Below are 72,089 nucleotides of genomic sequence, written 5' to 3'. Positions count from 1 at the left end.
ACGTTTGGGCACTCAATTTAGTAAAAAAGGACTAAATTGTAAAAAAATGAAAAAGTTGAGTTTTACATGTTAGAGGTGTCTAATTGTCATGAAATTTTAAATGGGAGGTCCGTAAATGACAATTAAACCATTGTATAACTTGTTGGACAAAAATGGTCTTGGTTGGGTAAAATTTGAAAGAATAGTAAAAAGGGCATTTTGGTCATTTAGGGGTGAAATGAATTAAAAGACAAATTTTAAACCCCAAATGTGTCCCTTTCTTATTGCTGCAGCAGAATGTACCAAGAACAGCCATGGTTAGGGTTTGGCCAAGCTTCCAAGCTTAATAGTAAGTGATTCTAAGCTCCGTGTTTAATGTTTTACGTATTTTTCAAATCCTGGTAACATGATCAGCTCATTTCTACCATTATTTTGAGCTAGGATTTATGTTTAAAAATTTACCCATGAATGATATGCATGTATTTTGATGTTTAATGGTAGAATATGAAGCTTGAAATTGTGTTAAGCAACTTTTGCTAAGCGATTTTACGTGAAAGTGAGTAAAACGACATAATCGGTAAAAATACCTAATGTTCATAAGTACATGTTAGAGTGAGAATTTGATGTTGCTATAAAAGGGAAAAATGATCATCATGTCATAAAACATAATCAAATAGGAAGAAGTTTAATTTCCGAACCTTGGAGCAAAAGTGCAAATATGCAAAGTTTAGGGGTCAAAATGTAAATTTGTAAAAATATGATTTTTGGACCCATATGAATATTGTGACTAATTAGTAGGCTAAATATGATATTATAGATCAAGGAAATCAAGATTTGGGCTTAAATCGGGAAAATACAAGGTTATGGACTAGAATGGTAAATTGCCATTTCTGGATCCGAGGTAAGTTCGCGTGATTTAATAAGCCTATTATTCATGTTATTATTGATATACATGAAATATAATTTGTTATAATTGTATTGAATTTGATGTTAATAGAAATTTGATGGAATATGATATTTAAAAGAAATGGGTGATTACCGAGAATATGAGATCTTGCATATGATTGTCCTGTTTGCATGAGTGGTTGTGCTAAGAGATAGCACAGGTATGTACTCGTAACTCATGAGTACATGTTTGACATGTGAAATGAAATGGACTTGTGAAGAGAGTGCAAATGAAATAAGTTTTAGTATTGTTCAATTAATGGACACAAACGGTGATTTGTGGTTGATGAATTGAGATTAAATGAGGAAATCTTAGTTGAACCTTCAGAATGAAAAAACGTGGTGCTAAGTGGATATACCACGATTACACATATTGATACAAGTAACGTGGTGCTAAGTGAATATGCCATGGTTACATATATTGATTCATTAACATGGTGCTAAGTGGATATACCACGATTACACATATTGATACATGTAACGTGGTGCTAAGTGCATATGCCACGGTTACATATATTGATTCATTAACGTGGTGCTACGTCGATATACCACGGTTAAACATGTAACGTGGTGCTAAGTGGATATGCCACGGTTATACATGTTAATTTGAAAAGTGGCGCTAAGTACGTATGCCACAATTACATGTTAGCCCAATAGTGTGGAGCTATGTGCTAAAACCACCGGATATTGTTACTTTCCGAAGTGTTCACCGGGAGAAACAAGTTTGCTAAATGAAATTTAACGTGAAAAAAAATGTGGAATAATACCGGAATATGAATATATGTGTTTTGAATTATGAGTTAGATATGTGATTGAATTTTTGATAAGATGAATATGGATAAGTATTATCTTGAAAGTTGATAATAAGAAATTTTAGTGAAGGAATGAAATTTGGGATAAAAAATCTAAAATAGCAGCAGGGGAGTGACTTTAAAAAAATCACCAAAAATGGTAAAAGTTGAACTAGAAGGGAATGAGATATGAAATTAAAGCTTATTGAATTTATTTTCCTATAAAAGAAACAGAGCAAACAAAGGAATTTTGTATTTTGAGATATTTATATTTTTGTAAGACTAGTTCAGACTGATTTCGTGATCCCCTATTCTTAATTGTAAAAATCATTAAAAATTTTAAAAAAATATTTAAGGAACATAATTTATATGGTATTATTCCTTATTGAATTTATTTTCAGAAGAAAGAAACAAGAACCTCATTTGAATTTGATAGCAAAAGATAATTAAATTTTAGTGAAGAGTGGTCGAAGCTGTCAAATAGCAAAATAGGGGAGACATTAAATAATAAACTGTACTTATTGGCTGGACCAAAAATTCTGGAAATTTTATGGTGGAAAGATATATGAGTCTAGTTTTTGGGAAAATTTAAAGAACTTAATTTTTAGTTTCATAGCTCCAGATATAAATGTTTTAGTGACTGCGAGTCAAGAAAACAACGTAACCAGAACATGTGTAAATGTACAATTGGGATAGTATGGAAAGCATGTTAGTAAATTGCTTATTATTTTCATGTGAGCTTACTAAGTGTAAAGCTTACCCCTTCCTTTCCATTTATTTTAGTATTTTCAGGTTAAATCGGGGTTGGAGATCATCAGAGGTAGCATCACACTATCAAGCCAACACCTTGACAGTATAAACACATATGCTAGAATTATCAAGTGAGTGGCATGTATAGGGACCTAGCTTTATAACATGTGTTATTATAATTTGGCCAAATATATTGGCCTTTAGTGAGCTAATGATTCTAACTTATAAATCTAGCTATTCATGTTATGTCTGATATTGGTGATGTGCATATGCTTGTTTGCCATGCATGGTTAGTAATATGTTATGTGTTGTTGTAAGAATGTCATGCTTGTGTCTTGATTGTGAATATATAATTACTCAAATATGCCATGTCAATTACAATGAAAATGTATATGTGTATGTAGGTAATTAAGGGTGTCAATTGGCTTGGAAAATAGCCTTGAAATTGACTACACGGCCCAATCCACACGGGCGTGTAACTCTCCGAAGCAAGAAAATTAGTTAAGTTGCCCAAAGATTTTCAAAGTTCTTGGTTTAGTCCCGAACCACCCCAATGTATGTTATAGATTACGAAGACCTATATAAGGGACGATATGCATGTGTTCAAGATGTTTTAATTTTTGGTGAAATTTTGTGGCTTGATTTTGCATGTTCTGAATGTTTAAGTCCGGTAACACCACGAACCTTGTCCCGACGTTGGATACGGGTGAGGGGTGTTACAATAGATCAGTAGGGTCAAATCCACAGGGATTGGTTATCTAATTTCACCTTTTCTTGTGACCAAATTTGTAACACCCCTAACTCGAATACGTCACTGAAACAGGGTTACAGAGTATTACTAAAGTTTACGGGTCAAGTCACAAACATTTCATAAACGTTTTGCGTTCATATCAGATTTCAATCAAATTTAATCATATAGTCTCTTACATGAGCCCTCGAGGCCTAAATCATGTATTAGAATCATGTCAGGACTAAACCGGGTGCTTAGAGAATTTTTCGCAAAATCTCAAATTTTTTTCTAGGTGCAGGGGACACACGCCCCTGTGGTTAGGCCATGTAGCTCACACGACCAGGGACACCCCCGTGTCTCAGGTCGTGTAACTCTCTGACTTGGGTCACATGGTCAGGTCACACACCCGTGTGCTAGACTGTGTGTAGGTGCAAGGGTCACACGGACAAGCACACGCCCATGTGCTAGGCCATGTGATCAATTTCGAGCATTCTATTTTGACATTTTAAAGATGCAGGGGACACATAGCCAGATCACACGCCCATGTGCTAGGCTATATGTCACACACCAGTGTGGACAAAAATGGGCTATTTTCCAAGCCACATTTCTCACCCAATTTGTCTTCCTCTTACACCAATACTTAGATATATTCTCAAGCCATTTTAAAAAAATTAATTCAAGTCAAAATTGAGTCTTATGCATGACATATTATCACATACAACTAATGTGTTCTTAAAGATCTCAAATGACACTTTACCATCATGTAATTAAAAATACAAACTTACTAAACTTATCAAATTCACCTATATGCATATTTTACCAAATATGCTAAAATTAATTTTCAATATGCCAACATGATTTCTACCAATCAATCATTTAAGCACAAAACAAACATGTTATAGCCTCATTTATACATATCAAAACATATTTATCACAAGCCATTCCAATGGCTAGTTATAACCCAAACATTTACAAGCCAACTTTGGCTAATTAACCTATACATGCCATTATAACCATAATTAATTTACCATATATATATATCAAGATGGGCAGATGGTTAGTGTGAGTGATCTCTGCCGATGCTTCCAATCCATTGAGCTTCCTAAGTTACTATTTGACACCGGAAAATAAAACAGAGTAAGATGAAATGCTTAATAAGTTTGTGTAACATGGTAAATAACTTACCATATATTTGTGTTCAAAATAAACATGCAAGATACTATCAACCAATTTGGTCTCAAGCCCTGATACATATCCTCATCATGTTAGCCAAGTAATCACATATAATAATCCTTATTCATGGGTGAACAAAGTCATCAAGCATGATCCACATTCATGTAACAACAAATTCATGATCATTATATCAGGAAATATCATTTCTATGTACTTCATATACATACAGGTAATAGTTCGTTTCTAAGTCATACTATCTCGTATATACATCAAGAAACATGTATGGGCTCAATAATAACCAACTTCCCATATACATATACTATCCATATCATGAATTCAAATAACATATACAATTCATATCCCTGCATTTCAAGTACATTTTCATAATATTTCGTCTCAAGTTCAGATTTTTTTCATATCGAGATTTTACTCATTAAATCAATTAAAATATCAATGGAAACTTGGGAAAATACACTCGAAGTGTATAAATTTATAATCACAGATGAACATATTCATCAAACAAGTTTCATGTTCATATTTCACCATCTCATACTTCCATATATCATGCATCATCATTTTCATGAATTTTAGGTAGATACATGTAATCATTCATTTCGTGTTCATATTTTCTCATGTCAAGATTTTGCCCGTTGAATTTATTTGAAATATCAATGGATACACATGTAGTACACTTGAAGTGTACAAAATTGTAATCCGTCAATTCATATTCGGGGGCACCCATTAGGGCACATAATCAGGGAGCACACTCTCGAGCCACATATCAAGATGCTCAGATGAGCCATGTAACAAGACACTTATACGGGCTAAATAGGAAACTCATAAGATTTTTAATCAGGGAGCTCATAGAGCTTAATAGGTAACTCCGAAGAGTTAATATCAAGGGTAACCGAATAAGGTAATAAGGAGTTCAAGTGAGCCATATCAGGAAGCTCATAAGAACCTATATAAGGACGCTCACGTAGAGTTGCGTTTGTGTTCGCATTATATGCTAGATCACAATCGATCAAATCATGTAACAGGATGCTCACAAAGAGCTGCGGTAGTGTGCAATACATGCAGAATCACTACCAATCAGGATGCTCGAGAAGGCTTTTAACAGGTTGCTCGTCCGAGCTATAATGTCTGCAAAATATGCAAGACTATAATCAGTACGGGAAATCTTGTATCCACTGAAATTTCATTATTCAAATGGGATTTAACATTTTTCGACATTATCAGACATGTAATTAATTTCATGTCAATAACATTTACATAATTCATACATACAATATTCAATTCAATCATTTGTTAGGATTTAGCATTTATCGGGCTTTATGGATATGTGTTCCTTCCATATATTTATGAAATTATATAATTCACATAAACATACTCAATTCAAACATATAAATATACACAATTTAGTTACACGAACTTATCTTGATAAATGTTCGTGTACGTAAAATCTATTATTTCGACATTTTCTCTCTTCCTCGTTCTAACTCCAAATTTGGTCTATCTGGATCTAAATGAATGAATTTAACATGAATTCATGTTTGTTTCAGTTCAATTTACATCTTAGGAAAAATTATCATTTTGCCCCTAAACTTTTAATTAATGACTATTTCATCACTAGGCTCAGAAAATGAAATTCATGCAATTTAATCCTTGTTCCAAGCTAGCCGATTTTTACATGTAACATTTACAGCCCATATATTTCACAAAATTCAAAATTTTTCCATGGCTTTTACATCTTTACAATTTAGTCCCTAAATTACATTTTCATCAAAATTCACTTTACAAAAGTTGATTATCTATCAACAACCTTTTATTTTCTACAATAAATTTCAAATTTTCAGCATATTCATCAATGGAAAAACTTTGAAACTTTGATAACTTTACAAATTGATCCTCAAAATAGCTAAATTAAGTTATCTCAATCTCAAAAATATAAAAATTACTAAAAACAAGACTTGAATACTTACCTAATTTGGCCAAATAAGTTTTCTCTTTCTTCCATTCTCCATAGATAGGGTTTCCATATTTATTTGGGAAATATGATGATAAAAATGATGATATTTTCTTTATTTTATTACTTATCATATTTATTTTTCATCTTTCCAATTTTGTCCTTTTCTTTATTTTATTTTCCAAGTATGATTCATCATCCTTAACAACTAAGTATTTTTAATGGTCTATTTGCCATATAAGGACCTCAAATTTTGAATTCCATAGATATTTAATCCCTTTAGCTATTAGAACTCAACTTTTTCACTTGGTGCAATTTGGTCTTTTATCAAATTTAACAAGTAATCGAAAAAATTTCTTTACAAAATTTTTATACGACATTACTATTGTACTGTAGACCATGAAATAAATTTTAAAATAAATTTTCTTTCTGGAATTAGATTTTTGGTCCCAAAACACTATTCTGATTTTTATCGAAAATGGGCTGTTACAAGATTCGCTGTCACAGTCACAGTCATGCCCACGACTTGTGCGTAGTACTGATAAAAAAAAGAAATAAAAATGGGGGGTTTAAATTGATTAAGATAATAAAATAAGGAAATATGAAGTGTAATAAAATAAAATAAATTCAAAATAAATTCAAAAAATGTAAAAAAAATTAAGAAAATAAAATAAATTGGTAAAAAAAATTTTAAGCTTAGCTTTAGCCTCGGTGTACTCCAATCTTGAATCAATCCTTGAAACAGATGTTCCCTTCCAATCAATAAGCTGGTTATAGTGATCGAGGATCCCTCAAACCACCAAATCTTCCTCTCGTAGTCGATCCCGGTATTACCTGGAAATCGACCATTGTCGAATTTCCAACCATGTGGAATGTACCAATTTAAGACTTCGACAAGCTTATGATCTGAAAAGCCCAACTCGAATTAATGGCCTCAACCATGCGGGTCGTTTAAATCCGGTCACTATCTCCCTTGACGGAATCCAACTAGCTTTTTCCAATTGAACACACCAATTTGTTCGCAGCATTTTGAATACAACATTGCCAACTCAACTTACCAACTGTACGCCAAACGATTCCAACCCAACACGCGCTTTTTGAATTGAAATCGAATTAACTTTGAGGGACAAATTTGTACTATCTCATATACCGAAGAGATAGCGAATACCGAATTGCTATGTTTTTAGTGTGGGTTCATATCTCATGATTACTTTGTCGAATACTGAATTGCAGTTTTCAGCACATCTGACTCTTTAACTCTCAATTGATAGTAGCCAGATCTCAAATCAATCTTCAAGAATACCATTTCTCCTTTTAACTAATCAAACAAGTCATCAATTCTCAGAAAAGGATACTTGTTCTTTATAGTCCCCTTATTGAGCTGTCGATAATCGATGCAAAGTCTCATAGATTCGTCTTTCTTCTTTACAAATAATACTGGAGCACCTCAGGGAGAAAAAACTCGGTCTTGCAAAACCCTTTTCTGTCAACTCTTGTAACTGAGCTTAAAATTTTTTGAATTTAGTCGGAACCATCCTATACGTAGCAATCGATATCGGTGAAGTCCCAGGTACTAAATCAATAGTAAACTCAACCTCTCTGATCGGAGGTAACCCAGGCAATTCCTCTGAAAAAACATCTGAATATTCACAGACTACTGACACTGATTCAATTTTCAATTCAGACATTTTTGCATTCAACATATAAGCAAGATAAGCTTCACAACCTTTCCTTACATACCTCTGAGCAGACATAGAAGAAATCACAATAGGCAATTCACTTGATTCATCGGTTTCAACCTGAAGAACTTCACCATTTTTACATTTCAATTGAATAGATTTCTGACTACAATTTACTATGGCATCATGTAATGTCAACCAATCCATGCCCAAAACAACATCGAATTTGTCAAATGGAAACAAAATTAAGTTAGTCAGAAAGCAATGACCTCGAATCATCAAAGGATAATTCTTGCAAACTTTATGAACTAGGACATACTTGCCTAAGGGGTTTGACACTTTAATCACAAACTCAATAAACTCAACAGGCAAATTCTTACTAGATACCAAATTCACATAAACATAAGAATGAGTCGATCCAGGATTAATCAATGCAATAACATTAGTATCATAAAGAGAAAATGTACTAGTAATCACATCGGGAGATGACACATCCTCACGAGCACGAATGGCATAAGCTCTAGTAGGTGCTCTGGCCTCAGATCTCACTACTGTATCTTTCGTCACACCTTTACTGCTAGTTCAATTCCCAGTATTTCTTGGTGGCCTACCCCTAATGGTAGTATTACTCGGCCTTGCACTCTAAAATTGTTCTTACTCAGCCATCTCAGGGCAATCTTGGATAAAATGCTCTTGAGAACCACACTGGAAACAAGCTTAGTCATTCATCCTACACTCGTCGAGATGTCTTCTTCCACAATGCTGACATTTGGGTTTGATAGTCCTAACATTACCCACACTTACCATTGAAGTAGCTTGGGATTTAAAACTCGAATATTGCTTCCTACGGTTTCTGTGCAAATACCGAGCTGAAACATTCAAATGAGAATACATTTCTCTAGATTTCTTTGACTGAGATTGAAATGGCTTACTCATCAGCCTTTTTCTTGCATCTTTAGCCTCACTCTCGGCCTTTCTTTTCTCTTTGCTTAGCTCTTCGGCTTTGCAAGATCGTTCAACATATGCAACAAATTCTTTTAGTTCCAAGATTCCAACTAAAAGTCAGATGTCCTCATTCAGTCCATCTTCGAACCTTTTAACATAATAGCCTCGGAGAAAACACACTCTCGGGCATACTTACAGAGCCTGACAAATTCTCTCTCATGCTCTATCACTAACATTCGGCCCTGTTTCAACTCAAGAAATTCCTTACGTTTCTGATCGATGAACCACTAACTGATGTATTTCTTTTAGAATTCCTCTTGAAAGAACTCCCGTGTAACCCTCTCTCTCGGTATCACATATACTAGTGTCTTCCACCAGTGATATGTTGTGTCCCTTAATAACGATATAGCACATTTACATGATAACTCATCACAAACCTTGATAGTATTCTCAAGCCAGAACTCGGCTCTCTCGGGATCATCTTCTACATTAGCCCTGAACTCTTCAACTCATTGCTTTCGAATCTTATCAAACGAGGGCTTATTTAGTCTTGCCAAGTCCACACCCTCAGCAACTACGGGAATCAGTTGGGGATAAGGAGGGGGTGGAGGATGTTGAGCATTCAGATTTGTTCAAACAAACTCTGAATACCAGTTGTTCATCATTTGGAGGAAGGCTTCCCTAGCCCCTCCTCCCTGACTGACCATGGGAGGTCTATTTTCAGATGACGTTGCCCCTTGAGTGAGAGTCTACGCATTACTTTCTACATCATCAGCTACAGCTCGGTCGAAATCCATTTCCCATATAAAAACACAGTTTAAAATTGTCAGGAGTCATCACACTATCAGAGTTCATATATGGCTTGTATAGCTAGACTATTATACACGCTACGCTAGTCTGAGAATCGACTAAACCGTAGCTCTGACACTATTAAATGTATCACCCCTTACCCGTATTCAACACCGGAATAGGGTACGAGGCATTACCAGATTTATCACATGAACAAACATACAATTTCGAGTTATAAATTTGCGTCTAAATTAAAACCATTCATATTCAATCCCAATGTCCCTATTACGAGGCTTGGAGTCCCAAAACATGCTCTAGAAGTGGTTCGGACAATTGAGAACTTTAGAAAATTTTACCAAAACTTAGAATATTTTCCACTATACATGGGTCACACACCCGTGTGGGTAGGTCATGTGGTTACACACGCCCGTGTTCCGAACCCGTTTAACTCTCTATTTGTTACCCAAGAACAAATTGAAGACACACAGCCAAGTTACACCCCTGTGTGCTAGGCCGTGTGGTCGATTTAAAATTTATGATTTTTCATTAAATAGTTGTAGACTTCAACAACCAGGGCACACGCCAATGTTTGAGACAGTGTCATCCACACGGCTGAGACACACGCTTGTGTGCTTAATTTTGAGTATTCTATTTCTCAAAATTTAGGTGCAGGGGAAATACGACCTAAACACATGCCCGTGGGGCAAGCCGTGTGTCGCTCATGGCCTAGACACGCGCCCATGTGTCTACCCTGTGGAGAAAAATAAGGCTATTTACCAAGCCATTTTTCCACCCTTTATTGGAAATACCTACACAACATAACATAGCACCAATCCAAGCATATACATATAACCCACATCCACAACCAAGACATCAACACAACATTCATGAAAGGCATCATTATATGATTATACGTATAACCAATATTAGCCCATTTCCAATGGCCTTATACAAAATGAATTTCTAACCAATATAAGCTAACACATTTGGCCAAATCAATTATGACACATAACAAAATAACCATGTCCCCTATACATGCCATAACTCAAAATGTTGAATTCATTGGTACCAAAATAATTGTTGATAGTGTGATTGGATCTCCGACGGTCTCCGAATCCTGAGCTAGCTTGGTGACACTATAAGACAAGGGAAAAGAAGGGGAGTAAGCTATATAGCTTAGTAAGTTCCTATGAAAATAATAAGCATCATAACCACACATTTAACATACAATTAACATGATGAAGATCAGCATGAACGTTATCAAAATCTCAAAATCATAACTTCCTCAATCACAATCCTGCCAAGAGTTCATCATATATCGAACTCATTACTTATGAGTTTTACATACGTACCTATACCAACTCGTAACATAACAACATCCTTTCAAAACTTTAACATTCTAGTTGAACACTCAGAATATTAACGGATACTCGAAAATCTTGCACATAAGTGACATACATGTAGTCGAAGCTACCTCATATCTCATAATACATATCGACTCGTTTTCGAGCTATTCACTAGCCTACTCACCCAAGCTGTTAGTCCAGACGTACACAGTGCTACTCACACAAGCTATCAGGTATCTGCAACACATGCCGAATTACCTAGCCACTGGTAGGACGTACGGGACCAGCACCCGGATTACATAATCGCATATACACATGGGTTCCTAATGACATGTCACTCGTATCTTATTCTATTCCTAAGGTTCAACCGAGATTTTTGTTTGTTAAAACTTTGTCAAATACATCCAAAGAGTCGATCACAATTCATATAATATTAAAGCATTTAAATCATAAATACAACAATACATTATTCACATACGAACTTACCTCGGTACAAAAATAATAGAATTGGACCTAATCGTCAAACACTTTGTTTTTCCCCCGATCTTGGTCCGAACCTCATTTTTCTTGATCTATAATAACAAATTTAACTCATTTAATACTCTCATTATCCAATTTGTCCCAAAAATCATATTATGGCAAATTTACATTTTGCCCCTTAATGTTTCACATTTTTACAATTTAGTCCATAGGCTCTTAAATTGAAATGTATTCCATTTCATCAAAACCTAACCTAGCCAAACCATTTTCATACTTATACCAGCCCAAATTTTCCACTTAATCACACTTTTACTACTTATTTTATAACTTTTACAAATAAGTCCTTTTTGACATTTTTACCAAAAATCACTTAGCAAAAGTTGTTTATCATACAACTAACATACATTTTCTACCACTAGATATCAAAATACACAAATATCTAACATGGTTAAATTTTTAAATTTAATCTTTCTTTCAAATTAGTCCTTGAAATAGCTAAATTAGGTTACAAGGGTCTCAAAAACATGAAAATCATTCAAAACGGGGCTAGAACGGACTTACAATCATGCTTGGAAGCTTGAAAAACCCTAGCTATGGAGTCCCCCAAAAATTTGGTTGCATGGACTAAATTGAAGAAGATGACATCTTTTATTTAGTTACTTTTTTCTTTATTTACCAAATGACCAAAATGCCCTTCATTTAAAACTTTGCAATTTTACCCTACCATGTCTATTTTTGTCCAACTTGAAGTAAAATGGTTTAATTACCAGTTAAGGACCTCCAATTTAAAATTTCATAGCAATTGGACACCTCTAGCTTCGAGAACACACATTTTGCACGTATTTCAATTTAATCCTATTAGTCAAATTAGACACCTTATCGATAAAATTTCTTAACAAAATATTCACACAATCATTCAATCATACTGTAGACCTTAATATAATATCATAATAAATATTTCCACTTCAGATTTGTGATCCTAAAACCACTGTTCCAATTTGACCCTAAAATGAGTTGTTACAACTCTCCCCCCTTTAGGGATTTGCGTCCCTAAAAATCTTATCAGAAAATAGGTTCAGGTACTATTTTTCATAGCTTCCTCGGGTTCCCACGTAGCTTCTTCGACCCCATGTCTTTGCCATAAAACTTTCACTAGGGCTATACTTTTATTTCTCAACTGTTTTACTTCCAGAGCTAAAATCTGGATCGGTTCTTTACCATAAGTCATATCGGGTCGAATCTCAATCTCTGTCGGTGAAATCACATATGAGGGATAAGAATGGTATCGTCAGAACATCGACACATGAAACACATTATGAATTCTTTCTGACTCTGTCGGTAAGGCTAATCGGTATGCCACTAGCCCTATTCTTTCAGTAATCTCATACGGCCCAATGAAATGTTTACATACTTTCAGAAATACTTTATCACTGATCTAAAATTCAATCTCTTTTCTTTTCAAATTTGGGTACGACTTTTGTCGATCTGAAGCGGCTTTCAAATAGTCACGAATTACCTTTAATTTTTCTTCGATTTCTCTAACCAAGTCAACCCCATGAATCTATTTCTCACTAAGTTCTGTCCAATACAACGGAGTTTGACACTTGCGGCCATACAATACTTCATACGGTGTCACCTTTATACTCGACTTAAAACTGTTATTATAAGAAAATTTGACCAATGGTAGATATTTCTTCCAACTACCTTCGAATTCTAGAACACAACATCGGAGCATATCTTCAAGAACCTGGATTACTCTTTCGGATTGACTGTCAGTTTACGAATGAAAAGAGGTACTAAAATTTAACTTCATACCCAAAGCTTCTTGTAATTTCTTCCAAAATCTCGAAGTAAATCTCGAATCTCTATCTGAAATAATAGAAATAGGCACTCTGTGCAATCTAACAATTTCAGCAATGTACAATTTAGCTAGCTTATCAAGTGAGTACTCGGTACGTACCGAAAAAATGAGCTGATTTTTTCAATCTATTAACAACAACCTAGACGACATCTTTCTTTTTTGGAGTCAAAGGCAAACCAGTTACGAAGTCCATCGTAATCCGATCCTATTTCCATTCGGGTACCATCACTGGTTGGAGTAAACCTGAAGGCACTTGGTGTTTAGCTTTTACTTGTTGACAAATCAAACATTTCAATACAAATTCAGAGATATCCCATTTCATACCAAACCACCAATACAATTTCTTCAAACCATTATACATTTTTGTGCTACCTGGATGAACTGATAAACAACTACTGTGTGCCTCATGAAAAATTTTCTAAATAAGTTCATCATTTTTTGGTACACATACTTTATCTCAGAACATCAAACAATCATTTGAATCGATCCGAAAGTCTGAATCATTACCTGATTCACACTAATCTCTTTTCATTTACAATTCACCATCATTTTTCTAAGCTTTACAAATTTGCTGAAGAAATATCGGTCTAGCTCTCAACTCGGCCAAAATTGAACCGTCATTAGACAAAGTCAATCTCTACTCATAGCTCTCAAAGCAAACAAGGACTTTCTGCTCAAAGCATCTGCGACTACATTTGCCATTCTCGAATGATAGTCAACCACAAGTTCATAATATTTTAGTAACTCAAACCATCTCCATTGTCGCAAGTTTAGATCTTTCTGAGTTATCAAATATTTTAAACTCTTATAATCAGTAAAGATGTGGCATTTCTCACCGTACAAATGATGACACCAAATTTTCAAAGCAAAAATGATGGCGGCCAATTCCAAGTCGTGCATCAGATAATTCTTTTTGTGCGGTTTCAACTATCTCGAAGCATAATATATCATTTTTCCCTCTTTCATCAACACACAACCCGAACCCTTCAATGAAGCATTGTTATAAATCACAAATCCTTTTTTCGATTCAGGTTGTACTAATACTGGTGCCTTAGTCAATAATTCTTTCAATTTCTCAAAACTTTGCTAACATTTTTCACACCATTCAAATTTAACATCTTTTTGCAACAACTTGGTCATAGGAGCAGCAATCATTGAAAATTCTTTGACAAAATATCAGTAAAAATTGGCTAAACCCAAAAAGCTTCTAACTTCAGATACATTCCACAGCAGTTTCCAGTCAACAATTGCCGAAATCTTACGTGGATTAACCCGAATACTATCACCTGAAACAATATGTCCCAAATATTTGACTTTTCGGAGCCAAAAATCACTTTTATTGAATTTAGCAAACAATTTCTTATCTCTCAACAACTGCAATATAGCTCTCAAGTACTTGGCATGGTCGGATTCATCTCGAGAATAAATCAGAATATCATCGATGAACACAACCAAAAACTTATCTGAATATAGTTGGAAAATTCTATTCATCAAGTCCATAAAAACGGTAGGTGCATTAGTTAGTCCGAAGGGCATAATAAGAAATTCATAATGCCCATACCTTGTCTTAAAGGGAGTTTTCGGCACATCCGACTCTTTAACTCTCAACTGATAGTAGCTAGATCTCAAATCAATCTTCAAGAATACTGTTGTTCCTTTTAACTGATCATGCAAGTTATCAATTCTCAGCAAGGGATACTTGTTCTTTATAGTCACCTTGTGGAGCTATCGGTAATCGATAAAAAATCTCATAGATCCGTCTCTCTTCTTTACAACTAATAATGGAGCACCCTAGGGAGAAAAACTTGGTCTCGCAAAACCCTTATCTATCAACTCTTGCAACTGAGCTTTCAATTCTTTCACTTCAGCCGGAGCCATCCTATACGGAGCAATTGATATTGGTAAAGTCCCAGGACTAAGTCAATAGAAAACTCAACCTCTCTGATCGAAGGAAACCCAGGCAACTCCTTTGGAAACACATTCAGATATTCACAGACTACTAGCACTGATTCAGTTTCCAATTCAAACATTTTTATATTCAACACATAAGCAAGATAAGCTTCACAACCTTTCCTTGCAGACCTCTGAGCAGACATAGACGAAATCACAATAGGAAATTCACTGGATTCATCAGTTTCAACTTGAAGAACTTCACCATTTCCACATTTCAGTTCAATAGTTTTCTGTCTACAATTTACTATGGCATCATGTAGTGCAACCAATCCATACCCAAAATAACATCGAATTCCTCAAATGGCAACAACATTAAGCCAGTCGAAAAACAGTGACTCGAATCATCAAAGGACAATTCTTACAAACTTTATCAACTAGCACATACTTGCCTAAAGGGTTTGACACATTAATCATAAACACAATAAACTCAACAGGAAAATTCTTTCTAGATACCAAATTTACAAAAACATAAGAATGAGTCGATCCAGGATCAACCAATGCAATAACATTAGTATCATAAAGAGAAAATGTACTAGTGATCACATCGGGTGGTAATGCATCCTCACGAGCATAATGGCATAAGCTCTAACAGGTGCTCTGGCCTTAGATCTCACGACTGTATCTTTCGTCACACATTTACTGCTAGTTTTATTCCCAACATTTATCGGTGGCCTACCCCTATTGGTAGTATTACTCGGCCTTGCACTCTGAAATTGTTCTTTTTAAGCCATCTTAGGGAAATCTCGAATAAAATCCTCTTAAGAACCAAACTTGAAACAAGCTCGGTTGTTCATCCTACTCTCGCCAGGATGTCTTCTTCCACAATGCTAACATTTGGGTCTATTAGTCCTAACATTACCCACACTTTCCATTAAAGTAGCTTGGGATTTAAAACTCGAATATTGCTTCCCACAGTTTTTGTGTGAATACCCAGTTGAAACATTCAAACGAGAATACATTTCTCTAGATTTCTTTAACTTAGATTGAAATGACTTACTCATCGGCCCTTTTCTTGCATCTCTAGCCTCACTCTCGGCCTTTCTTCTCTCTTTGCTTAGCTCTTCGACTTTGTAAGCTCGTTCTACCAATACGAAAAATTCTTTTAGTTCCAAGATTCCAACTAAGAGTTGGATGTTCTCATTTAGTCCATCTTCGAACCTTTTACACATAATAGCCTCGATGGAAACACACTCTCGGGCATACTTACAGAGCCTGACAAATTCTCGCTTATACTCTGTCACTGACATTCGGCCTTGTTTCAGCTTAAGAAATTCCTTACGTTTCTGATCGATGAACCTCAGACTGATATATTTCTTTCGAAATTCCTCTTCAAATAACTCCCATGTAACCTTCTCTCTCGACACCATAGATACTAGTGTCTTCCACCAGTGATATGTTGTGTCCCTCAATAACGATATATCACATTTCAAGCATTCTTCAGGTGTACACGATAACTCATCAAATACCATAATAGTATTCTTAAGCCAGAAATTGGCTCTCTCGGAATCATCATCTACATTGGGCCTGAATACTCAGCTTCTTACTTTCGAATCTTATCAACCGGGGGCTTATTTAGTCTTGCCAAGTTTACACCCTCAGGAACTACGGGAATTGGTTGGGGATAAGGACGGGGCGGAGGATGTTGAGCATTCAAATTTTTTCGAACAAACTCCGAATACCACTCGCTCATCATGTGGAGGAATGCTTCCCTAGCCCCTCCTTCTTGATTGACCGTAGGAAGTCTATTTTCAGATGACGGTGCCCCTTGAGCGGGAGCCGACACATTACTTTCTACATCATCAGCTACAGCTCGGTCGGGACCCATTTACTGTATAAAAACACAGTTTAAAATTGTCAAAAATCATCACACAATCACAGTCCATATATGGCATGTATAGCTAGACTCTTAAACACGCTACACTAGTTCGAGAATCGACTACACTGTAGCTCACTAATGTAACACCTCTTACCCGTATTCAATGCCGAAATAGGGTACAAGGCATAACTAGACTTTTCACACGAACAAACATACAATTTCGGGATATAAATTTACGTCCAAATTAAAACCATTCATATTCAATCATAATGTCCCTATTACAAGCCTACGAGGCCCAAAACAAGCTCTGGAAGTGGTTCAAGACTAAACCGAGAACTTTAGAAAAATTTACCAAAACTTAGAAAATTTTCCACTATACAAGGGTCACACGCCCGTGTGGTTGTGGGACATGCCCGTGTGGGTAGACCGTGTGGTCACACACACCCATGTCCCGAACCCGTGTAACTCTCTGTTTGTTACCCAAGAAGAAATTGAAGACACACGGCCAAGTCAAACACCCGTGTGCTAGGCCATGTGGTCGATTTAAAATTTATAATTTTTCATAAAATAGTTGCAGACTTCACATAACCAGGGCACACGCCTGTGTTTGAGACCGTGTCGTCTACACGGCTGAGACACACGTCCGTATCCCTACCCATGTACTCAATTCTGAGCATTCTATTTCTCAAAATTTAGATGCAGGGGACACACGGCCTAAACACATGCCGATGGGGTAAGTCGTGTGTCGCACACAACCTAGATACACGCTAGTGTGTCTACCCGTGTGGACAAAAATAAGGCTATTTTCCAAGCCATTTTGCCGGCCTTTATTGCACACACCTATACAACATAACATAGCACCAATCCAAGCATATACATATAACCAACATCCACAACCAAGACATCAATACAACAGTCATGAAAGGCATCATTATATGATTATACTTATAACAAATATTAGCCCATTCCAATGGCCTTATACAAAATGAATTTCTAACCAAAATAAGCTAACATATTTGGCCAAATCAATTATGACACATAACAAAATAACCAAGTCCCTTATACATGCCATAACTGAAAATGTTGAATTCATTAGTAACAAAATAATTGTTGATAGTGTGAGTGGATCTCCGACGGTCTTCGAATCCCGAGCTAGCTTAGTGACACTACAAAACAAGGGAAAAGAAGAGGAGTAAGCTATATAGCTTAGTAAGTTCCTATGTAAATAATAAGCTTCATAGACACACATTTAACATACAATTAACATGATGAAGATTAGCATGAACATTATCAAAATCTCAAAATCGTAACTTACTCAATCACAATCCTACCAATAGCTCATCACAATAGAGCTCATTATTTATGAGTTTTACATACGTACCTGTACCAACTCGTAACATAACCATATCCTTTCACAAATTTGACATTCCTGTTGATTACTCGGAATATTAATGGATACTCAGAAATCTTGCACATAAGCGCCAGATATGTAGCCGAAGCTACCTTATATCTCATAATACATATGGACTCATTTTCAAGCTATTCATGGGCCTATTCACACAAGCTGTCAGTCCAAACATAGCTACACAGTGCTGTTCAGACAAGCTTTCAGGTATCCGCAACACATGCTGGACTACCCAGCCACTGGTAGGACGTACGAGACTAGCACCTGGATTACATAATCGCATATACACATGGGTTCCTAGTGACATGTCACTCGTATCCTATTCTATTCCTAAGGTTCAACTGGGATTTCTCGCTTGTCAACACTTTTTCAAATACATCCAAAGAGTTTATAACAATTCATATAATATTAAAGCATTTAAAACATAAGTATAACAATGCATTATTTGCATACGAACTTACCTCGGTACAAAAATAGTAGAATTGGACGTAATCGTCAAAAACTATTTTTCCCCCGATCTTGGTCCAAACCTCATTTTTCTTGATCTATAATAACAAATTTAACTTATTTAATACTCACATTATTCAATTTTCCCCAAAACTCATATTATGGAAAATTTACATGTTTGCCCCTAATGTTTCACATTTTTACAATTTAGTCCTTAGGCTCATAAATTGAAATGTATTCCATTTCTTCAAAACCCAAGCCTAGCCGAACCATTTTTATACTTATACCATCCCACATTTTCCACTTAATCACACTTTTACTACTTATTTTATAACTTTTACAAATAAATCATTTTTTACATTTTTACCGAAAATCACTTAGCAAAGTTTGTTTATACAACTAACATACATTTTCTACCATTAGACATAAAAATACACAAATATCTAACATGGGTAAAATTTTAAACTTCATCTTTCTTTCAAATTAGTCCTTGAAATAGCTAAATTAGGTTACAAGGATCTCAAAAACATGAAAATCATTAAAAACGAGGCTAGAACGGACTTACAATCGAGCTTGGAAGCTTGAAAAACCCTAGCTATGGAGTCCTCCGAAAATTTGGCTATATGGAATAAATTGAAGAAGATGACATCTTTTATTTAGTTACTTTTGTCTTTATTTATCAAATGACCAAAATGCCCTTCACTTAAAACTTTGCAATTTTACCCTCCATGTCTATTTTTGTCCAACTTAAAGTAAAATGGTTTAATTACCATTTAAGGACCTCTAATTTAAAATTTCATAGCAATTGGACACCTCTAGCTTTTAGAACACACATTTTGCACATATTGCAATTTAGTCCTATTAGTCAAATTGGACACCTTATCGATAAAATTTCTGAACAATATTTTCACACATTCATTCAATCATACTATAGCCCTTAAAAAAATGTCACAATAAATATTTATACTTCAAATTTGTGGTCCTGAAACCAATGTTCCGATTTGACCCTAAAACAAGTTGTTACAAAACCAAAGGGTTGAAAAAAAAAAGAATTGAAACAGAGAATTTAGTATGACACAGGAATGGGGAAAAAAAGTGTGTGTTCAATTGACTGTAGCCACTAAGTATTTATACACACTTTTAGTGCTAAAATTTAGCTAGATTTTTCCTAAATATTATCACTAAATAATTCTAAATAATATCACTAAATAATTTAAAATTTAAAAATCAAATTTAAACTAGATATTAAATTTAAACTAATTATAGAGTTGTAACAATATAAAAAATCCTTCAATCTTTATCCAGCCACTTAAAAAAAACCTTCAACCCTTCAATCTTTATCCAGTCATCTTTGTATCTTTAATCTTTCAATCAATACCTCCTCTTTGCTTTTTGTTCCAATTTAACCCCTTTTTGCAAAAGTTTTAATTTAGTGTACCAACTTCATTACTGAGAAGAAAAATCCAAATTTAATATCATTTTAGCCAATAATTAGCCAAAAATAAATACATTAAAAATAAAAAATTATCTTGCAATCAATGGATTTGTGTATAAATGATCTAGTTGTTATTTTGACATGTGTAAGTGTCATTATGGTTAATGTACAGATAGTATCTTGACGGTTGGTGTTAATATGGTTAAGTTGATGCATGGTTTTATGACCAAAGAGGTAAGTTTGGCATGTTTGCAATATGGTTAATTAAGGTATGCTTGAATATGGAATTTAGTTAAATGTCTTTGTATGAAAAGTGACTAATTGGGTGTATGTTGGTGTAGTTCAATGTGGTCAACTATAGTATAACCTGATATAAAATTAAGCTAAATATATATGGATGAGTTATGGTCAAATATGTATAAGTTTAGGCATATGGGTGTTTGAGATGCATGAGAACAATGGTTGAAATGGTAAATTTTATTGACATGATGTAAGTCAAGTATGGCATGTTTTAAAATGGTAGCAAGGTGACCAGTTATGCATTTGTGTAGTTAAGTTGAATGTTTGCTTTTGAGGTGCCTTATATGGCATTTGGTTGAATGAAATTTGGTCATTCGAATTGTTCATATTATGTATGTTTTGGTATGTTTATGATGCCTCGGTCATAAGTGCAAAATGTCTTTAAGTACAAGCTTGAAAGGGATGATGGAAATGGCTTGATTTTAGCCAATTTCATGTCCACATAGGCGTGTGTCCCAGTCGTGTGTGACACACGATGTAGCATGCCAAAAATTGGGGGTTAGTAGAATCAAATTTGTGAATCGAGAGAGATAGGTCATGCCTTAATTTTTTAGATTTTCTATGCATTTTTAGGAAATAAATGACGTATTGGTTTGTTGGTTAAGTGTTATTGAAACGTTTCTTGAAACCTAAATCTAAATCCCTTCTCTCGTATCATTTTTATTATTTTGCAAAATTTGGCTTAAACTCTGGTATATGATATGCCTTGTTTTTAAAATAAATATTGCAAAATTATTTCAAGAATGAGGAAAAATCCTAATCGTTAGAAGAAATATGAGAAAGCATGGAAATTAAATGAGGTCTCAAGTTTGAATGCTTTCCTTTGTGAAATAATTAAATTTTGAAAAATCCCTTTTTTAATGTGTGTACCATCCATACCCTTGAAACCTAAGTATAAATACAAATTTTATTATATTTTTTAGCCTTTAATTCATTTTTTTCCTACCCTAGCCGTTCACCCTTCTCTTCTCCTCTTTTCTTTTCAATTTTCTTTCTTTCTCACATTGTTGTCGTTGCCTACACCTCTCATTTTACCATCTCTTTCTTCTTCTTTTTGCATCAAGATTGTCAAAAATCTCCTTTAATATGTTGCTGCCATTTATCCTCATCTAAATTAGCCCCAAATCTGAAATCTTGAGGCCCAAGATAGATTACGAACATTGCCAAGAAAGTGCTATTGCCGTTTCTCTCAACTAGTTTGGGTAAGATCTCTTTTCTCTTCAATTTCTTGATTAATCTAGGAAATTAAAAACCAAAATTTCTAGATCTAGAATTTGGTGGATTTTAAATGATTTCAAATTAATTTTTCCATATTTTAATGAGATCTCAAACTATTTTAAAATTCAGCCCCAATTTTGGCCACCGCGAGTGGTGGTGCATGCACCTAGGGGCAAAAAAGGGGTGTTTTGTTTCTTGGATTTTGCTTATATTTTTCCAGCCTTAATTTGATTTCTTTAACCTTCATAATCATATTTTAAACCCATTTCAGTTAGTAAAATAATTTCTTGATCAATTGGTCATTCGAAACCCACAAATCGTGAAGCGTAAGTGCAATTAAGTGTAACTAGTTTGTTATTTCAACATAGTTGTTGGGAAAATTTTATGAATTCATTAAATGAAAGAATTTGTAACACCCCAAACCCAACCCAGACATCATAACCGGATTTGGCGATATCACATTGAAGTGTTTTTCTAAAAGCATAAATCCAAACTTTAGCCAGCCTCTTTGTATAATTTGAAAAGCCAATTTGAAAGTCGTGTTTGCTCAATGATTGTATGTTTAAAATTTTCTTATATTAAAATGTTATTAATTTTGTAAAACAGTTTTCATTCGTGGTGTTTTTTTTTGAAACATTTGACTTTTGAAATCATGCGACTATCCTATTGCTAGCAGATATATACATCCAATGAATAAAAAATAAAATACCAAATTAAAAATAAATGCCCAAGAGGCCTTATTACATAAAGAAAACCCAAAATAAAACCAAAACGTAAATTATTAAAAGTTAAGTAAAGTTAGTGGCCACCACTGAGTCCTTCGTCGCAACGATCTGCCTAAGTCTGGGGATTACCTGCACAGATAACAAATTATGAAACTCAGTGTGTAATCCCATAATAGAAACCAATTAGAGTAAACACATTTTGGGCCTAAGCCTTTGCAGTCTCAGGTAAGGCCTTAGCCCATTTTAGTAACAATAGCAGTCTGGGTCTAACCCCATTTCAGTATCAGTACAATATGCAATCAGAAAATCCTACCCAATCCAGCCTCTTCACACCATCTCCGTACCAACCCTACACACCATGTGGGGATTAAATCGACCCACCCAACCCTACACTCCAAGTAGCACCGGTTGCGGCACTAAAACAATTACAAAAATAAGAGTTCAGGTACACTTACCGACCCAACAGTAGGTCCATAGTTGTCTTGGACGACCTGTGCAACCTTAACAGACAATCAGTGAAAATGAGCCTAAAGCCCATAACAAGGCCCATGTGGGCCCATACACCCGTGTGGCTTAATAAGCCAAAAAATGGCCTTGGCCGTGTGAACTACACAGCCAAACCCAATAATTTCCATGCATTCGTGTGATTTACCCATGTGGGCACACGAGCCCGTGGGGCCCCCACGGCCTATTTCCACCCAATGCATCCCAGAACGGCCTAAGCCCATGAAATCACACAAGGTGGCCTCTACGATCGAATGCTCACATTTACGCATTCGAAGCACCACACAAGCGAGTGTACACTTGTGTAGCGCAATGGTCGTACTTTTCTGGCTTTTGTCGATCTATGTTTTAAGCTGTATGATTACACACCTGGTTGCAAAAATGAGTGAATTGGCCCACGTGTGTTACAAGAAACCCTAACTGAAACTTGCTCCAAAGGATTACTTACTATTGAGTTATTGAACAAGCGTGGTTCTAGCCCGCTAAGATCATTGACTAAAGTTGCTAATAGACTCCTTGAAGATTATCTGCATGATAAGCGAATCCATTATACCTGTTGCTTATACACAAGAGTTGAATGACACATACCAACCCAAAGAAAACACAACTTTCAATAATGAAAAGAGTATTCGGCCAAGATTAAAGAACCCCAAACCAAATTGCCTCAGTTCAATAAAATACCAGTGAATAGTGTTACCTTAAAACGAGAGACGAGAGGAAGATTTCGATCGTTTATGGAATCCTAACGAACTCCCTCACTCCACGAGTAATAATAAAATCTAAAACAAAAGCACCATGACCAAGGAGAAAAAAGATGGAAATCAGCATTTAGGGAAAAGAGAAGATAAGACAAAAGAGCAGAGACACACCGAGACTTACCAATCAATATTCGGCCACTCGCCAGTGAGAAGGGCTTGAGAGAGAGCAGGAAAATGAAAGAAAAGAAGAGGAGAAGTGGTCAAGGTAATCGCCTTAAGAGCACAACCGATGGTGGAAGAGACGGGAAAAGGGATAGCAGCAATTAGTCAAGAAGTGAAGAAGAAGCCGAATGAGATAGAGGGAAACAGAAAATCAATAACCCAGAAGGTCAAAAAAGAAACATAAAAATTGCAAAACACTAAAGAGAAAAAAGACCTAAAAGAATAAGCACTAAAGAGAGAAAGACCCAAAAGAATAAGCACTAACCGACCTTAACAGTAAAGAATGTCGTACCAAAACAATAGACAAAATCGGTACCAACAGCATAAGGAGAAGCTAAAGCCAGTTTTTGCCAAAAACAACTCCTAATTTGGCAACTTCCCAACCCTTTTCCACCTCAGCCGAAACTCTCCTGAACAAGAGTTCAAATTCGGTACAACCTCTCTCACTTTCAAATCCTACAAACTCCTTCTAAAATCCCTCCTCCATTATCTCCTCAACCACTGATTCAAAACTCTTTAAACACCTTAATTTCGGTCAACCTAGGGCACTTCCTCAGCACCTACAACAAAATAAATACTCTCTTTTTCAACACCAAACCTCAAACCTCAGACCCCAAGGCACACTCCACACGCCACTTACCACTATGCTAGCAAGCTTTTTACGTCATGAACTCCCCTCAATCTTTTAAAAACCAACTGTCTAGAGTCAAAGGTTTCATTTAAGCAAAAACAAAAATTTTTTACACAACCCAAGGCTTGAACCCAAGACTCCTTAGACACTTCCCATGACACATAACCATTGAAGCAGACACACAGTTTACACAACACATAGAAAAATAAGTACCTACAGTTTGGGGCATTATTCCTCTACCCCCTAAAAGAAAATTTTAGCCATGAAATTTACCTGATTAAAATAGATGAGGGTATTTTTGTTGCATCACCTCCTCAGGTTCCCACGTGGCTTCCTTAGAACTGTGATTACGCCATAGCACCTTAACCAGTGGAATAAACTTTCTCCTCAGAATCTTCACATCACGGTCTACAATCTGAACCGCCTCTTCCTCAAAGGTTAGATCTGGCCTAACCTCAATTTCCTCAGTCGAGACGATGTACGTAGGATTGGAACGATATCGCCTTAGTATAAAGACGTGGAACACATCATGAATCCGGTCCAACTCTGGAGGTAACTCAAGCTGATAGGCAGCCGATCCCGTATGCTTCAATATAAAGTAAGGCCTAATGAACCTAGGGCTTAACTTGCCCTTCCGACCAAACCTCACTACCATCTTCCAAGGCTAGACCATGAGAAAAACTAAGTCTCCCATTGAATACTCAATCTCCTTACATTTCAGAACTGCGTATGACTTCTCTTAGTTCGATGCTACCTTCAGTCGATCCCAAATCAGTCTAACTTTTTCCTCAGTATCAGAAACTAATTCATGACCCAGAACACACCGCTCGTCCAACTCAGTCTAACACGTAGGAGTACGACACCTACGACTATATAATTCCTTGTAAAGTGAAATCTGTATGCTAGACTGATAGCTATTATTATACGTAAACTCTACTAACGGCAAGTAGTCCTCCCAAATGCCTCGGAACACAATCACACAACCCCTCAACATGTCCTCCAATTTCTGAATCACCCTCTCTGACTGACCATCTGTCTGAGGATGGAACGCAGTACTGAAGTCCAACCTTGTACCCAATGTCTCATGAAACTTCTTCTAGAACTGAGACATGAAACGACGATCTCTATCAGATATTATAGAAACTGGTACCCCATAAAGTATTACTATTTCTGACACATATAGCTTAGCCATCTTCTGCAATGAATAATCAGTACGAACAGGTATGAAATAGGCAGATTTAGTCAATCGATCTACGATGACCCATTCTGAATCTTTCTTTGTAGGCGTCAAGGGTAGCCTACTAACGGAGTCCATAGTTACTCTCTTCCACTTTGAAAGTGGAATATTAACTGGCTGAGGTCTGAAGGAAGATGATGCTCTGCCTTAACCTGCTGGCAACTCAGGCATTTACTCACAAAGTCGGTAACTTCACGCTTAAGACCTAGCCACCAATATAACTCTCAAAGGTCTTGCTACATCTTATTCCCTCTAGGATGCATAGCGTAAGGACTACTATGCACCTCTTGTAGTATAGACTGCGTCAGATTAGTATCCTTCGGTACGCAGACTCTCCCACAGAAACAAAGCACCCCTTCGCTACTTAGTCCAAAATCTGAAGTTTCTCCACCGTCTATCTGTCAGAATCGAGGATGCAATGACTCATCCTCTAACTGTTTACCCTTAATCTGCTCAATCCACCTCGGTTTAACTTGGAGTTCTACCAACTAGCTACCATTGTAAAACAAACTGAGACGAGCAAACATCGCCCTCAGATCAGTCATAGCACTACGGCTCAGTGCGTTAGCCACTACATTGGCTTTACCAGAATGGTATTCAATCAAACAGTCATAATCCTTAAGTAGCTCAACCCATCTACGCTGCCTAAGCTTTAGCTCCTTCTAAGTGAGGAGATACTTGAAGCTCTTGTGATCTATGTAAATGATAAACTTCTCACCGTACATGTGACAGCCCAAAGTTGACCCTAGTCGGGAAGTGGTTTCGGGACCGCTAAACCGAGTCACCGAAATGTTTGAATGTGATACTTATTGTGTAGAATATGTAATTATGAATGTGTGAAAATTTCAAGCTTCGATTTGGTTCATTGCATGTGAATTTAGTCAATAGGACTTATGTGAGAAAATTTAAAAATGTGATAGGTCAATGTGTGAGGACCTATTAGTGCATGTGGACAAAGGGGGGACTTGCATGTCAAATTTCCCCCCCTAATGAGTAGTGGCCGGCCATGACAAGGAATGATGGGCAAAACATGTCATGAAACATGTTTTGTTAATGGAAGAATAAAATAAGGAGTATGGGTAATAAAGAAATGGAAAGCAAAAGAAAAAAAAATGTGTGTGTAGTGTTTGTCCCCCCCCATTGCCGTGAGCTAAAGAAGAGAAAGGGGGAATTTTGTTCATCCTTTTCTCATCTTCATGCTTGCCAAAACTAGAAAGAAAAACAAAGAAAAATTTTCTCATCCTTTGGTTCATCCTTGGCCAAAAATTTTAAGGAGGAAAGAAGAAGAAAGGTGAAGAGATTCGGCCATGCATGTAGCTAGGCTAAGGTATGTTTGATGATGTTCCATGAGAGGCATGCATGTTTTAGTTGTTAGCTTGAGTTCTACATAACCCATGGTCTAAATCTTGCTATGTGATGGAAATGGCACTTGACCATGGATGCATCATTCTTGGTTGATGTTTGATGTTGCGGTGATGAGGCATGAGGATGAGTTAAGATTCGGCCTAGGTGGAGGTTGTGTTAATGCCATTGCATGCAAAATATGAAGCTTGTTAATGATGCATGTGATGATGGCTTGATGATTCTTGAACCTCCTTTTTAGCATTTTTGTGTGAGCACATATGTGCATTGGTTGCTAAATGGAGAAGAATCGGCTAGCAAGATGTGTGCTAAGGCCGAATGTAACTTTGCATGTTAATGAGCAATGCATGTGTTAAATTGATGAAAAGGGGGAGGATGCTTTACTAGTGTGTATATGTGTGTATTAAGTGTTGAAATCGACCCCAAAAATGGACATGCATATTCGGCCAAGGGGAAAGAAATTAGCTAATATGTTGTGTTGATGCATGATTTTTTGCATGTATGAGACTTTAATGTCTAATGTATAAATATGGGCTAAGTGCCTTGTGTTCATCTTTTGATGCCTAAATGATGAAATCAATTTATTTGTTTGATTAAGCTCAAGAGCAAAGGGGAAATAAAACCGATAAAGGGAAGGAAAAAGTGGTTGAATAGCTAGCGGAATCGTTCGACAACACCCGAGGTAAGTTCTTGAGTAAGAGAGCTTAAATTTCGATGTGATTAAATCATGCTCTATGTGTGGCTATTGAGCCGAATGTGCAAGGACAATATGTGCCTTGAGTTTGAGTTTCGTAAACGAAAATGAAATATGAATGTGCCATGAATTATTGTTAGATGTGCATGATTAATTGAATGCTGTCCGGGCTAAGTCCCGAAGGCTTTGTGCTAAGTGAATATATCCGGATTAAGATCCGAAGGCCTTTGTGCGAGATACTAAATCCGGGTTAAGTCCCGAAGGCATTCGTGCGAGTTGTTAAATCCGGGTTAAGTCCCGAAGGCATTCATGCGAATTGTTAAATCCGGGTTATGTCCCGAAGGCATTGTGTGAGTTACTAAATCCGGGCTATGTCCCGAAGGCATTTGAACGAGGAGCTATCTGAATGAGCTTGCTGTAAAATTCCAGCGAATACTCGAAAAACATCCCAATATGGGGATATGTTACGTATGTGTTGAATTTAATCGAGCCCTTACAAATAAATGTTCGCTCAGTTGATAAACGAGCTATCGGCCTTCGGCTAAGTTAGTCTATTGTGTATGTGCATAAGGGTTGTTAATGTTGTGAAGCAAGTTTAATATCGATAAATTGCGTATTATGAAATATTCCGTTTAGCTAAATGTGTGATATTCTTTGTTTATGCTGGAATTCCTTGCTCAAACTTACTAAGCATAAATTGCTTACTCGTTACATTGCTCCTCTGTTTTTTAGATTTTTGGTTCTCCAGCTATCGGACTCGGGATCTTGAAGTCGAAGTCGCCCACACTATCAAAGGCTCTTTTGGGTACTATTTTGGTTGAATCTTGATATGGCATGTATAGGACTACCCATTGTTGTTTTTCGAGTACTTTATGAAATGTATAAGTGTACAGCCATGCGAAAATGGCTTGTAGAAGTGGAGTATGGCATTAGACCATTCGTGTTTATGAATGTATAGATGGTTTCATGATGTAACTATAGTTGGAATGGAAGTGTTGAGCAAATGATCAGCCACTGGAATGGCTAAGTATGATCATATGTGGGCTTATGTATGACAAGGCCCTAGTTGGTCCATGAAACCCCAAATTAGGTAAGGTTTACTTTGAAAACAGAAGCTGATAGCAGCAGTGGTGTGGATTGGAAAAATCACAAGAATTCGTAGGAGTGGAATTAAATAGTGAATAAATTATGTAATCGAACCTTGATGAATCTACTTTCATATGGAAGTAACGAAACAATCATAGGAACAGTACAGTAAGAGATATTCGGGTTCTTGTGGAACAGGGCCAGAACAGTTTCTGGATTCCCTGTTCCGACTTTGGAAATTCACTATAAATTGAACAGAGATAATTAGGGGTCATACCATATATGTATGGATTCCTCTCTGAGTCTAGTTTCCATAGAAACAAACGACATCAGTATTGAAGCTCTGTGCAGAGAGATATCCAAGTCGTAATGGTAAAAGGTCAGTGTAGTCGACTCCTGTAACATGGGAGAATTTGACTAATAAACTGTACTAATTGGCCCGACCAAAACTTCTAGAAAAAAATACATAGGTGGGGACATGAGTCTAGTTTCAGGGAAAAATCACAAAACTGATTTTCGAGTTGTGAAACTCAAGATATGATTTTTGAAGCGACTAGTACTCAGACTGGGCAGTGTCTGGAAAAATTTTTCAAAGTTTGTTAACATCTCGTGTCCGACTCCGGTGTCGGTCTCGGGTTCGGGGTGTTACATTTTTATTGGTATCAGAGCCAGGTTTAGTCGATTCTAGGACTACCGTAATGTTTTGGGTCTAGCTATACATGCCATTTTATGTGATTACTTGATAGTGTGGTGATTTCTGACAATCGTAAATGTGTTTATTTATAGTAATGGATCCCGATCGTGACCGAGAGGTAGCTGATGATCTTGAGAGTGTAGCGCCTGCTCCCGCACAAGGGACAGTGCCGGCGGACTCTCAACCTAGTGCTAGTAATCCGAATGATGAAGCTAGACAAGCATTCTATAGCGTGATGAATGATTGGTTTAACCAATACATTCGAACTAATATGGCTGTTCCACAACCTCCATTCCCGACAAATACTACCCCCGCACCTACAATACCACCGGTAACGGACCAAATAAGGTCAAATAAGCCCCCAGTTGACAGAATCCGAAAACATGGGGCTACTGAGTTTAAGGCTATGGATAGCGATGATGCCGAGCAAGCTGAATTTTGGCTGGACAACACTATCCGGGTACTCGATGAGCTATCTTGTACACCCGATGAATGCCTAAAGTGTGCTATCTCCTTGCTACGTGATTCTGCCTACTATTGGTGGAGTACTTTGACTTCTATTGTGCCCCGAGAGCAAGTAACTTGGGAGTTTTTCCAAACTGAGTTTCGGAAAAAGTATATCAGTCAGAGATTTGTTGATCAAAAACGGAAGGAATTTCTTGAGCTTAAGCAAGGCTCCATGTCGGTTACTGATTACGAGCGAAAATTTGTTAGACTTAGCAAATACGCTCGGGAATGTGTTTCGTCCGAAGCTATTATGTGTAAACGCTTCGAGGATGGGCTGAATGAAGATATAAAGATGTTCGTTGGCGTTCTTGAAATACGAGAGTTCGTGGTACTTGTTGAACGAGCTTGTAAAGCCGAAGAGCTTAGAAAAGAAAAGCAAAGAGTTGATGAGGGAACTGGAGAGTTTCGTAAAAGGTCCTCGGGAAGGTCTCTTCAACAGACATCGAAGAGATTTCGAGATGATGCGGGCCAGTTTAGAGGCACTTCGGGCCTTTTTGGACGAGATCGTGATCGACCCCCTGTGGGTACACGAGTCACTTCCGTCGCCAGTGTTGGGAATGAACGTCGAGACAGGACGAAATGCCGATATTGCGGTAAATGGCATTCGGGGAGTTGTAGATTTCCTGACCGCTCCTGTTACAAATGCGGATCAGTGGACCACTTCATTAAAGATTGCCCGAGGTTGTCGGGACAGAATGTAAATCAGAGTGGGAGACCGGGTGCTACCACTGCTCGAGGTAGACCATCTGGAAATATGGGCAATGCTGGTGGTGGTCAGAGAGGATCTAGAGATGATATAACCAGATCCGAAGCCCGTGCGCCTGCTAGAGCTTATGCTATACGTGCCCGCGAGGATGCTTCTTCGCCTGATGTTATTACCGGTACATTCACCCTCTTTGATACTAATGTAATTGCTTTGATTGACCCCGGTTCTACTCATTCTTACATATGTGAAACCTTAGCATCCAGTAAGACTTTACCTATTGAGTCTACTGAGTTCGTAATTCGGGTGTCAAATCCCTTGGGTCGTTACGTGCTTGTTGACAAAGTGTGTAAGAAATGTCCCCTGGAAATTCGAGGTTCCTGTTTTCCAGCGGACTTGATGCTTTTGCCGTTTGATGAATTTGATGTTATCCTTGGGTTGGATTGGTTGACCGTGCATGATGCGATTATGAATTGCAAGAGCAAGACTATTGATTTGAGGTGCGCAAATAACGAAGTAGTCCGAATTGAGTCTGCGGACTTGGAGGGGATGCCAGCTGTAATATCAGCAATGTTGGCACAGAAATATGTAAGAAAAGGGTGCGAAGCATACCTTGCATATGTGCTTGATGACAAAGAATTAGAAAAGAAACCCGAATCTGTGCCGGTGGTTTGTGAATACCCGGATGTTTTTCCGGAAGAATTACCGGGTTTACCACCTGTTCGGGAGGTAGAGTTTGGTATTGAGCTTGTACCTGGGACTACGCCGATTTCGATAGCTCCGTATCGTATGGCACCAACTGAGTTAAAGGAGTTGAAAGCTCAGTTGCAAGAACTGACGGATAGAGGTTTCGCTCGACCAAGTTTCTCACCTTGGGGTGCACCAGTATTGTTCGTGAAAAGAAGGACGGAACCATGAGGTTGTGCATTGACTATCGTCAGCTGAATAAAGTGACGATAAAGAACAAATATCCGTTGCCGCGCATCGATGATTTGTTCGACCAACTGAAGGGAGCCTCAGTGTTCTCAAAAATAGATTTGAGATCGGGCTATTATCAGTTGAGAATTCGAGATCCAGATATTCCCAAAACTGCCTTCAGAACGAGATATGGTCACTACGAATTCTTAGTGATGCCGTTTGGGCTCACTAATGCCCCTGCGGTATTTATGGATTTGATGAATCGGATCTTCAGACCGTATTTGGATCAGTTCGTAGTTGTGTTCATTGATGACATTTTGGTCTATTCAAGAGATGAGACCGAACATGCTGAGCATCTGAGGCTAGTGCTGCAAATTTTGCGGAATAAGCAGTTATATGCTAAGTTCAGTAAGTGTGAGTTCTGGTTAAGAGAAGTTATCTTCTTGGGTCATGTGGTATCCGCGTCGGGTATTCGAGTTGACCCGAACAAAATTTCAGCCATACTTGACTGGAAACCTCCGAGAAATATTACTGAAGTTCGGAGCTTTTTGGGGCTCGCCGGTTATTACCGACGATTTGTGAAAGGTTTCTCGATGATAGCCACACCAATGACGAAGCTACTTCAAAAGGATGTTAAGTTCGAGTGGACGGAGAAATGTCAGAAAAGTTTCAACCAACTGAAAACTCATTTGACTGAAGCCCCAATTTTGGTGCAACCCGAATCAGGTAAAGAGTTTGTCATTTATAGTGACGCATCCCTACTTGGGTTGGGTTGCGTATTGATGCAAGAAGGTCGAGTCGTGGCCTATGCGTCGAGACAATTGAAGCCTCACGAGAGGAATTATCCGACCCATGATCTCGAACTAGCTGCCATCGTGTTTGCTTTAAAAATATGGCGACATTATCTGTTTGGTGAGAAGTGCCATGTATTTTCGGATCACAAAAGTCTCAAATATTTGATGACTCAACGAGACTTGAATCTGCGACAAAGACGTTGGCTTGAGTTGTTGAAAGATTACGAGCTTGTCATTGATTACCACCCGGGAAAGGCTAACGTGGTTGCGGACGCCTTAAGCCGAAAGTCATTGTTTGCTTTACGAGCGATGAACGTGCATTTGTCTGTTCTACCAGACAGTGTGTTAGTAGCTGAATTAAAAGCTAAACCATTATTGACTCACCAAATTCGTGAAGCTCAGAAAGTCGATGATGAATTGGTTGCAAAACGGGCTAAGTGTTTTCCGAACGAGGAATCGGAGTTTCAAATTGATGATGATGATTGTTTGAGGTTCAGAAATCGTTTGTGTGTTCCAAGGAATTCGGAACTCATTTCGATGATTCTGAACGAAGCCCATTGTAGCCGAATGTCAATTCACCCGGGGAGTACGAAAATGTACAACGATTTGAAACGTCAATTTTGGTGGCATGGTATGAAACGGGACATCTCTGACTTTGTTTCGAGATGTTTAATATGTCAACAAGTGAAAGCGGAACATCAAGTGCCTTCAGGATTACTCTAGCCGATCATGATACCCGAGTGGAAATGGGATCGAGTCACAATGGACTTTGTGTCCGGACTGCCTTTGTCAGCAAGTAAGAAGGATGCGATATGGGTTATTGTTGATAGACTGACTAAGTCGGCTCATTTCATCCCCGTACGTACGGATTTTTCATTGGATAAACTAGCTGAATTGTACGTTTATCAAATTGTGAGATTACACGGGGTACCTGTTTCTATCGTGTCGGATAGAGATCCGAGATTCACCTCACGATTTTGGAAGAAATTGCAAGAAGCTCTGGGTACCAAGCTGCATTTTAGCACTGCTTTTCACCCCCAAACCGATGGTCAATCCGAGAGGATAATTCAGATACTTGAGGATATGTTGAGATGTTGCATCCTCGAGTTCAGTAGTTCATGGGAACGGTATTTACCTTTGATTGAATTCGCTTACAACAATAGTTTTCAATCAAGTATTAAGATGGCACCTTACGAGGCTTTGTACGGTCGTAAATGCCGTACACCATTGTTTTGGACCGAGCTCGGTGAAAGCAAAATTTTCGGAGTTGATTTGATTAGAGATGCTGAACAGAAAGTAAAGGTAATCCGTGAAAGTCTGAAGGTAGCCACGGATCGTCAGAAATCGTACGCAGATTTGAAACGAAAAGACATCGAGTATCAGGTGGGAGACAAAGTGTTCCTTAAGGTTTCACCTTGGAAAAAGATACTCAGGTTCGGCCGTAAGGGCAAGTTGAGCCCAAGATTCATTGGGCCGTACAAAATCTCCGAACGAGTTGGTCCGGTTGCGTATAGATTGATTTTGCCCCCGGAGCTTGAAAAGATTCATGACGTCTTTCATGTTTCGATGCTTCGACGCTATCGATCTGATCCATCGCACATAATTAGCCCATCGGAGGTTGAAATTCAAGTCGACATGAGCTATGAAGAAGAACCAATGCGTATCCTAGCTCGTGAAGTGAAGGAGTTGCGAAACAAAAGAGTTCCGCTAGTAAAGGTGTTATGGCTCAAACACGGGATCGAGGAAGCTACTTGGGAGACCGAGAGCTCGATGAAAGAACGATACCCAAACCTATTTACCGGTAAGATTTTCGGGGACGAAAATTTCTTAAGTGGGGGAGAGTTGTGACAGCCCAAAGTTGACCCTAGTCGGGAAGTGGTTTCGGGACCGCTAAACCGAGTCACCGAAATGTTTGAATGTGATACTTATTGTGTAGAATATGTAATTATGAATGTGTGAAAATTTCAAGCTTCGATTTGGTTGATTGCATGTGAATTTAGTCAATAGGACTTATGTGAGAAAATTCAAAAATGTGATAGGTCAATGTATGAGGACCTATTAGTGCATGTGGACAAAGGGGGACGTGCATGTCAAATTTCCCCCCTAATGAGTAGTGGCCGGCCATGACAAGGAATGATGGGCAAAACATGTCATGAAACATGTTTTGTTAATGGAAGAATAAAATAAGGAGTATGGGTAATAAAGAAATGGAAAACAAAAGAAAAAAAAATGTGTGTGTAGTGTTTGTCCCCCCCCATTGCCGTGAGCTAAAGAAGAGAAAGGGGGAATTTTGTTCATCCTTTTCTCATCTTCATGCTTGCCAAAACTAGAAAGAAAAACAAAGAAAAATTTTCTCATCCTTTGGTTCATCCTTGGCCAAAAATTTTAAGGAGGAAAGAAGAAGAAAGGTGAAGAGATTCGGCCATGCATGTAGCTAGGCTAAGGTATGTTTGATGATGTTCCATGAGAGGCATGCATGTTTTAGTTGTTAGCTTGAGTTCTACCTAACCCATGGTCTAAATCTTGCTATGTGATGGAAATGGCACTTGACCATGGATGCATCATTCTTGGTTGATGTTTGATGTTGCGGTGATGAGGCATGAGGATGAGTTAAGATTCGGCCTAGGTGGAGGTTGTGTTAATGCCATTGCATGCAAAATATGAAGCTTGTTAATGATGCATGTGATGATGGCTTGATGATTCTTGAACCTCCTTTTTAGCATTTTTGTGTGAGCACATATGTGCATTGGTTGCTAAATGGAGAAGAATCGGCTAGCAAGATGTGTGCTAAGGCCGAATGTAACTTTGCATGTTAATGAGCAATGCATGTGTTAAATTGATGAAAAGGGGGAGGATGCTTTACTAGTGTGTATATGTGTGTATTAAGTGTTGAAATCGACCCCAAAAATGGACATGCATATTCGGCCAAGGGGAAAGAAATTAGCTAATATGTTGTGTTGATGCATGATTTTTTGCATGTATGAGACTTTAATGTCTAATGTATAAATATGGGCTAAGTGCCTTGTGTTCATCTTTTGATGCCTAAATGATGAAATCAATTTATTTGTTTGATTAAGCTCAAGAGCAAAGGGGAAATAAAACCGATAAAGGGAAGGAAAAAGTGGTTGAATAGCTAGCGGAATCGTTCGACAACACCCGAGGTAAGTTCTTGAGTAAGAGAGCTTAAATTTCGATGTGATTAAATCATGCTCTATGTGTGGCTATTGAGCCGAATGTGCAAGGACAATATGTGCCTTGAGTTTGAGTTTCGTAAACGAAAATGAAATATGAATGTGCCATGAATTATTGTTAGATGTGCATGATTAATTGAATGCTGTCCGGGCTAAGTCCCGAAGGCTTTGTGCTAAGTGAATATATCCGGATTAAGATCCGAAGGCCTTTGTGCGAGATACTAAATCCGGGTTAAGTCCCGAAGGCATTCGTGCGAGTTGTTAAATCCGGGTTAAGTCCCGAAGGCATTCGTGCGAATTGTTAAATCCGGGTTATGTCCCGAAGGCATTGTGTGAGTTACTAAATCCGGGCTATGTCCCGAAGGCATTTGAACGAGGAGCTATATCCGGTTAAATCCCGAAGGTACATGATTTGGTAATGAATGAGCTTGCTGTAAAATTCCAGCGAATACTCGAAAAACATCCCAATATGGGGATATGTTACGTATGTGTTGAATTTAATCGAGCCCTTACAAATAAATGTTCGCTCAGTTGATAAACGAGCTATCGGCCTTCGGCTAAGTTAGTCTATTGTGTATGTGCATAAGGGTTGTTAATGTTGTGAAGCAAGTTTAATATCGATAAATTGCGTATTATGAAATATTCCGTTTAGCTAAATGTGTGATATTCTTTGTTTATGCTGGAATTCCTTGCTCAAACTTACTAAGCATAAATTGCTTACTCGTTACATTGCTCCTCTGTTTTTTAGATTTTTGGTTCTCCAGCTATCGGACTCGGGATCTTGAAGTCGAAGTCGCCCACACTATCAAAGGCTCTTTTGGGTACTATTTTGGTTGAATCTTGATATGGCATGTATAGGACTATCCATTGTTGTTTTTCGAGTACTTTATGAAATGTATAAGTGTACAGCCATGCGAAAATGGCTTGTAGAAGTGGAGTATGGCATTAGACCATTCATGTTTATGAATGTATAGATGGTTTCATGATGTAACTATAGTTGGAATGGAAGTGTTGAGCAAATGATCAGCCACTGGAATGGCTAAGTATGATCATATGTGGGCTTATGTATGACAAGGCCCTAGTTGGTCCATGAAACCCCAAATTAGGTAAGGTTTACTTTGAAAACAGAAGCTGATAGCAGCAGTGGTGTGGATTGGAAAAATCACAAGAATTCGTAGGAGTGGAATTAAATAGTGAATAAATTATGTAATCGAACCTTGATGAATCTACTTTCATATGGAAGTAACGAAACAATCATAGGAACAGTACAGTAAGAGATATTCGGGTTCTTGTGGAACAGGGCCAGAACAGTTTCTGGATTCCCTGTTCCGACTTTGGAAATTCACTATAAATTGACCAGCGATAATTAGGGGTCATACCATATATGTATGGATTCCTCTCTGAGTCTAGTTTCCATAGAAACAAACGGCATCAGTATTGAAGCTCTGTGCAGAGAGATATCCAAGTCGTAATGGTAAAAGGTCAGTGTAGTCAACTCCTGTAACATGGGAGATTTTGACTAATAAACTGTACTAATTGGCCCGACCAAAATTCTAGAAAAAAATACATAGGTGGGGACATGAGTCTAGTTTCAGGGAAAAATCACAAAACTGATTTTCGAGTTGTGAAACTCAAGATATGATTTTTGAAGCGACTAGTACTCAGACTGGGCAGTGTCTGGAAAAATTTTTCAAAGTTTGTTAACATCTCGTGTCCGACTCCGGTGTCGGTCTCGGGTTCGGGGTGTTACAGTACAGGTAATACCTCCAAATTTTTAGGGTGAATACCACCACAATCAACTCCAAGTCATGTGTCGGATAGTTCACTCCATGCATCTTAAGCTAACGAGACGCATATGCCACTACCTTACCTTCTTGCATCAACACACAACCCAAACCAACGTGTGATATATCACTGTACACAGTAAACTCTTTCCGAGACTCTGGCTGAATCAAGACTGGAGCCTTAGTCAGAACTCTCTTCAACCTTTCAAAACTTTCCTGCTGCTTATCAGTCCAGTTAAGCGGTACCTCTTTACGCAAAAACTTAGTCACGGGTGCAGTAATTAATGAAAACCCCTCAACAAACCGTCTATAATACCCTGCCAGTCCCAGAAAACTCCTAATCTCAAATACGGACTTAGGCTGCTTGCAATCCAGAACAGCTTTCATTTTTCGAGGATCAACCCTAATCCCTTCATCAAATACCACATGACCCATTAATGTCACCTCTCGTAACCAAAATTCACACTTACTTAACTTGGCGTACAATTACTTCTCTCTCAAAATCTGCAGACGGAGATGTTCATCATGTTCAACCTCAGTCTTCAAATACACTAGAATATCATCAATAAACACTATTAAAAATCGGTCTAGATAAGGTTCGAATGCGCGGTTCATCATATCCATAAAAGCTACTGGAGCATTCATCAGTCCAAACGGCATTACAAAGAACTCATAATGACCATAACGAGTCCTAAACACCGTCTTATTCACATTAGTGTATTTGACTCTTAGTTGAAGGTACCCAGATCAAAGATCTATCTTAAAAAAAATCGAGGCTCCATGAAACTTATCGAATAGATCATCAATCCTTGGTAGAGGGTACTTATTCTTAATCTTCAATTTATTCAGTTGCTGGTAGTCGATGCACATACGCATGGTTCCATCCTTCTTCCTCACAAATAAGACTGGTGCTCCCCATGGAGACATGCTAGGGCAGATAAACCCTCGATCCAATAACTCTTGAATTTGAGCTTTGAGTTCCACAAGCTCTTTCGATGCCATTCTATAAGGGGCAATGGATACCGGAGCTGTACCAGGCAGGAGCTCAATCCCAAATTGAACTTCACAGCTTGGAGGTAATCTAGGTAACTCATCGGGAAAGAAGTCCGAAAAATATTTTACTGTTTTGATATCCTTAACCGAAGAGCCCTCATATTCTGAAACACTGATGTAGGCTAGATACTCCGCACACCCCTTACGAACCAATTTCTTAGTCTTTAATTCAAAAATTATATTACTCAAGTGATTCCGTCGTTCCCCAATTACCACTACCTCCTCGTCCTCCTCAGTTCTAAGTACTACCCATTTAGTGGCACAGTCCAAGCCCACTTGATGCTTAACTAACCAATCCATGCCCAGTATCAAATAACATTTTTCAAAAGGGCGTTCCATTAGATCTATCAGAAAGATAACTCCTTGTACAACTAAAGGGATGTCTCTAAACAATTTATTAACTCTGTCAGACTGCTCTAACAGACTCAATACAGTAATTCCATTCGAAGTATTCTCAATCGGAATCCTCAAGTTCTCAGTAATAGTACAAGCAACATAGGAGTAGGTAGATCCTACATCTATCAATGCAGTATAAGGTGCATTGAAAATTAAAAACGTACCCGTAATAACATCTAGAGCGTCTTCACCCTGTCGGTAGCGTGCAGAATAAACTAATGTCGGCTGCCTCGGCCCAGTATGATCTGCACCTCTGCCCGGTGGTCCATGACCATGGCCCATACCATTTCCCCCTCTGCCCTGACCACGGCGTCTCGGTGGTTGCTGAACAACCCTTTGTGGTGCATTACCAGAACCAAAACCAGTAGCTGGCACCTGATCGGTCCTCCGCGAACAATCTTTGATATAGTGCTCCATAGAACCCCACCTTAAACATGCCCTAATCTGTTTCCAGTACTTGCCTTAATAGTGTCTCCCACAGTCAGCACAAAACTGCGGTCCAGTAGCAGTAGCAGGGGCTCCAACTCTGATCGGCCTATCGACTCTAGCCTTTTTCTTAGGCCTCTGAAATGAATTTGAGGGCTCAGCATCCCTCTTACCTCTGCCTTTCTCTTTGCTCTAGAGTTTAGCGTGGTTTAATTCCTTGGTAATTTTTTGCTTGTCGACCAGTGCTGCAAAATTCGACTCCCTCTGAGGAGCTATCAGTACCCTTATCCTCAAATCGAACACACCGCTCATATTCAGTTGCCACCATCCCACGTGTATAGTGGCTCAGATGTAGAAATTTAGCCTCATACTCAACTACTGACTTATCACCCTGAGTTAGAAATGCCCTTATACGGGCATCCACATTCTTAGCTGGAAGGTAGTCTTGAAAAACTCCCAGTTCAGCCGATCAGCTTGACTGCCTTCTTTAACAGTAAGCCACCACTAGTATGCCTCATCTCTTAACAGTGATACTGCACCCTTTAGCTTTTGTTCAGTGCTACATTCAAGGTCATCCATAATCCTCTCCGTGGCCTCGATCCAGTATTCAGCCACATTAAAGGTCACTCCAGCAATACCCCTGAATATCTCAGCCCCATTAGACCTGATTCATTCCGTAACTGACCCACGACTCACAGTACCTGTACTAAGCCCAGCGACCCTTTTCAGAATCCTCAACATCGCTTAGGACAATGTATCATCCCTAGTCGCTCAATTTTGAGACCCTGTCTCAGTCATAGGTGAAGCTGGTGCCTCTCTAGTTTCCTCATTAGGCTGGTGTCCAGACAACGAAGACCCAGCCCAAGCACCTCCACGGCTTCTACCACGAGTGCCCCTAGTGCCCATTATCGAATCGCTCTTTTATCTGCATTAGCAATTTTATGCCAGTCAGTTTATTGTTCTAGTGTTTTTTATAGATATTTATGAATAATATTATCTCAGAGTTTGTTTTCGTAGTTCACATTCCTACTACGGTTTGTAGTTTACTATAGCTAGAGAGTTTCGGTACAGTTTTACCAACTTAAGTAGTCTCAGTAATAGCATTATTATAATCCTTTCAGTGTACACTGTTAGAAGTTTACAAGATCGGTGCGAAGACTCGGTGTACTACTCATTCAATGAATCATTTCCACATTATAACAATCACTTTAAACCAATTAAAATAATTCTATAAAAAATTTCACGTTTTTGAAAAAAATAAATCCACAGTCGGGTTTTGTAACTTGGCTCTGATACCAATAAATGTAACACCCCAAACTCGGCCCAGACGTCATGACCGGATCTAGTGATATATCATTGAAGTGTTTTTCTAAAAGAATAAATCCAAACTTTAGCCAACCTCTTTGTATAATTTGAAAAGTCGATTCGAAAGTCTTGTTTGCTCACTGATTGTATGTTTAAATTTTTCTTATATTAAAACGTTATTAATTTTGTAAAACGATTTTCATTCGCGAAAGCTTTTAAACCTAGTTATGATTTTGTAGGGTTTTTGAAACGTTTGACTTTTGAAATCATGCGACTATCATACTACTAACAGATATATACATCCAATGAATAAAAAATAAAATACCAAATTAAAAATAAATATCCAAGAGGCCTTATTACATAAAGAAAACCCAAAATAAAACCAAAACGTAAATTAATAAAAGTTAAGTAAAGCGAGTGGCCACCGCTGAGTCCTCCGTCGCAACGATCTGCCTAAGTCTGGGAATTACCTGCACAGATAATAGATGGGTGAGTTTACAAAACTCAGTGTGTAATCCTATAATAATAACCAATCAGAGTAAACACATGTTGGGCCTAAGCCCTTGCAGTCTCACCTAGGGCCTCAGCCCATTTCAGTAACAGTAGTAGTCTGGGCTTGAGCCCATTTCAGTTTCAGTACAGTATGCAATAAAAAAATCCTACCCAATCCAGCCTCTACACGCCATCTCCGTACCAACCCTACAGACCATGTGGGGATAAGATCGAACCACCCAACCCTACACTCTAAGTAGCACCGGTTGTAGCACTAAAATAGTATTCACAGTAGAGCTGCTAGTAATAGGCTTATAGCCTTTCAGAACACTTCCTCCAAAATCATATATCCCACTCCATGCAATGCAACATAATATAACTGTATATACAATACCCATGGCATGCTTAAACAATCATACATCACATAGGGGTATATCAGACAATTACAAAAATAAGGGTCCAGGTACACTTATCGGCCTAACAATAGGTCTACAGTTGTCTTGGACGACTCGTACAACCTTAACAGACAATCAGTGAAAATGGGCCCAAAGCCCATAACACGGCCCATGTGGGCCCACACGCCCGTGTGGCTCAATAAGCCTAAAAATGACCTTGGCCGTGCGAACTGCACAGCCTAACCCAATAATTTCTATACATTCGTGTGGTTTATCTATGTGGACCCACGAGCCTGTAGGGCCTACATGGCCCATTTTGGCCCAACGCGACCAAGAGTTGCATAAGCCCGTGGAATCGCTCATGGTGGCCTTTACGATCGAACGCACACTTTTAAACGTTCGAACCACCACACAAGCGAGCGTACTCTTGTGTAGCCCAATGTTCGTACTTTTTTGGCTTTTGCCGATCTACGCTTTAAGCAGTGTGATTACACACATGGTTGTAAAAACAAGTGAATTGGCTCATGAGCACTACAACCTATTTCAAAAGAAACTTCGGTTAAATATCTAACACACATGTTACAAGAAACCCTAACTGAAACTTGTTCCAAAGGATTACTTACTATCGCCTTGCTTGAACAAGCGTGGTTATGGCTCGCTTAGAACGTTGACTAAAGTTGCTAACAGACGCTTGAAGATTATCTACATGATTAGCGAATCCATTATAGCTGTTGCTTATACAAAAGAATTGAACGACACATACCAACCCGAAGAAAACACAACTTTCAATAATGAAAGAAGTATTCAACCAAGATCAAAGAACCCCAAACCATAGTGCCTCAGTTCAATAAAAACCAGTGAATAGTGTTACCTTAGAACGAGCGACTAGAGGAATATTCTGATTGTTTCTAGAATCCTAGAGAACTCCCTCACTCCATGAGTAATACTAAAATTTGAAATAAAAGCACCATGACCATGGAGAAAAGAGATGGAAATCAGCATTTAGGGAAAAGATGAGGTAAGCCGAAAAAGCAGTGATTAATTGAGACTTACCAATCAGTATTCAGCCACTCACCAGTGAGAAGGGCTTGAGAGAGAGCAGAAAAACAAAAGAAAAGAAGAGGAGAAGTGGTCAAGGTAATCGCCTTAAGAGCACAACTGATTATGGAAGAGATGGGAAATGGGATAGCAGGAATCGGTCAAGAAGGGAAGAAGAAGCCCAATGAGAAAGAGGGAAATAGAAAATCAATAACCCAGAAGTAAAAGTTCAAAAAAGAAACATTAAAATTGCAAAGCTTTAAAAAAGACGTGAACGGATAAGCACTAAAGAGAAAATGACTCGAAAGAATAAGCACTAAAGAGTAAAAACCCGAAAGAATAAGCACTAATCGGCCCTAACAGTCAAGAATGTTGTACCAAAATAATTGCCAAAATCGCCACCAACAGCATAAGTAGAAGCTAAAGCTGATTTTTTCCAAAAAGAACTCCTAATTCGGCAGCTTCCCAACCCTTTTCCACCTCAGCCGAAACTCTCTTGAACAAGTGTTCTAATTCGACACAACCTCTCGCACTTTCAAATCCCAAAAACTCCTCCTAAAATCCCTCCTCTATTATCTCCTCAACCGTCCATTCAAAACTCTTCAAACACCTCCATTTCGGTCAACCTAGGACACTTCCTCAGCACCTACAAAAAAATAAATACTCCCTTTTTCAACACCAAGCCTTGAACCTCAGACCCCAAAGCACACTCCACTCGCCACCTGCCACTATCCTAGGAAGCCTTTTATGTCATGGACTACCCTCAATTTTTTAAAAACCAACTGTCCAGAGTCAAAGGTTTCATTTAAACAAAAAAAAAACTTTTTTGCACAACCCAAGGCTTGAACCCAGAACTCCTTAGACGATTCCCAGGACACATAACCATTGATGTAGGCACACAATTTACACAACACATAGAAAAATAAGTAACTATATTTTAGGGCATTACAACTCTACCCCCTAAAAGAAAAATTCAGCCTCGAAATTTACCTGATTAAAATAGATGAGGGTATTGTTGTCGCATTACCTTCTCAAGTTCCTGCTTGGCTTCCTCAGAACTGTGATTACGCCGTAGCACCTTAACCAGTGGAACAGACTTTCTCCTCAGAATCTTCACATTATGGTCTACAATCTCAACCGGCTCTTCCTCAAAGGTTAGATCTTGCCTAACATCAATTTCCTCAATCGAGACGATGTACGCAGGATCAAAATGATAGCACCTCGGCATAGAGACGTGGAACACATCATGAATCCGATCCAACTCTGGACGTAACTCAAGTAGATAGGCAACCGGTCCCACATGCTTCAATATACAGTAAGGCCCAATGAACCTAGGGCTTAACTTGCACTTCCGACCAAACCTCACTTGCTTCTTCCAAGGCGAGACCTTGAGAAAAACTAAGCCCCCCACAAAATACTCAATCTCCTTACATTTCAGATCCGTGTACGACTTTTGTCAGTCTGATGCTACCTTCGGTCGATCACGAATTAGCCTAACTATATCCTTAGTATCAGAAACTAATTCAGGACCCAGAACACGCCGCTCGCCCAACTCAGTCCAACATGTAAGAGTACGACACCTACGACTATATAACACATCCTAAGGTGCCATCTATATGCTAGACTAATAGCTATTGTTATACAAAGACTCTGTTAACGGCAAGTAGTCCTGCCAAATGCCTCGAAACTTAATCACACAACCCCTCAACATGTCCTCCAGTTTCTGAATCACCCGCTCTGACTGACCATTTGTCTAAGGATGGAACGCAGTACTAAAGTCCAACCTTGTACCTAATGCCTCAAGCAACTTCTTCTAGAACCGAGACGTGAAGTGAGGAACTCTATCAGATATTGTAGAAACTGGTACCCCATAAAGTATTACTATTTCCGACACATACAGCTTAGCCACCTTCTGCAATGAATAATCGATACGAACATGTATTAAATGGGCAGATTTAGTCAATTGATCTACGATGACACATACTGAATCTTTCTTTGTAGGCGTTAATGGTAGCCCACTAACAAAGTCCATACTTACTCTCTCCCACTTTCAAAGTGGAATCTTAATTGGCTGAAGTCTGAAGACAAATGATGCTCCGCCTTAACCTGCTTGCAACTCAGGCATTTACTCACAAAGTCGGTAACTTTACGCATAAGACCCAGCCACCAATATAACTTTCGAAGGTCTCAGTACATCTTATTCCTGCCAGGATGCATAGCATAAGGACTACTATGCGCCTCTTGTAGTATCGACTGCCTCAGATTGGTGTCCTTCAGTACGCAAACTCTCCCACAGAAACAAAGTACCCCTTCGCTACTCAGTCCAAAATCTGAAGTTTCTCCACCCTCTATCTGCTGGAATCGAGGACCCAATGACTCATCCTCCAACTATTTACTCTTAATCTTCTTAATCCACTTTGGTTTAACTTGGAGTTCTGCCAACAAGCTACCATTGTCAAACAAACTGAGATGAGCAAACATCACCCTCAGATCAGTCATAGCCCTACGACTCAGTGCGTCAGCCACCACATTGGCTTTACCAGGATGGTATTCAATCGAATAGTCATAATCCTTCAGTAGCTCAACCTACCTACGCTGCCGAAGATTGAGCTCCTTCTGAGTGATGAGAGACTTGAGGCTCTTGTGATCCGTGTAAATGATATACTACTCACCTTACAGGTAATGCCTCTAAATTTTCAGTGCGAATACTACCACAGCCAACTCCAATTCATGTGTCGAATAGTTCACTTCATGTGTCTTAAGCTGACGAGATGCATATGCCACTACCTTACCTTCTTGCATCAACAGACAACCCAAACCAACGTGTGAGCAACACTGTACACAGTAAACTCTTTCCCAGACTCTGGCTGAATCAAGACAGGAGCCTCAGTCAGAACTCTCTTCAACTTCTCAAAACTTTCCTGCTGCTTATCAGTCCAGTTAAACGCTACCCCTTTACGCAACAACTTAGTCAGAGGTGCAGCAATTAATGAAAACCCCTCAACAAACCGTCTATAATACCTTGCCAATCCTAGAAAACTCTGAATCTCAGATACCGACTTAGGCTGCTAGCAATCCAGAACAGCTTTAATTTTTTGAGGATCAACCTTAATCCCCTTAGCAGATACCACATGACCCAGAAATGTCACCTCTCGTAACCAAAATTCCCTTTAACTGAACTTGGCGTACAATTGATTCTCTCTCAAAATGTGCAAAACCACTCGGAGATGTTCATCATGTTCAACCTCAGTCTTTGAATACATCAGAATATCAATAAACACTACTACAAACTAGTCTAGATAGGGTTGGAACATGCTATTCATCACATCCATAAAAGCTGCTGGAGCATTCGTCAATCCAAACGACATTACCAAGAACTCATAATGATCATAACGAGTCCTAAACTTCGTCTTATGCACATCAGTCTCTTTGACTCTCAGTTGATGGTACCTAGATCGAATATCTATCTTAGGAAAAACCAACGCTCCACGAAACTGATCGAATAGATTATCAATTCTCGGTAGAGGGTACTTATTCTTAATCGTCAATTTATTCAGTTCCCGGTAGTCGATGCACATACGCATGGTTCCATCCTTCCTCCTCACAAATAAAACCGGTGCTCGCCACAGAGACACACTAGGGTAGATAAACCCTCGATCTGATCACTCTTAAATCTGAGCTTTGAGTTCCACAAGCTTCTTCGGTGCCATTCTATAAGGGGCAATGGACACCGAAGCTATAACAGGCAGGAGCTTAATCCCAAATTCAACTTCACGGCTTGTAGGTAATCCAGGTAACTCATCGGGAAAGATGCCCGAAAATTCTTTGACTGTTCTAATATCCTTAACAGAAGAACCCTCAGATTCTGAAACACTGGTGTAGGCTAGATACACCTCACACCCCTTACGAACAAATTTCTCAGCCTTTAAGTGCAGAAATTACATTACTCAAGTAATTCCGTCATCCCTCAATTACCACTACCTCCTCGTCCTCCTTAGTTCTCAGTACTACCCATTTAGTGGCACAGACCAAGCTCACTTCATGCTTAAATAACTAATCCTTGCCCAGTATCAAATCAAATTCTTTAAAAGGGAGTTCCATTAGATCTACCAGAAAGATAACTCCTTGTACCACTAAAGGGACGTCTCTAAACAATTTATTAACTCTGACGGACTGCCTCAACGAACCCAATACAGTAATTCCATTCGAAGTATTCTCAATCGGAATCCTCAAGTTCTCAGTAATAGTACAGGCAATATAGGAATGGGTAGATCCTACATCTATCAATGCAGTATAAGATACATTTAAAATTAAAAATATACCCATAATAACATCTAGAGCGTCTCCATCCTCTCGGCGGCGTGCACCATAAACCAGTGCTGGCTGCCTCACCTCAGTATGACTGGCACCTCTGCCCTGTGCTCCACGACCACGGCCCATACCATTTCCCCTTCTGGCCTGACCACGGCCTTTCGGTGGCTGCTGAACAACCCTTTAAGGTTCATTACCATAACCAAAACTAGTGGCTGGCCCCTGAACAGCCCTCCGTGAAAAATCTCTAATATAGTGCTCTATATAACCACACCTCAAACATGCCCCAATCTATTTCCAGCGCTTGCCTTGATAGCGTTTCCCACAGTCAGCACAAAACTACTGTCTAGTAGCAGCAGGGGCCCCAACTCTAATCGACCCATCGGCTCTGGCCTTTTTCTTAGGCCTCTGAAATGAATTTGAGGGCTCAGCATCCCTCTCACCTTTGCCTTTCTCTCTTTTTTGGCACTCAGCTCGCTTCACTATCTCGGCGATTTTTGCCTTGTTGACCAGTGTTGCAAAATCCTGCTCCCTCTAAGGAGCTATCAGTACCCTTAGACCATCTTTGAGGCCATCCTCAAATTGAACACACCGTTCGTATTTAGTTGCCACCATCCCATGTGGATAGCGGCTCAGACACAGAAATTCAGCCTCACACTATGCTACTGACTTATGCCCCTGAGTTAGGTTTAGAAATTCCCTCCTACGGGTATCCACATAGCATGCACCAACATACTTAGCCTGGAAGGTAGTCTTGAAAAACTCCCAGGTCAATCGATCGGGTTGAGTGCCCTCTTTAACAGTAAGCCACCACTAGTACGCCTTGTCTCTCAATAGTGATACTGCACCCTTTAGTTTCTGTTCGGGGGTGCAGTTGAGGTCATCCATAATCCTCTCTGTGGCCTCGATCTAATATTCAACCATATTAGGGGCCACTCTAGCAATACCACTGAATATATCAGCCCCATTAGACCTGGGTCGTTCCATAACTAACCCACGACCCACAGTACCAGTACTAAGCCCAGTGACCCTTTCCAAAATCCTCAACATCGATTGGGACAATGCATCGTCCCCAGCCGCTCAATTTTGAGACCCTGTTTCAATCATAGGTGAAGTTGGTGCCTGTCTAGTTTCCTCATTAGGCCTGTGTCCAGACAATGAAGACCTAGCCCGGGCTCCTTCACGGCCTCTCCCACAGCCTCTACCACGAGTGCCCATAGTGCTCATTATCGAATCGCACTTTTATCTGTATTAGCAGTTTTAGGCCAGTCTGTTTATCATTCCAGTGTTTATTACAGATATTTTATGAACAATATTATCTCAGAGTTTGTTGTCGTAGTTCATATTCCTATTACGGTTTGTAGTTTACTCTAACTAGATAGTTTTAGTATAGTTTTACTACCTAACGTAGTCTCAGTAATAGCATTATTATAATCCTTTCACTATAAACAATCAGAAGACTTAAAAGATTGACACGGAGACTCGGTGTACCACTCCTTCAATGAAACATTTCCACATCATATCAATCATTTTAAACCAATTGAAATAATTTTTTTAAAATTTCACGTTCTTGAAAAAAACCCAAATCCACAGTCGAGTTTTGCAACCAGACTTTGATACCACTAAATGTAACACCCCAATCCCGGCCCTAACGTCATGACCGAATCTGGTGATATCACATTGAAGTGTTTTTCTAAAAGCATAAATCCAAACTTTAGCCAGCCTTTTTGTATAATTTGAAAAGCCAATTTGAAAGTCGTATTTTCTCATTGATTGTATGTTTAAATTTTGTTATATTAAAACATTATTAATTTTGTAAAACGGTTTTCATTCGCGAAAGCTTTTAAACCTAGTTTTGATTTTATGGTGTTTTTGAAACGTTTGACTTTTGAAATCATGCGACTATCCTACTGCTAGTAGATAAATACATCCAATAGATAAAAAAATAAAATGTAAAAGTAAAAATAAATACCCAAGAGGCCTTATTACATAAAGAAAACCCAAAATAAAACCAAAACGTAAATTATTAAAAGTTAAGTAAAGCGAGTTGCCACTGCTGATTCCTCCGTCGCAATGATCCGCCTAAGTCCGGGGATTACCGGCACAAGTAACGGATGGGTGAGTTTATGATACATAGTGTGTAATCCCATAATAGCAACCAATCAAAGTACACACATTTTGGGCCAAGCCCTTGCAGTCTTATTAGGGCCTTAGCCAATTTCAGTAAGAGTAGCAGTCTGGACCTGAGCCTATTTTAGTATCAGTATAGTATAAAATTAGAAAATCCTACCCAATCCAGCCTCTACACGCCTTCCAAAACACTTCCTCCAAAATCATATATCCTACCCCATGCAATGTAACATAATATAAATGTATATACAATACCTACGACATGCTCAAACAATCATACATCACATAGGGGTATATCAAACAATTAAAAAATAAAGGTCCAGGTACACTTACCGGCACAACGGTAGGGCCATAATCGTCTTGAGTGACCCGTGCAACCTTAACAGACAATCAGTGAAAATGGGCCCAAAGCCCATAACACGGGCCATGTGTGCCCACACTTCCGTGTGGCTTAATTAGCCTAAAAATGACCTTGGCCATGTGAACTTCACAGCCTAACCCAATAATTTTCATACATTCGTATGATTTACCTGCGTATGCCCATGAGCCCGTGGGGCCCATATGGCCCATTTCAACCCAACGCAGACCAGAACGGGCTAAGCCCATGAACTCACTTATGGTGGCCTCTACGATCGAATGCTCACATTTACACATTCGAACCACCACACAAATGGGCATACACTTGTGTAGCCCAATGGTCGTACTTTTTCAGCTTTTGCCGATCTACGCTTTAAGTAGTGCAATTGCACACCTGGTTGTGAAAACGAGCAAATTGGCCTTCGTGCACTCCAACCTATTACAACAGAAACTTCGGTTAAATATCTAACACATGTGTTACAAGAAACCCTAATTGAAACTTGTTCCAAAGGATTACTTACTATCGCCTTGCTTGAACAAGCGTGGTTATAGCTCGCTTAGATCATTGACTAAAGTTTCTAATAGACTCCTTGAAGATTATTTGCATAATAAGCGAATCCATTATACTTGTTGCTTATACACAAGAGTTGAATGACACATACGAACCCAAAGAAAGCATAACTTTCAATAATGAAAAGGAGTATTCGACCAAGATCAAAGAACCCTAAACCAAAGTGCCTCAGTTCAATAAAATACCAATGAATAGTGTTACCTTAGAACGAGAAACGAGAGGAAGATTTTGATCATTTCTTGAATCCTAGCGAACTCCCTAACTCTATGAGTAATATTAAAATCTGAAACAAAAGCACCATGACCAAGGAGAAAATATATGGAAATCGACATTTAGGGAAAAAAAGATAAGCCAAATGACCAGAGACAAACCGAGACTTACCAATCAGTATTCAGCCACTCACTAGTGAGAAGGGCTTGAGAGAGAGTAGAAAAATGAAAGAAAAGAATAGGAGAAGTGGTCAAGGTAATTTCCTTAAGAGCACAACCAATTATGGAAGAGATGGGAAAAAAAAGAGCAATAATCGGTCAAGAAGGGAAGAAAAAGCTGAATGAGCCATACGTTAACGCCCCAATCTCTAAATCTTGAAAACTGTGTTAAATTATTGTTGTGTGTATGTGTCATGGATGTATGCTTGCCTTAGTGGTTTAACATGCTAAGAGTGTCTGGGAAATCATGGGTTCAAGCCCTGGCTTGAGCAAAATTTTTCTCCTTCTTGAATAAACCCTGGTCTTAGTTAGTAGGCTTCTTAAATAAATAGGGTTAAAGTATGACGTAAAAAGACTACTAAGCGAGTGGATGAGGGTGTGTGGAGTGTTCTATGGGGTCTGGGGTTGGAAGCCTGGCAACACAAAGGTATATTTTATTTTGCTTGTTTCTGACACTAGGGAAGTGTTGTAGTTGGATTGAAATTGGGGTGTTGAGGAGTGTGGGGGTGTGAGACCGAATTCTAGGGGAGTGTTGGAGAGGATTTTGACTGGTAGGGATTTGGTTAGATGGGAGATGGTTGAGGGATTCTAGGAGCGATAAGGGGAGAGATATTAGGAGTTTTGAAGGAAGTGGAAGAAGGTGTGTTGAATTGTGATTCTTACTCCTTGCAAGGTTCGGTCTTTGAATAATTATAGGAGGTTGGTCTTTCTTTTAATTTTTCCCTTGGTGCTGAATTGCCATCTTTTAGCTTTTAGCTATTTCGTTTTTCTTTTCATTTGAGGGACGGATTGGTATGTGGGGTCATCTTGAGTTTTAACCATTCGAATCTTTTCTAGTTATTCTCCTCTAACATTTTGTTCATCAATTGTTTTGCTCTTTTCCACTCATCAAGTCACTTTGGCCGAACATTCCTGCCTTGGGGTTAGCCGACTATCTTTCTTCCATTTCCTTACTCCAACATTTTCCTCTTAATTGAGTGCATCTTCTCTCCTTCATCTTTCCCTTTCCTTTCTTCCTTTCCCCTTTCATTTGGGTCTTGGCTGAATACTCTAATCTCACCCTTCTATTTTTATCGTCGGTTAGAAAGGGTGTGGTGTTCTGTTGGCTTGGACGATTGATTCTCTTCTCTCATTCTGGTGTTTTTGTGTTGGACGAATCTTACTAGGTAAGCCTCAGTTACTTTTCCTCCCTTTTCGATTCGTCGCTTTGATTGAATCCTCTTCTTACTATATATTTTTTCTTCTTGTTTTCCCTTCCAGAGTAATCCATATTCTTAGTTTTGTGTGTTTCATCCTTCTTTTGCAATTTGTTCAGTTGTGTTGGTAAGTATGGTGTGATTATGATGGTATTATTATTACTTCAAGTACGAGTCTAATATAGACAAGTGATGTCTTTTATGTAGGTGGTGGTCAAGTTGATCGGCACATCCTTTAGGAATCAAGGGTGCAACTATTGGAGCTTTGGTAAAAAGATCAGGGGTATTCTGAAACTCCATTTCTTTCCTTTTAGAACATAAGTTAAAATTTGATCAGCCGACTATAATTGCTCTTCAAGTACAAGACTAGTCGGAGCGTGGATTAACTCGAAATCGCAACAGGTGTGTAATCGCACTGCTTCAATTGTGAATCAGCAAAAACCGTAAAACTGTTACCATCGATGCCTCACGAGCATGCGCTTGCTCGTGCGGTCATCCATACGTACAAGCATGAGCATGTGATTGTAGAGACCACCCTAAGCGATTTTCTGGGTTTAGGTCGTTATGGGTCACGATAGGCCAAAATATGCCATGTGGGCCCCACTGGCTCGCAGGCCCCACACGAGTAAACCAAATGGATGTGTGGAGTTTTGTGGGCTGGGCTGTGTAGTTCACACGGCCAAGGTCATTATTTGGGATTAATGGGCCACACGGGCGTGTAGGCTCGCATGGGCCGTGTTATGGGTTTTGGGTCGATTTCTACTGTTTGACTGTTATGGTCGCACGGGTCGCCCAAGACAACCGTGGGCCTACTGATGGGTCAGTAAGTACACTTAGACCTCATACTGATGAAATTACTGTTGTACCCCTAGAGGTAAAATGACTAATATACACCTTGCTATATTTGACTGTATTCGAGCATGACACATTGCATACACGTATATATTATGACACGACATGTTGCATGGGGGTGGGTTTGAAATATTTGGAGGAAGTGTACTGTACTGGAAGCTCTGTTGCATGTACTGTTTAGTGCTGCAACTAATGCTATATTCTGGAGTGCAGGGATGGGTAGGTCGATTTCATCCCCACATAGAGTGTAGGGTTGGACGGAGTGGAGTTTAGAGGATGGATGGGTAGGATCTCTATTTGCATCTCTGATACTATACTAAATTGGGCTAAGGCCCACACTAATACTGTTATCGTAATGGGCTAAGGCCACACTGATAATGCTATTGTTAGGGGCTTAGGCCGAGACTGTTTGTACTGCATGATTTACTGCTTGATAAATAGGGATTACACACTGAGTTTCCATAAACTCACTCTTCTACTTATCTGCGTACGTAATCCTTAGGCGGGTTGGTGCTGCGAGGGAAGATGGCCACACTATAGTTTATGTTTTTAGTTTTTGATTTCTAGTAAAAGTAGTTTTATTTGGGTAAATTTTAATGTAATAAGTCCATTTTAAGTTTTTATTTTTATTTGGGGATTTATTTAAATTGACTTAAATCTATTAGTAGTAGGATTCGGGTTTTCAAAAAGGTAAATGATTTTCAACTACCGTACTATGTAACTTGTTTGTAAAGCTTCCGTAACGTACAAGGTTTTAAAGTGTAATAACGGCTTAGTATGAAACATGTTTTGCTATAAAACTTGTAACTTAACAAATGAATAAAAATAAGTTAGCTTCTCATAAAGATCACAAACGAGGTTTTAACTCAAATGGACATTTTTAATAGAACTATGTCTTCAAAACTCACTCTGATGTGACATCACAGATTAGGCCATAACGTCTAGCCCGGGTTTGGGGTGTTACATTTAGTGGTATCAGAGCCAGTTTTCAAAACTCGGCTGTGGATTTGGGTTTTTTAAAAAAAATAAATTTCAAAAGAATTGTTTCAAATGATGGAAAAATATTTTGAGGTGTTGTCTCTGAATGTGTGGTCTACCGAGTCTCTGGTGCCAATTCTGTAAGTTCTCTAAAACTACTGTTTGATTTAATTGGAATACTGAGAATACCATAGATAATAGACTGTACTGAAACCTTTATTAGGGTAACTTAAAACTGTAGTAAGACTACGATTTGCGAAAACAAACAACTCTGAATTATTGATGCTATTTTTCATAAAACATCCGTTAATGAACACTGGAACTGTAAACCTAATGCATAAAATTGTTAATACAGATAATACGCAAATCGATATGAGCACCAGAGGTACTCGTGGAAGAGGTACGAGAGGCCGCGACGGAGGCCGTGGAGGTGCTCGGTCTGGGTTTTCGACTTCAGGCCATATGCCTAACGTTGAGGCAAGAGAGGCATCAGCTTCACCTGTGACTAAAATTGGGTCACATGGCCGGGTAGCTAGGGACGACGCACTGTCCCAAGCTATGATGTAAATTCTGAAAAGGGTCGCTGGGCCCAATACTGGTACTGTGGGCCGTGGGTTGGTAATGAAACGACTCAGGTCTAATGGGGCTGAGATCTTTAGGGGCATCGCTGGAGTTCCCCTAATGTGGCTGAATATTGGATAGAGGCCACAGAGAGGATCACAGATGACCTCGACTGCACTCCAGAGTAGAAACTAAAAGGTGCAGTGTCGTTGTTGAGAGATGAAGCCTATCAATGGTGGCTTACTATGAAAAAGGGTACTCAGCTCGATCAATTGACTTGGGAGTTTTTCAAGAATGCATTCCAAGGGAAATATGTGGGCGCTAGCTATATGGATGCTCGCAAGAGGGAGTTTCTGAATCTGACCTAGAGGGATAAGTTCGTGGTTGAATATAAGGTAGAATTTGTGATTAAACCACTATGCACGAGGCATGGTGGCAACTGAGTATGAGTGCTGCGTGCATTTTAAGGATGGCCTCAGAGATGATCTACGAGTTTTGATAGCTCGACAGAGGGAGCAAGATTTTTCTGTGTTAGTGGAAAAGGCGAAGATGCCAATGGTGTTCACACTGAGTGCCAAAATTGTTAGTCGGACAGGGAAAGGAATAAGAGGGCTTGGAAGCCCTCAAGTTCAGCTTTAAGGCCTAAGAAAAAGGCCAGAGTTGATGGGCCAGTCAGAGTTGGGCCCCCTGTTGCTACTTTTGGGTCGCAGCCTTGTACTGTTTGTGGGAAACACCTTCAGAGCGAGTGTTGGGTACAAATAGGGGCATGTTTGAGGTACGGATATATGGAGCACCGTATCAGGGATTGTCCACGGAGGCCTGATCAGATGTAAGCTACTGGTATGGGTATTATTCAGTCGTAGAGAGGTTTTCAGCAGGCACCGAGAGGCCGTGGATAGGCCAGAGGTGGAAATGGTACGGGCTGTGGTTGTGGAGTACTGAGTAAAGATGCTAGATGTACTGAGGTGAGACGTCTAGTATTGGTCTATGCTACACGTCGTCGAGAGGATAGAGACGCCCTAGATGTTATTACGGGTACGTTCTTTATTCATAATGTACCTTATGCTACATTGATTGATGTTGGATCTACATACTCTTATATAGCATGCACTGTGTCTTAGACTTTGGGTATAATGGTTGAAAACACTACGAGTGAGGTTATCGTGTTGAGCCCATTGGAGCAGTTAGTGAGAGTGAATAAATTATTTAAGGATGTACCTTTGGAGGTTCAAGGAATGATCTTTTTAGCGGACCTAATGGAACTTCCTTTTGGGGAATTCGACATAATATTGGGCATGGACTGGTAGGTTAAGCATCAGTCAAATTTGGACTGTGCTGCAAAGTGGATGATACTGAGAACTAAAAAGGGTGATGAGGTAATTGTGATTGGGGAGCGTCGAAATTATTTGTCAAATGTGATTTCTGAACGTAGGGCTGAGAAGTTGGTGCATAAGGGTTTTAAGCCGTATTTAGCCTACGTCAGTGCTTCGAGTTCTAAGGTGTCTATGAAAGATATAAGAACAGTTAAGAATTTTTTGGATGTCTTTCCCGATGCGTTACCGGGGTTACCTCCTAACCGTGAAGTTGAGTTTGGAATAGAGCTCTTTCTTGGAACAACTCCATTGTTTATCACCCCTTATAGAGTGGCATCAAAGTAGCTTGAGGAACTTAAGGTGCAGTTCAAGAGTTACTGGGTCGAGGGTTTATTCTTCCTAGTGTGTCTTCATGAGGAGCACTAGTTTTATTTGTGAAAAAGAAGGATGGAACTATGCATATATACATCGACTATCGACAACTAAACAAATTAACTATTAATAATAAGTACCCTTTACCGAGGATTGATGATCTTTTTGACCAGTTTCGAGGTGCTTCGGTCTTTTCTAAGATTGATCTCTGATCAGGGTACCATCAACTGAGGGTCAATGAGACTGATGTTTATAAGACAGCTTTTAGGACTCGTTATGGTCACTACAAGTTTCTAGTAATGCCGTTTGGACTGACGAATGTACCAATAGCTTTTATGGATCTAATGAACAGAGTGTTCTAGCCCTATCTGGATCGGTTCGTAGTGGTGTTTATAGATGACATTTTGGTGTATTCAAGGACTGAGGAGGAACATGATGCACATCTCCGAGTTGTTCTGTAGATTTTGAGGGAGAAACAGTTATACGCTAAATTCAGTAAGTGTGAATTCTAGCTATGAGAGGTAACTTTTCTGGGTCATGTGGCGTCTACTAAGGGGATTAGGGTTGATCCTCGAAAAATTAAAGCTGTTCTAGATTGGAAGCAGCCTAAGTTGGTATCTAAGAATCGGAGTTTTCTGGGTCTTACAGGGTATTATAGACGGTTTGTTGAGGGGTTTTCGTTGATTGCTACACTTCTGACTAAGTTACTACGTAAAGGGGTACCGTCTAACTGGACTGATAAGCAACAGGAAAGTTTTGAGAGACTTAAGAAAGTTCTAACTGAGGCCCCTCTCTTAATACAGCCAGAATCTGGGAAGGAATTCACTGTCAACAGTGATGCATCATATATTGGCTTGGGATGTGTGCTGATGCAAGAGGGTAAGGCAGTGGCATATGCATCTCGTTAGCTTAAGACGCAAGAAGCGAATTACACTACCCATGACTTGGAGTTGGCTGCAGTGGTTTTTGCACTAAAAGTTTAGAGGCATTGTTTGTTTGGTGAGAAGTGTATCATTTACAAGGACCGTAAGAGCCTCAAGTATCTCCTCACTCAGAAAGAACTAAACCTTAGGCAGCGTAGGTGGATTGAGCTGCTTAAGGATTATGATTGTTCGATTGAACACCATCCGGGTAAGGCTAATGTGGTAACCTACGCACAGAGCCATAGGACTGTGACTGATCTGAGGGCGATGTTCGCTCGTCTTAGCTTGTTCGATGATGGTATCCTATTGGCTGAACTTCAAGTTAAATCGACGTGGACTGAACAGATTAAGGGTAAATAGTTGGACAATGAATCACTAGGTCCTCGTTTCCAACAGATAGAGAGTAGGGGAACTTCAAACTTTGGACTGAATAACGAAGGGGTACAATGTTTCTGTGGAAGAGTTTGTGTACCTAAGGGTACTGCGTTAATGCAGTCTATAGTATGAGAGGCACATAGTAGCCCCTATGCTATGCACCCAGGTGGAAATAAAATGTACAGAGATCTTCGCGAGGTATATTTGTGGCCAAGGCTTAAGCGCGATGTGACCGATTTTGTGGGAAATGTCACACAGCCAAGGCACACGCCCGTGTGCTAGGCAGTGTCCTTTACACGACTGAGACACACGGCCGTGTCTCTTCCCGTGTGTTCACTACCATGCATACTGACTTGAAAAGTTTATGTGCAGGGGAAAACAATCAGACCACAGGCCCATAAGGCAGACTGTGTGTCACACACGGCCTAGATACACGCCCGTCTGTCTGCCCGTGTAGACAATATAAGGCTATTTACCAAGACTTTTAGCCACCCTTATTTACACAACCTGCTAAATGGCAACCAAAACCAATATAAGGCAATCTCATACAACCAAATCAGCCATAATAAACAACATTCCATTTGTGCATTTTACTCATCCATGAAAATATCATCCTTTCATATAAATCAAAATGAAAATTAGCCATCATTCAAGGCTTAATACAAAATAAGGGATTTATCCAAATCCAACACATTTGGCCAAATTAATAATAACACAAAACACAAGTCTAATTCCCTATACATGCTATATTCAAAAATATAACTCAAACTATACCGAATACTTCGATTGATATTGTGATCGATATCTCTTACTTCCTATAACGACCCAATTTTTACAATTATCGAAAAAGTGTATTTTCGGGTCTTTGTTCTTGAAAAAATGGATTCGTAAATATTTATTAAAAATATTTACGAAGTTAAGTGGGTGGTTAATTAGAGTTTAATGAAGTGAATTAGCTTAAATTAAGGATAATTAGATAAAAGGATTATATTTAATAAAGTGTGAAAGTTTAATTATAGAATAAAGAAAATTGAAGGGACTAAATAAGAAAATAAGCCAAAATGGGTATCAAGTGTATGGTAAAAATAAAATTCATGTGTAATAAATATTATACATACATTTGTAATACATGTATGTATTTACTTATTATTTAAGTAAATATTATTGTATTAATAATATTTTATATTAATTAAATAAAGTAAATAAATAAATTAATTAAAAGTTGACAAATGTATGGTGCATATAATGACATGTGTAATACTAATATACATATAATTGTGAAATACATGTATGTTCACTTATTATTTAAGTATATTATTAAATTATATTATTATAATATTTATAGTAAATGAAATAAAAGAAAAAAAATGAAAAGAAGGAAAGAAACAAAATAGCATGAAACGAAACAAAGAAGGAAGGAAGGAAAGAAAGAAAAGAAAGAAAAAAAAAGAAAAATTGGGGATTTGAAGCTTTAAGCTTTAATAGCTAATAAGGAATCCAAGACATTGACAAAGAAAGGAAAAGAGAAAGTTGACGAAGAATAATTCGAGAAATTGCGGTTTGTATTTCTATAATCCAAATTTAATTATTAATTGTTATATTTTAATTTAAATGTTTATGGTAAGAAAATTAAGGTAGGTGTAGTATATTTGATATTGAATTGAGTATTTTTTAAAATTATAATTTATATGATATTTGAGCATTGGTATTGAATTTAAATTGAGTTGGTAATTAATCTGAATTTTAATTATTAACTGTTATATTCTGGTTTATATATTATTATAAGAAATTAAGGTAAGTATTAGTAATTGTTATTGAATTGAATTTATATGGATATATGTGGTTGATGTGAAAATTGAATATTGGATGTATGTTATATTTGAGAAATATATTGATTGGGAATGTGATGAAATTAATTATGAATATCAGATTATTGTGAAATTTAAATATTTGTTATTGGAAGGTAAAGTGAATTGTACTGATTTAAGAATATATGTGATTAATTGATATGTGTATTGGTTAAAAAAAATTGAAAGTGAAATTGAAAACCATATTAACAGTATTCGGGCTAAGTCAGATATAGGTTGGCATGCCATAGGATTGGAAGTGTACAGGGATACTTCGACCATGGGTCGATGAGGCACTAATAGTGTCGTACTGTTACTTCGACTTTATGTCGATGAGGCACTTTGTGTGTCGTACTGTTACTGTTACTTCGGTTTAATCTGATGAGGTACTATGTACCGTACTACTACTGTTTTCTTCGGCAACGCTGATGAGGCACAATGTGCTGTACTGGTGTGCTTGGTTGGATCCGTGTATCCATCCTGGTCTGAGTCATGTTACTAGGGGTAAATAAAGGGTAAGTTAAAGCCAGACCGTTGAATCAGCATCCTAGGCCGATCCCGAATTCAATGAGATAAAGCATGTTAATTATTGGTAATGGCATGTACCTAGGATATCTTATGTATGTCACTTTGTGTAACGCCCCAATCCCGTATCCGTCGCCGGAATAGGTAAAGGGGCATTACCGGACTTGAAACTCATATCAGAACAGTAAATTTTTTTTTTGAACATTCCTTTTGTAACACCCCGTACCCGAGTCCGTCGCTGGAGTCGGACACGAGGGATTTGCAGACTTAAATCACTTCTTTGCACAATCCATTTTAAATTTTCCAGGCAAGCTGGCTAACTGCGTCACTGTCACCTTAAAACTCATATCTTGAGTTTCACAACTCGAAAATTAGTTTCGTGATTTTTCCATGAAACTAGACTCATATATTCATCTACAAATTTTTTTCTAGAATTTTTGGTCGGGCAAATTAGTACAGTTTATTAGTCAAAGTCTCCCATGTTACAGGGATCGACTACACTGACCTTTGTGCATTACGACTTGGATATCTCCCTGTACAGGGCTTCAATACTGATGCCGTTTATTTCTATAGAAACTAGACTCAAATAGGAATCTATTAATATATGTAATGACCTCTAATTATCACTGGTTAATTTATAATGAATTTCCAAAGTTGGGACAGGGAATCCAGAAACCGTTCTGGCCCTGTCTCACGAAAACCTGAATATCTCTTAACATACTGTTCATATGATCATTTCATTACTTTCCTATGAAAATATATTCATCAAGGTTCGTTTACATAATTTATTCACTATTTAATTCCATTCCTACTATTTTTAGTGATTTTTCACATCCACATCACTGCTGCTGCCCGCATCTATTTTTAAGGTAAACTTTACCTATTTCATGATCCTCAATGGATCAACTAGAGTTTGTCATACATATTCTAAAAGTGATCATGAATAACCATTCCCATGGCTAACCGTTACCAACATTTTCATACCTCTCGACGGACAACATACAAAACGATTATAATGCTATGATCAAAGTATATTTAAGCCATTTTCGCATGGCTATCCAAATTTACACAAAACCGAAGGGTACATGACCGACAACAAAAGTGTAGTCCTATACATGCCATTTCAAAGTTCAACCAAAATTGTACCAAAAGGGGGCTTTGATAGTGTGGGAGACTTCGACTTCCAAAAATCCCGAGTCCAGTAGCTGAAGAACCAAAATCTATAAAACAGAGAATCAAAGAAACGGAGTAAGCATTAAATGCTTAGTAAGTTTTGAGCAAAGAATTTAGACACAACCAAAGTATAGCATTCATGTAGCTAAACGGATAATTTCATATGCACAAATTTTCAATATCATACTTACTTCACATTACCAACCCTTTTATTCATACACAAAGATCAACTTAGCCAAAGGCCGGTAGCTCATTTATCAACTGAGCGAATACTTATTTGTAAGGGCTCAACTAATTCAAAGCACATACGAAACATACCTCAATGTTGGGATGTTACAAGCGTATTAACTGAAATTTTTACAGCAAGATCATTCATTCCCAAATCACGTACCTTCGGAATTTAACTGGATATAGCTACTCTTTCAAATGCCTTCGGGACATATCCCGGTTATAGTAACTCGCACAAATGCCTTCGGGACTTAACCCGGATTTACTAACTCGTACAAATGCCTTCGGGACTTAACCCGGATTTAGTAACTCGCACCAATGCCTTCGGGCTTAGCCCAGAATTAGTATCTCGCACAAATGCCTTCGGATCTTAGTCCGGATATGGTCACTTAGCACAAAGCCTTCGGGACTTAGCCCGGACATCATTCGAATAACCATGCACATTTAACAATAAATCATGACACATTCGTATTTCATTTTCATTAGCAAAACTCAAACACAAGACACTTATTACTCTTGCAATTTCGGCTCAATAGCCACACACAAAGAGCATGATTTTGATTTGCTTAAAACATGATCTAATCAAATCATAATTTAAGCTCTATTACTCAAGAACTTACCTCGGATGTGGTCGAACGTTTTCAGCGGCTATTCGATAACTTTTTCCTTTCCCTTATCCAACTGTGGTCCTCTAAGCTCTTGAGCTAATTCAAACAAATTTAACTTATTAAAGTCTCATTATGATAGCTTGTGGCCGAATGTGACAAGGAGTTTGATTGGTCATATGGCCACCTTTTAGCTCAAATACACAATGGTCATACGCATTTCTAATCACATCAAGCAATTTAATACAATTCATTCGAACATCAAAAGAGAAGCTCAAGGTACTTAGCCCATATATACATTAGACATTAGAGTCACATATGTACGAAATCACGAATCGAATTCAACTTATTAGCTAATATTCCCCTTAGCCGAATTTTCTAAGTCAAGATAAAGCCATCAATATGCTTACCTATGGCCGAACATACACATCAACTTATGTACTCATTCATGTGGCCGAACATACATGTCTATGTTGAGGCCGATTGCAACACTCAATACATTCTACAAGTATGGTCACTTGTATTGACTAAACACCATTTTGTTTCAAGTTCAAAACTAGGCCCATACACATATATACAATAGTAAAGCATCCTCTCCCTTTCCATCAATTCAACACATGCATTATTCATTAATATACAAAAATTATATTCGGACTTAGCACACAACTTGCTAGCCGATTCTTCTCCATCTAGCAACTAATGCACATATGTGCTATTCGTTAGACTTTACTTCATCTAACAACAACCATATTTTCCCTTCTACTTCCTACCATGGCCGAATGCATCACAACACCATCCCATTTCAATTTTTGGTCATGGTTAAACAAAGAACTTAATGTCTCACTCAAAAATGCTAAAAAGAAGATTCAAGAATCATCAATCCACCATCACATGCACCATTACAAAGCTTCACTTTTAGCATGCAAATGATATCAACACAAATCCACCTTAGCCGAATATCATCTCCATGACATAGTAAAGATTTGAACCATGGGCTAGTTAGAACTCAAGCTAACTACTAAAATATACATGAATCTCATGGAGCAACCTCAAACATACCTTAGCCTAGTTACATGCATGGCCGAACCACTTCAACATTTCCTCCTTTCTTTCCTTTTGAATTTCGGTCAAAGATGTTCAAGGATGAACACACATTTTTTTTTCTTTGTTTTCTTTCTTCCATTCACGGCAAATGGGGGGCATGGATGAGACCATTTTTTTTTTCATCACTCCTCCCTTTCATTATTTAATTACCATGCTCATTATTTTATTTTTCCTCCCATGATGCACCAACACAACATGTCTATGACATGTTTTGCCCATCACCCTTTGTCCATCCTAATGTCATGGCCGGCCACTACTAGATGGGGGGAAAATTGACATGCAAGTCCCCCCTTTTTCAACATGCACTAATAGGTCCTTATGTTTTGATCTATCACATTTCAAAAATGTCACACATAAGTCCTATTGACTAAATTCACATGCATCTTACTAAATAGAAGCTTAAAATTTTCACACATTTATTTTAGACAATAAATATCATATTCAAACAATTTGGTGACTCGGTTTAGCGGTCCCGAAACCACTTCCCGACTAGGGTCAATTTTGGGCTGTCACAACTCTCCCCCACTTAAGAAATTTTCATCCCCGAAAATCTTACTGGTAAATAAGTTCGGGTATCGTTCTTTCATGGCATTCTCGGTTTCCCAAGTAGCTTCTTCGACTCCGTGTTTGAGCCATAACACCTTTACTAGCGGAACCCTTTTGTTTCGCAACTCTTTCACTTCACGAGCTAGGATACGAATCGGTTCTTCTTCATAACTCAAGTCAGATTGAATTTCAACTTCTGAGGGATTAATCACATGTGACGGATCGGATCTATAACGTCGAAGCATCGAAACATGAAAGACGTCGTGAATCTTTTCAAGTTCAGGGGGCAAAATCAATCTATACGCAATTGGACCAACTCATTCGGAGATTTCGTATGGCCCAATGAATCTTGGACTCAACTTGCCCTTACGGCCAAATCTGAGTACCTTTTTCCAAGGCGAAACTTTAAGAAACACTTTATCTCCCACCTGATATTCAATGTCTTTTCGTTTCAAATCCGCATACGATTTCTGACGATCTGTGGCTGCCTTCAGACTTTCACGAATTACCTTTACTTTCTGTTCGACATCTTTAATCAAATCAACTCCGAAAATTTTACTTTCACCGAGCTCGGTCCAAAACAATGGTGTACGGCATTTACGACCGTACAAAGCCTCGTAAGGTGCCATCTTAATACTTGATTGAAAACTATTGTTGTAAGCGAATTCAATCAAAGGTAAATACCGTTCCCATGAACTACTGAACTCGAGGATGCAACATCTCAACATATCCTCAAGTATCTGAATTATCCGCTCGGATTGACCATCGGTTTGGGGGTGAAAAGCAGTGCTAAAATGCAGCTTGGTACCCAAAGCTTCTTGCAATTTCTTCCAAAATCGTGAGGTGAATCTCAGATCTCTATCCGACACGATAGAAATAGGTACCCCGTGTAATCTCACAATCGGAGAAACGTACAATTCAGCTAGTTTATCCAATGAAAAATCCGTACGCACGGGGATAAAGTGAGCCGACTTAGTCAGTCTATCAACAACAACCCAAATCGCATCCTTCTTACTTGCTAACAATGGCAGTCAGAACACAAAGTCCATTGTGACTCGATCCCATTTCCACTCGGGTATCATGATCGGCTGAAGTAATCCTGAAGGCACTTGATGTTCCGCTTTCACTTGTTGACATATTAAACATCTTGAAACAAAGTCGGAGATATCTCGTTTCATACCATGCCACCAAAACCGACGTTTCAAATCGTTGTACATTTTCGTACTCCTCGGGTGAATTGACATTCGGCTACAATGGGCTTCGTTCAGAATCATCGAAATGAGTTCTGAATTTCTTGGAACACACAACCGAATTCTGAACCTTGAACAATCGTCATCATCAATTTGAAATTCGGATTCCATATTCGGAACACATTCAGCCCATTTTGCAACCAATTCATCGTCGACTTTCTGAGCTTCACGAATTTGATGAATCAATAATGGTTTGGCCTTTAATTCAGCTACTAACACATTGTCGGGTAGAACAGACAAGTGTACATTCATCGCTCGTAAAGCAAACAGTGATTTCCGGCTTAAGGCGCCCGCAACCACATTAGCCTTTCCCGGGTGATAGTCAATGACAAGCTCATAATCCTTTAACAACTCGAGCCAACGTCTTTGTCGCAGCTTTAAGTCTCTTTGAGTCATCAAATATTTGAGACTTTTGTGATCCGAAAATACATGGCACTTTTCACCAAATAAGTAATGTCGCCATATTTTTAAAGCGAATACGATGGCAGCTAGTTCGAGATCATGGGTCGGATAATTTTTCTCATGTGGCTTTAATTGTCTCGACGCATAGGCCACAACTCGACCTTCTTGCATCAATACGCAACCTAACCCAAGTAGGGAGGCGTCACTATAGATGACAAACTCTTTGCCTGATTCGGGCTGCACTAAAATTGGGGCTTCAGTCAAATAAGTTTTCAATTGATCAAAACTTTTCTGACATTTTTCTGTCCATTCGAACTTAATATCTTTTTGAAGTAGCTTCGTCATGGGTGTGGCTATCATCGAGAAACCTTTTACAAACCGTCGGTAGTAACTGGTGAGTCCTAAAAAGCTCCGAACCTCAGTAATATTTCTCGGAGGTTTCCAGTTAAGTATGGCTAAAATTTAGTTCGGGTCAACTCGAATACCCGATGCGGATACCACGTGGCCCAAGAAGCTAACCTCTCTTAACCAGAACTCACACTTACTGAACTTAGCATATAACTGCTTATCCCGTAAAATTTGCAACACTAATCTCAGGTGCTCAGCATGTTCGGTCTCATCTCTTGAATAGACCAAGATGTCATCAATAAACACAACTACGAACCGATCCAAATACTATCTGAAGATCCGATTCATCATGTCCATAAATACCGCAGGGGCATTAGTGAGCCCAAACGGCATCACTAAGAACTCGTAGTGGCCGTATCTCGTTCTGAAAGTAGTTTTGGGTATATCCGAATCGCGAATTCGCAATTGATAATAACCCGATCTCAAATCTATCTTTGAAAACACTGAAGCTCCCTTTAGTTGATCAAACAAATCATCAATACGCGGTTACGAATATTTATTCTTTATCGTCATTTTATTCAGCTGACGATAGTCAATGCACAACCTCATGGTTCCGTCCTTCTTTTTCACAAACAATACTGGTGCACCCCAAGGTGAGAAACTTGGTCGAGCGAAACCTCTATCCATCAACTCTTGCAACTGAGCTTTCAATTCTTTTAACTCGGTTGGTGCCATACGATACGGAGCTATCGAAATTGGCGTAGTTCCAGGTACAAGCTCAATACCAAACTCTACCTCCCGAACAGGTGGTAAACCCGGTAATTCTCCAGGAAAAACATCCGGGTATTCACAAACCACCGGCACAGATTCGGGTTTCTTTTCTAATTCTTTATCATCAAGTACATACGCAAGGTATGCCTCGCACCCTTTTCTTACATATTTCTGGGCCAACATTGCTGATATTACAGCTGGCAACCCCTTGAAGTCCGTAGACTCAACTCGGATTATCTCGTTATTTGCGCACCTCAAATCAATAGTCTTGCTTTTGCAATTCACAACCGCATCATGCACGGTCAACCAATCCAAACCAAGAATAACATTAAATTCATCAAACGGCAAAAGCATCAAGTCCGTCGGAAAACAGGAACCTCGAATTACTAGGGGACATTTCTTACACACTTTGTCGACAAGCACATAACGACCCAAGGGATTTGACACCCGAATTACGAACTCAGTAGACTCAATAGGTAAAGTCTTATTGGATGATAAGGTTTCGCATATATAAGAATGAGTAGAACCAGGGTCAATCAAAGCAATCACATTAGTATCGAAGAGAGTAAAAGTACCGCTAATAACATCTGGCGAGGAAGCATCCTCGCGTGCGCGTATAGCATAAGCCCTAGCAGGAGCACGAGCCTCAGATCTGGTCGCAGCATCTCTAGATCCTCTCTGACCACCACTAGCATTTCCCGTGTTTCTAGATGGTCTACCTCGAGCAGTGGTAGCACTCGGTTTCCCACTCTGATTTACATTCTGTTCAGACAATCTCGGGCAATCTTTGATAAAGTGGTCAACTGACCCGCACTTGTAGCAGGAGCGGTCATGGAATCTACAACTTCCAGAATGCCATTTGCCACAATACTGGCACTCCGTTCTATCTCGACGATCATTTCCCACACTGGCGACCGGAGTGACCCGTGCACTCGAAATGGGTCGATCGCGATCTCGTCTAGAAAAGCCCGAAGTGTCTCTAGACCAGCCTAAGCCATCTCTAAATTTCTTCGATGACTGTGGGAAGGGCTTCCCCGAAGACCTCTTACGAAACCCCCTTACTCCCGCCTCAGCTTTTCTTTTCTCCATACTGAGTTCCTCGGCTTTGCAAGCTCGCTCGACAAGTGCCACAAATTCTCGGATTTCCCAAATGCCAACATACAGCTTTATATCATCATTCAATCCATCCTCGAAACGTTTACACATTACGGCTTCTGAGGAAATGCATTCTCGCGCGTACCGGCTAAGCCTTACAAACTTTCGTTCATAGTCGGTAACCGACATGGAACCTTGTTTAAGTTCAATAAATTCCTTCCGTTTTTGGTCAATGAATCTCTGACTGATATACTTCTTTCGAAACTCGGTTTGGAAGAATTCCCAAGTTACTTGCTCTCTAGGCACAACAGAAGTCAATATATTCCACCAATAGTAGGCAGAATCACGTAGCAAGGAGATAGTACACTTTAGGCACTCATCGGGTGTGCAAGATAGCTCGTCGAGTACCCGGATAGTGTTGTCCAACCAAAATTCAGCTTGCTCGGCATCATCGCTGTCCGTAGCTTTAAATTCAGTAGCCCCATGTTTTCGGATTCTGTCAACTGGGGGCTTATTTGACCTTATTTGGTTAGTTTCCGGAGGTATTGTAGGTGCGGGGGTGGCATTAGTCGGGAATGGAGGTTGTGGAACAGCCGTATTAGTTCGAATGTATTGGTTGAACCAATCATTCATTACGCTATAAAAAGCTTGTCTAGCTTCGTCATTCGGATTACTAGCAATCGGTTGAGAGTCCGCCGGAGCTGTCCCTTGTGCGGGAGGAAGCACCACACTCTCAAGATCATCAGCTACCACTCGGTCAGGATCAGGATCCATTACTTTAAATAAACACATTTTCAATCGTCAGAAATCACCACACTATCAAATAATCACAAAATGGCATGTATAGCTAGACCCAAACGTATTACGGTAGTCCTAGAATCGACTAAACCGTAGCTCTGATACCAATAAAATTGTAACACCCCGTACCCGAGTCCGTCGCCGGAGTCGGACACGAGGGGTTTGCAGACTTAAATCACTTCTTTGCACAATCCATTTTAAATTTTCCAGGCAAGCTGGCTAACTGCGTCACTGTCACCTTAAAAATCATATCTTGAGTTTCACAACTCAAAAATCAGTTTCGTGATTTTTCCCTGAAACTAGACTCATATATGCATCTAAAAATTTTTTTCTAGAATTTTTGGTCGGGCCAATTAGTACAGTTTATTAGTCAAATTCTCCCATGTTACAGGAATCGACTACACTGACCTTTGCGCATTACGACTTGGATATCTCCCTGTACAGGGCTTCAATACTGATACCGTTTGTTTCTATAGAAACTAGACTCAAAAAGGAATCTATTAATTTATGGAATTACCTCTAATTATCTCTTTTTAATTTATAATGAATTTCCAAAGTCGGAACAGGGAATCCAGAAACCGTTCTGGCCCTGTCTCATGAAAACCTGAATATCTCTTAACATACTATTCATATGATCGTTTCATTACTTTCCTATGAAAATAGATTCATCAAGGTTCGTTGACATAATTTATTCACTATTTAATTCCATTCCTACTATTTTTAGTGATTTTTCACATCCACATCACTGCTGCTGCCCGCATCTATTTTTAAGGTAAACTTTACCTATTTCATGATCCTCCATGGATCAACTAGAGTTTGTCATACATATTCTAAAAGTGATCATGAATAACCATTCCCATGGCTAACCGTTACCAACATTTTCATACCTCTCGACGGACAACATACAAAACGATTATAATGCTATGATCAAAGTATATTTAAGCCATTTTCGCATGGCTATCCAAATTTACACAAAACCGAAGGGTACATGACCGACAACAAAAGGGTAGTCCTATACATGCCATTTCAAAGTTCAACCAAAATTGTACCAAAAGGGGGCTTTGATAGTGTGGGAGACTTCGACTTCCAAAAATCCCGAGTCCAGTAGCTGAAGAACCAAAATCTATAAAACAGAGAATCAAAGAAACGGAGTAAGCATTAAATGCTTAGTAAGTTTTGAGCAAAGAATTTAGACACAACCAAAGTATAGCATTCATGTAGCTAAACGGATAATTTCATATGCACAAATTTTCAATATCATACTTACTTCACATTACCAACCCTTTTATTCATACACAAAGATCAACTTAGCCAAAGGCCGGTAGCTCATTTATCAACTGAGCAAATACTTATTTGTAAGGGCTCAACTAATTCAAAGCAGATACGAAGCATACCTCAATGTTGGGATGTTACAAGCGTATTAACTGAAATTTTTACAGCAAGATCATTCATTCCCAAATCACGTACCTTCGGAATTTAACCGGATATAGCTACTCGTTCAAATGCCTTCGGGACGTAGCCCGGTTATAGTAACTCGCACAAATGCCTTCGGGACTTAACCCGGATTTAGTAACTCGCACAAATGCCTTCGGGACTTAACCCGGATTTAGTAACTCGCACCAATGCCTTCGGGCTTAGCCCGGAATTAGTATCTCGCACAAATGCCTTCGGATCTTAGTCCGGATATGGTCACTTAGCACAAAGCCTTCGGGACTTAGCCCGGACATCATTCGAATAACCATGCACATTTAACAATAAATCATGACACATTCTGTAACACCCCGAACCCGAGACCGTCGCCGGAGTCGAACACGAGGTGTTAACAGACTTCAAACCACTTATTAACATTTTCCAGACAAGCTGTCAATCTGCGTACTAGTCGCTTTAAAAATCATATCTTGAGTTCTGAAACTCAAAATCCAGTTCCGTAAATTTTCCCTGGAACTAGACTCATATACCTATATGGTAGAAGTTTTGTAGAATTTTTGGTCAGGCCAATTTGTACAGTTTATTAGTCAAAGTCTCCCATGTTACAGGGATCGACTGCACTGACCCTTGCGCATTACGAATTGGATATCTCCCTGCACAGAGCTTCAATACTGATGTCGTTTGTTTCTATAGAAACTAGACTCAGAGAGGAATCTGTACATATATGGCATGACTCCTAATTATCTCTGGTTAATTTATAATGAATTTCCAAAGTCGGAACAGGGAATCCAGAAACCGTTCTGGCCCTGTCTCACGAGAACCTAAATATCTCTTAACATACTGTCTATATGATCTTTTTGTTACTTATATATAAAAATAGACTCATCGAGCTTCGAATACATAATTTATTCATCAATTAATTCCACTCCTACTATTTTTAGTGATTTTTCAATCTCACGTCACTGCTGCTGCCAGCATCTGTTACGAAAGCAACTATGCCCATTTCGTGATTTCTACTTGATCTAACTAGTAATTCATCATACATATCACAAATTATGATCATGACTAGCCATGCCAAAGGCTAATCATTGTCAAACATCCCCCTACTACACTATTGCCATATCATGAATTTTAACACCAAAATAATCAACCATGACTATGGCATAAAAGAAAAGTCGAATTACCAAGGCTTACGACCTAGCGTTATAAAACCAAACCCAACCGACATTTATGCCATTTTCGCATGGCTAAAAGTTTACATACCAAAGTTCAAACACAACATAATAGCCTATACATGCCGAAATGTTCTCCTAAGCCAACTAAGAAGAAAGTACCAAAACTTGCTATCCGGTGTGATGACTTCGATGACGGCCCGACCACGCAAAAAGAGACGAGTCCAAGAGACCTAGAATAGGTGACAAGGAAACACCGAGTGAGTTTATAACTCAGTAAGTCATAAGCAATACACTACCATCCATTAATAACATTATCACAAGAGGAAACAAAATGGAACGAGGCTAGTTACTCCATCCATACCGAACCATACCATAGTTCCTCCGACCTATCGGTTCAATCTCATACCAAATCATGCATTCACATTCCATATACTCATCAATAGAATATTCGAGGCATTTTCATAAATCATTTTATTTTCGTTACAATCATACAACTAAACGGCCTTTCACCCATTCCACGATAAATCTTATGTACGTGACTTCAAGTATATTTGTCACATAGGTTCAACTTACCAAGCTCAACTCCAAATATAAACATAGCACCTATTAGCCATGAACTCAAGATACTTACCCGATCCGCTGTCCGTGATCGACTCAATAGTGTCGCACACTTAGTGTCCATAATGATTCAAGAATATATATTAAGTCCGCACACTCAGTGCTATATAATCAACTCGCACACTTAGTGCTACATAATCAAACTCGCACACTTAGTGCTACATAGTCAACTAGCACACTTAGTGCTACATAGTCAAACTCGCACACTTAGTGCTACATAGTCAAACTCGCACACTTAGTGCTACATAGTCAGACTTGCACACTTAGTGCTACATAGTCAATTCGCACACTTAGTGCTGCACAATTTAAACCCGCACACTTAGCGCCAATCTCATGGTCATAAATGTTTATACCCGCACATTTAGTGCCGAGATCAACAACTCAATACATCTCACTCTTTTCTTTTATTCAACACTTTCATCATCACATACGTACATGCATATATATATTTATTCATTCCATTCAGCATCATTACATAAACGTTATGACCATTTGAATTAATACCAACTATATGCTTAATGACTTACTTGTGTTGGGTAAGACGGTTCCAACTCGGCTACTCGATGATCTTTTCTTTGCCTTTGCTCGATTCTCCTCCTTTAGCTCCTTGAGCTTAATCAATAAATCAACTAGTTTAACCGCCTTGCTAAATATTTACAATCCAATTACACATGCATATGTATGTTAGTATATTCGGCAATCACCCTTACTAATCACCCATTTAGTCGATTGTAGGGAATTAAATATAACATCTCTAGGATGTACTCTACATGGCCGAATATACCATGTTAGCTTTTTTTTTTTTAACATTTCCTATGTAATTACATATAGGTTTTTACACCTTAAGTTTCACACATTTCACCTTTTAATGCCTATTGCTCATCCCTTTGATCTTAACCTAAATGACAACTCCCTCTCCCCATATCTCAACCGAATTATCCTAACA

This window comes from Gossypium hirsutum, chromosome A04 (assembly GCF_007990345.1).
Source record: "Gossypium hirsutum isolate 1008001.06 chromosome A04, Gossypium_hirsutum_v2.1, whole genome shotgun sequence".
NCBI classification, from domain to species: Eukaryota; Viridiplantae; Streptophyta; class Magnoliopsida; order Malvales; family Malvaceae; genus Gossypium; species Gossypium hirsutum.
The sequence above is the reverse complement of the archived record's forward strand: the minus strand, read 5'-3'. Positions refer to the sequence as shown.